A 71,183-nucleotide genomic window follows, 5' to 3' on the forward strand; every position below is an offset into this window, starting at 1 on the left:
CACAAGATGCTGCAAAGCTAGTACACACATCCCCATGTACCCTTTACCCTGTTTCTCCCAAGGGCTATACCTTATGTCACCAAAGTGCAATGTGGAAACCAGGATGTTGATAGCAATACGATCTGTGTGTGTGTAGTTCAGGGTCTGTCTGGCACATGTGTGGGATCCTTGAAGCACAGTCAGGACGCTGGACAGTTCTATCACTAAAGGGACCCCTGCTCACCTTGCACTTTTATAGCCACACTCCTCCTCTCCCCTAATCCCAGTCCATGACGCCACCAACACCATCAGGATGCTGGACAGTTCTATCGCTAAAAGGACCTCCCTCGCCTTGCCCTTTTATAGCCATGACCCCCCAACCCTAGTCCCCACCAACCACTGATCTGTTTACCATTTCTAGAATGTCATCATTTCAAAATATCATATAAACAGAATAATGCAGTGTGTAATCTCTTGGGATTGGTTTTTCTTCCTGCAACACAGTGCCCTTGAGAGTCATGCAAGTTCTTGCCAGCCTCAGTCATCTTTTCCTTTTTATCACTGCGTAGTATTCATGGTGTGGATGTGCCACAGACCGTTTAGTCTACCTTCACCCCAAACACCATTAGAATGTCAGCTCCTCAAGGATAAGGGACTGTGTTTTATTCACTGCTGCCCCCCACCTCAGCACCTGGAGGAGCACCTGCCACAGAGTACATATCCGATAAGTATTTGTTAAATGAATAAAGGAACCCCAGCTTCCAGCCATCATGGCAACCTAAACACAAGTGTCCAGACTTAGGTGCAGAATGAAGAACCTAATGCTGCCCTCCGACCTGTGTTCTAGCTCTCATCCCAGTGCCCCCAACACCCCTTTGCCCTCCATTTCTGATGTCTCCACGGTCCCATCTCGTGGCCTCTTTGCTATAACCAGACTGCTTTCCTTCTCCTCCTAGTATAGATCTTTGTTCCTACTGCCCTGCAGCTTCTGTCCTTGTACTGGTCCACACCTCTGCTAATGCATGTCAGTTTCTTTGAAGACCTGGCTTAAGACTCTTCCAAACAGCTTTGCCTGATTAGCCTCAATGAGAGTGTCTCACTCGTTCATCCATTCAGCAAACATTATTGAATGCCTACCATTTTAGGTGCTCTTCTAAGCTGGGAACATATCAGTACATGGGACAGACATGATTCCTACCCTAACAGAGCTTACACTCTAGTACTTGGCCTTATGCTTTCTAAAACCTTGGAGCACAGAAGTGAGCACATACACACTGGGGTAACAGCCAAAACAATTAACCTTCACAGTAGGAGCCATTCAATCGGAATGTAAGCCAGCCACAGGCACTGGAGCAGTGACTAGGAGGCCTCCTAACTGTACCAGGTGTTAACCCTTCAGCTGACCATTGGTAAAGAGGTCCTGGGAGAGAGGTCAGGTGGTACCCAGGAAGCTTGGGGCAGTGGCATTTAAATCAGTGTGAAAGAAACCCTCACTGTTTTACAATGGGTATGGCCATACCGCCACATCCCAACTAAATGTCTGCCTTATATACATGTATAGTCGATCCTTGCTACTTTCAGATTCTGTATTTGCAAACTCACCTACTCCCCAAAATTTATTTATAACCCCCAAATCAATACCCATGGCGCTTTCCTGGTCATTTGTGAACTAGGCAGAGGATGAAAAATTTGAGTCTCCTGAGGCATGCATTTCCAGCTGAGGTCAAATAAGGCTGTGCTCTGCCATCTTGTTTCAGCTGTCACATGGAGGTCCAGAAGACAGAGATGGCAGGGAGCAGTGCAGTGTAGTGCAAGAAGCTCTGGAACAGTTGGATGGAATCTGAATCCCAACTCTGGCACCTGTTAGTGGGGCGGCCTCAGGCAAGTCACTTCACACTTCAGAACTTCATTCTCTCCTAGTGAAATAAAATAGAATCTACCAGGATGAGTTGTTTTTAGAATTCAGAGTTATAATCTGTGTGAGGCATATACACACACTCATGTGCACATGCACGTACTCGCACGTGCACACACACACACATGCATGCACACACACAATTTCTCCTAGGAGCAATGGTTCAGTATTCATTAGTTCAGTGTTCAAGGTGACTTTATAAAACATAACTACCATGAGTCACAAAAATTGACTGAGAAGGAGAATCTTCTCTCAAGTTATAATGAAAGCTTATTGACACCCCCCAGCATATTTTCAATATGATAGCCCCTGCATCACAGATCAGCATTCCAGAATCCACAGCAGGCACTTTACATTATTAGGGTTGCGTGGAGACTGCCACCTCTTACCATACTCTCATTATGTTCAAGCTTCTTCCAGAACACAGTCTCACAGTAGGTCTGGCATGTGGCCCAGGCATCATTTACCTCTAAGGCTCCTTCCAGCTTCTGCATTCTGTGGCTGATGAGGGTCCAGTACAGTGGTTCTTCACCCTGACTATACATTAGAACCAACTGAGAAGCTCTTAAAACTATTGATACTCAGCTCTAACCCTGACCAATTGAATTAGAAGCTTTGGGGTGGGGCCCAGGTCTTTCGAAAAGGCTTCCAAAATGATTCTTATATAGCCAAGGTACATATCGAGAACTACTGACCTAATACATAGTCTCTTTCAGATGACATTTTTCTTTTGGCAGAGTGATTTTTATGATGGCAGATTATCAAGGGTATTTTAGTGGGGTGGTCACAGAAGTCCATTCCCAGGGCCCTTCAAACCATACTTCATTGATAGCCAATTATTGGGTCCAAATATATGTATTCCTTAATTTTTGAGTGACCAGCTATCCCCCATGATTGACTAGATGTGTATTAATTTAGGTACCCTTAGATCTTGGCACATGGTATGTCCTCAATATGTCCTCAATAAATATTTTTAAAGTACTTTGTTGTGACCTAGTATGGCCCTGGTAAAGAAAGTAGACAGTCCCTTCAAATGAAACTCTAGTTTTCTGATACTGAAGACTTTACCCAAAGAGCCAGGATCCCCTTCGCTTGGAGCCACCTGCCTAGAAAAAACAAGCCAAAATAATGAGAACTACTGCAAAAGTACTAGTTTTCCACAGAGCTTCTTGAGGTATAGTGCTTGGTTGGTAGTAGATACTCAAACCACATTTGCTGAATTGGTGAACTAATTCATTATGAAACTTAGCAACCAATTACTCTCTTTTATCCTGTGGCAACTCTATGCTTGGTTCTAGGGGTATATTGAGTAAAATACCATCTCTTTGTTTTTAAAGATTTCATTTATTTATTCATGAGAGGCACAGAGAAAGAGGAAGAGACAGAAGCAGGCTCCCTGCAGGGAGGGGAACCTGATGCAAGACTCGATCCCAGGACCCCAGGATCAAGACTTGAGCTGAAGGCAGCCGCTTAACCACTGAGCCACCCAGGTGTCCAATACCACCATCTCTTCTTTTACAACCTGGTGGGGGAGATAAGCACTGGCAGTATGGATTCACAAGGAGTACTCTAGGGGCACCTGGGCAGCTCAATTGGTAAAGCGTCCAACTCTGTGTTTCAGCTCAGGTCATGATCTCAGGGTTGTAGGATCGAGCCCCATGGCAGGCTCCACACTGGGCATGGAGCCTGCTTAAGGTTCTCTCCCTCTGCTCTTCCTGCCCCCCATCTCTCCGGGGGGAAAAAGAGTACTAAAGGAAATCCAGGGAGGGGGCTAGAGGAATTGGGAAAGAACCCAGGACCAAGGGAGAATTTGAGCTGGGATTTAGAGATGGCATTTAGCCAAGCAAAGGGGACACCAGGGGCCCAGAAAGGCGGGGATGGTGAAGAGCCAGCACTTCTGTAGGAAGCAGCCCAGTGTGCCCAGGGAATTATGGGCAGAACCACCTGACGAGGCCAGAGATAAGATGAAGAATGAGGGTTGTGTGTGGTTCACAGGGGGCCTTGGAAGCTGGAGAGAGGACATGTTCACCCCCAGACCCCAAATGCAGATAGGACTGGTGCCCTGGGTCCCTCATCAGTAGTCTGGTGAAACCAAGATGTCTCTCCATCATCCCCAACTCCCAGTGGTTGCTATGGGAATTGCTTATAAGTAGGCTCAGGTGTCAAAGACAATGAATAAACATAAAGGAGGATAAGAGGCTGTCAGCTTCAGGAACCTGAGCTTTGTCCTCTCAAAATCCAAATGGGGCCCTATCTTGCACGAAAATGTTGGGCCATATACCTGACTTTGAACACAACCCTGAAATCTGTACTAATAGAGCCACCAATAAAAAATGGTCAGAGAATCACCAGCTGCTGAATTCAGTCCTGGGAGAGAGTCAGACTCTCTCCTCTTATTGCTTATTCCACTGAGCTTCTGGCCACATATTTGCTTCAAGGGGCTTGCAGTGGCCCCGGTGGTGCTTCGTGATTCTGGTCTCATGTTTCCAGCCAAAATTCATTTTTGTTGGCAAGGGTGCCTGTTGCAAAATGAGACTCCCAACTGCTTGCAGGACAAATGGGGTCAGTGAAGAGTTTAGATGTCCCAGCTTGAGAGTACTCAATTAATCTATGCTTAATGGGTTAGGACATTTTCAACAATATAAATTCCTGTGCTTTATACTCCTAGAGGTTCTGAGTTTTTAAGTCCGGCATAGGCCTATAAATCTGTGTTTCAGCAAGCACTCCCCAGGGATTCTTACCATCAGAAAAAATTTAGAAACAGTAGGTGAGGGAGGCCTGAGTGGCTCAGTGGTTGAGCATCTGCCTTAGGCCCAGGGTGTGATCCTGGAGTCCCAGGATCAAGTCCCACATTGGGCTCCCTGCATGGATCCTGCTTCTCCCTCTGCCTGTGTCTCTGCCTCTCTCTCTTTCTCTCTGTGTCTCTCATGAATAAATAAATAAAATCTTGGAAAAAAGAAATGGTGGGGTGAGGGTATGGTAACGAGCTAGTGCAGGAGTCAGCAAATGTTTTCTGTCAAGGACTGTCTAGCAAATATTGTAAGCTTTGTAGGCCATGCATGATAGTTGCAAAAGCAACCATAAGCAGTGCATAAAGGAAGATCACAGCTGTATTCCAATGAAGTTTTATTTGCAAAAACAGGTGGTGGGCAGGATTTAGCCCAGGCAGGCCCGCAGTCTGCTGTCCCCAGAATTAAGTTCATTACTCCTCCCTTGTATCACATCCACATTTTGATCTGCACATTCCCAGTTCTCATATTTTCATTCACAAGGGTGACCCTAGCATTAAGAACTTCAGGCCCCATAGTTGAACTTCAAAGATGCTTTGGAACAGGGTGACCTTTGAGAGCCCCTCATATCACACTGCAAGGCAGACATCACCTGTGTGGAGGCATAAGGCTAGACATGACTCCGTGACATGTAGCAGAGACCAGCTGGCAATGAATGTGTCACCGTCAGTGATCAAGGCTGAAGACAGAATAGGATGGAGTGTTCGAGATGGACAGGACAAGGGTCAATGAGGAACGAGGCACAAACAAGCTGAAAATAGCTCTACCACAGACATAAGAAATGATTACAGTCCCTGAAAAGATTGGCAATCCCACTTCTTCCTTCATAATTTTGCTCCTATAAATATCTGAATCTTTTGTTTATAGTGGTATCTGTAGGTAGGGCAGGATCCAATCTGGGACTTTTGGTAGGGATTTCAAGGAGCCTGTCCCCTCCTCATAGGTGAAGACATAAAAGGATACCAGTTGCGCTTCTTCATGTGTTCACAGGTCCATTCAATAGGACCAGGGTCGAACCAGAACCAGTGAGTGAAAGATCAGGAATGGACACCCAGTTTCAGGTGGTTGTGGGGCATAGTTGCCAATCCAAGATGCAGGAAATCTGGGTTCTAGAACATTTCAGCTCCTCTACCAAATTATTTTGGTACTTTGAGCAAACCATATCCTCTTCCTAGGCCTGTTTTCTTTCTTTCTTTCTTTCTTTCTTTCTTTCTTTCTTTCTTTCTTTCTTTCTTTCTTTCTCTTTCTTTCTTTTTAGATTTTTACTTATTTATTTGAGAGAGAGAGTTAGTGGGAGGGAGAGAGAATCTGAAGCAGACCCTGCGCTAGGCACAGAGCCCGACTTGGGGCTCAATCCCATAATCTTATGGTCACGACTTAATCCAAAGCCAAGAGTTAGATATTTAACTGATTGAGCCACCCAGGCGCCCCCAGGTCCCTGTTTTCACGCGTAAAAAATGAAGGGTGGGCTACATGGCCCATTGAAGGCCTCTAGAGATGCCTCATTCCACACAGTGCATGAAGACATCGATGCTGGATGATTACAGATAAAGGAGGTGGTGATAGGGATAGGTAGAAAGGAAGATTTCACCTGCCGGGTGTCTGTGGCACCTCAGGTGGAAATTTGGACTACTGTGGAGACAGAGCCAAGTAGAGCTGCCTGAATGTAGCTCCAGATCTTTCCGTCTTGCCCCTTCCCTGTGCTTCTGCCTCGGCCTGCAGCCCCTGCCCAGGATTTAAGCACCACACTGCACAACACACAAAAGCATTTCTTGACCCCCATGAACAATCAATACTGTAATCACTTTCTGCAATGATCTCTAGCCCTGGATTTCATTGTGCTATATCGTCTGCTGCCAACAAACTGCCCCTGTGGCTCAGGATGAAAAGTCTATGGTTCCTTTAGCTCAGCGGGTCCCCGCAAACTTAGCTGCATTTTGAAATCATTGGAAACTTTTTTAAAAAATGCCAATACCTGGGCTCCAGCCCCAGGAATTTGATGTCATTGATCTGGGGCAGGACCTAAGCATCAGGGGTTTTGAAAGCTGCTCCCCTGTTTTTGCCACATAGCCCGGACCGAGACCCACTGCCTGAGGTGGACTCAGGTTGAACAGGTGGCTCTCTGCAAACTGCCCTCTAGGGAGAATGAGATTGCTGGCTCTGGAAGAGAACACATCTGGGACCAGGGCCCCAGACCTGATGAGGACATTTGTTTCTGGTGTGCCTTTATCTTAGGGCCCTGCCCTTGTGGCTGATCTGGTAACTGAATTTCAACTGCAACATTAATGGCAGAAAAGAGGGATGCCTGGGTGACACAACCGTTGAGCGCCTACCTTCAGTCCAGGGCATGATCCTGGAGTCCCGGGATCGGGATTGAGTCCCACATCGGGCTCCCTACAGGGAGCCTGCTTCTCTACCTACTTATGTCTCTGCCTCTGTGTGTGTGTGTGTGTGTGTGTCTCATGAATAGATAAATAAAATCTTTCAAAAAATGGCAGAAAAGAACTTAATGTATCCCCTTCCCAGCTGGCAGGGGCCTTCTTGACTGTGGGACTCCAAGGCTCCCTGACAAAGCCGGTAGGGGAGGTGATTTGAAGGGGTCCCAAATCTGATGTACCCCCCTAGTCCTCCTCTTCTTCGTAAGTGGCAGCTCCCTTCTTCCAGTTGACTCCTCTCTTTTTCACACCTCCCACATCCAATCCGTCAACACATCAGCTCGTTCTATCTTCAGAATAGAGCCAAAATTTACTCTTTTCATTGCCTCCATTATTACTACCCTAGCCCAAGCCTCCATCATATTTCAGCTGTATTATTACAGGAGACTCCAAACTGGTCACTCTGCTCTGGGTGTCAACCCTCCTATACTGTTTTCCAAATAGCAGCCAGAGGTATCCTTTTAAAATGCGAGTCAGGGACACCTGAGTGGCTCAGTGGTTGAGCATCTGCCTTCAGCTCAGGTCATGATCCCGGGGTCCTGGTATCCTGCTTCCCCCTCTTCCTGTGTCTCTGCCTCTCTCTGCATGTCTCCCATGAATAAATAAATAAAATCTTAAAAAAATAAAAATAAAATGCAAGTCAGATCCTATCTGCTTAAAGCCCTCCGGTGGAGTAAAAACCAAAGTTCTTGCCATGGCTGACAAGGCCCTACATGATCCAGCCCCTAGCTATGTCTTCTGAGCAAAACCTCTCTGGCTCCCTATTCATCGCCCTGCTCTGGCCACACAAGGCTTCCTTGCTATTCCTCATGCACCCTGACCCTCCTCCCACCATGGAGCCTTTATCATTCTGTCTGCCTGGGAGGCTCTTTCTCCAGGTACCACATGGCTCTCTCCTTCACTTGCTTCCGGTCACTGCTGCAATGTCACCTCCTCTGAGAGATCTCACCCCCATTGCTACCCCACCCCGCTCAGTCGTACCTTCTCTTGTGTAGTCCTGATTCACCCTGCTTGATTTGTCCTCAGGGTCCTTATTTGCCACCTAAAATAGGATATTGATTTGTTTCTTGTCTCTCTTCCTGCTAGATGGATGCTCTTTGAGGCTAGGAGCTTTGTGTTGTTCACTTCTGAATCCCTCATCACCTAGAACAGTGCCTGGCACATAGGAGGTCTTCCCTAAATGTGTCACATGAATGAATAAATGCCCCCCAAAGACATGGTGGGGGACCCTCAGCAAGACTCCTGATTTTCCTTGAATTATTTTCTATAATCTCCTTCCTAGGGGCAGGGCATATCTCTGAGATGAATAAGATCATTTCTGTAAATCCTTTGAGATGCTCATATTTGGATGTAATAAAAGCCACCACTGTTTATCTCACACTACGAAAACCAAATATATAATAATTCAGTGTACGTCATTACAAGATAATTTTTGTGCACTCCCCTAGGCCTGGAGTGTTCATTATGGGATTCAGTTTACCCAAATTCAATTCATGCCCGGCCTTTTCAGAACACACCAATCATAGAAGGAAGCACTTCGCACATTGCCTTGCACCTAATAGGGAATCGATAGGTATTTATTGACTTATGGATCAGTAAGGCAAAGTGTACCTATACTGAGACATCTTAACTCCAGCGTGGCAAAGGTCAGGTTTTTCCCAGGGATAGAGAACTCACCGGCCCTCTGTTCTTTTTCCAGTCTCCCAAATCTGCCTTCATCAGTGCTGCAAAGAAGGCCAGGCTAAGATGGAATCCTGCGAAGGTCCGATTTTCTGAGCAGGTGGCAGTTGGAGACACAGACGCAGTAAGTGCAGCTTTAGCTCCCTGTCCTCGGCCCTTGCCTAGAATCAGCCTGGCCATGGAGGTCTGGCTCTGGAGCAGGTACTCATCTGCTGCTACTCGGGGTGGATGGTATTATGAACGGGTTGGAAGCAGAGTATCACGGGGCTCCAGGCTGGTGGTGAGTTAGAGGAGTATGTGGCATCCAGAAGAGCCCTGAGCACTGTAGGGACACAGAATCTGTATCACTTTGCTTAGGATTCTCGTGGTGCTTAGAGAAATCCCCATCTGTAGCACAGTAGCATGCACTCAGAGCAAGCACTTCACAAACATCTCTGGGCTATTTGATAGAGGCGGGAAGGAGGTAATGGTTTTCTGAAGATCCAGAGCAAGGAGTGGCTGGTGAAATTGAGCCCTCTTCACACTGAAGTGATCCTGCAATGGCATGTCTTGACTGGAGAAGACACCAGCAAGCAATCTGGGGGAAATGATACAGACTAGACTCTCACTGTCACAAAGCTTTGATTAGGGATGCAAAATAAACACCTGTTCCCTGCCACTGGATACCACTTGGTGATGTTGGGGGGTTGGGGGGAAGTAGTTCAGATTGAGATAACACGGAATCCCACACTGAGGGTATGGTTTCAAGGAGTGGATGATGCTTGATGGTTTGTGCCTTATAGCTGCCAGGCTGGGTCGGAGTGGGGGTGGGCTGTGAGGGTCATGGCCAGCCCGCAATCTTTCTTACTGCTCTGTGGGATGTACATGAGCTGAGCTGCCCACTCCAGATAAGCAAATGAGAAGAGATGGGTGGAGAGCGGAGAGGTGTGTGTTAAGCAGGCATGGATTATGGCCGGAGTCCCCCAGGAGTCTGCAGAAGCCTGTGATAGCCAGTGGGGGTGAGGACAGAGAGAGCCAGAGCTAACAGGCATTTGTATGCTTTTGCAGGTTTTTGTGGGCTGGGCTCTCAGGAGGCCCATGGCATTTCTGTACAGAGGCACAGCTGCAGTTGAGGAAAGCCAGCAGGCCCAGCCTGAGTAGAAACCAGTGGGGTGCCAGGCACTTCTGTAGTCCCTTGAAGCAGAGCTACTCAGAAGAAGGGTTAGAGGACAGAGGTGTCTTCCATCTCCTCTTTCCTGGCACTCATCCCCCAACTCAGTCCAGGCCATCTTCCATCCCCATATAAGGAAAGCTGGAAGCCCAGGGGACTCTACAGGGTCCCACTGGGGAAGCTGTCAAATAATTGGTGCTTGGGCTCCATGTCAGCCCTAACAGAAGAAGCTAAAGAGAAGTAGGGGGTGGTGAGCAGAGAGAAGAGGGAACAGTCCAGAAGCCCTGGAGATCATGGTGAAGAACACAGTTAAATCAAAGCCACTGAGGGGACATTTGTGTTCTGAGCCCTCGAGAAGCCAGAGGAAAAGCAGATTGAACTTGGAAAGGACAAACTATTCCCTCTCAGCCTTACAGAGCAATCAGTCAAGACCAGGCCACCAATGAAAGCCTCGCCTCCATCTCTCTCTTCCCTTTTTCTTCCCATCTCTGCCTCTTCCCTCTACTCTTTCTTCCCCACTCTCCTCTTCCTACACCATGACTCCCCTTTCCATACATTGCAGCTATACACAGACCGATCAAGCCCCAACTCCAGACCAACCTAAAAGCAAATGCCCCAGAGTGGCTAGGACCCACCCAGGGTTACTTCCGTTGCTCCTGGACAGGCCAGCAAGTGCAGTGTGAGGCTCCTATCTAAGAGAGAGAGAGAGACAGAGAGAGAGAGAGAGAGAGAGAGAGAGAGAATATGAATATGAATGAGATGGACATCAATCTTCCCACTCTAGCTGTGCTCAGGAAATTACCTGATGTCACCACCCCCAGCCTCCCATGCCTCCAGTGTAGACTCTAGTAGCTTCACCATTGGTTGGGACCTAGGGGAGTCCAGGCCCAGGTAACTCCAGGCTGTCCTATTATCCCTTGGCCATGGTGTTCTGGGGCTTTATTAAGCAGCCAGAGCAGAAATAAATCCTGTGGGCGTTCCTTGCCAACTCTATTTTTAAGCAAAATCAATTAAGTAATTACCTGAGCCCAACCCAGTGTGCTAAATAAAACCTGCCACCTCTGAGTGTCACCAGCCTGGGGATCCAGGGCCTCTGGGCTTGGTAGGAGCAAGGCATCTCAGGACCAGGGAGAGAACCAGGAATTCATACTTTTCCAACTTTATACCCCATCACTTCCTACCATGGTTTGACTTCTGGATCCCCACCACCACCAACCAAACCCTGACCCAGGAGGACTTGCTTGTTTATTTTTTCATGTCCACGACAGTCCCTAGATGTGGACTCTCCCTCTTCTGGCATCTCTAATAGTCTATGCCTTTCATCTCCTTCAAAATCAAAATTTAATTCACCTCACCTAGGAAATCTTACCTGTTTGTTTGGTTTTGGTTTTATAATTGGTCTCTAGTGGATTCATGTGTGTGTGTGCCAGATCACTGCAATAAGAGTATAAGACCAAACCCAGTCCTCTATTTTCGCCTGATCCTCATGGAACTTAGCGTGGTGTGGAGTGTACACAAGAGGCTTAATGAATGCCCACTGAATTAAGGATTTCTGGCCATCTTATGCAGCTTTTCAGTTCCTACAAAACTGGTGATAGCCCAGGGAAATGATTAGATTCTCTTAATAATTCTTATCATTCAAGTAAGCACATATTAAGCATCTACTGCTCATATATTCAGCAGCCATTTATTGAGCACCAACTGTGCCAGGAACTCCACTCAATGTCAGAACTACAAAGATTAAATAGGACATCGATGTGCTCCAAGGTCACCATTTGTGAAAGACAAACATTCCTCAAAAATACACTAAGAACACTGAAAGAGGTGTGTATAACGTTCCTATGAGAACACATGGGAACACCAGGTCCAAGTACCTGATGAGTTTGGACTGTACAGAATTTTTATTTAAGCTGGGTTTTGAAGGATGAATAGGAGTTTGCCAAGGAGGGAAAGAGGAAGGCAGAGAGAATAGTCTTTATTTAACAAATATTTATTGAGAGCTTAACACGCAACACTCTATAAATAAAGGAACATCTGGGCCAAGAAAACTTTTGCTCAGAAGTTATCAGGTGTTCAAAAACAGGCTTTGCCAAAGTGGTTCTCAATCAGGATGAGTACTGTGCATGCTCAGAGAGTTTTTGGAAATGTCTGAGGGGTTATGGGTCATCCCAACGACTTGGCATGCTATTGGCATTGAGTGTCTCAGGGTCAGAGATGCTAAGTGTCCTGCAAGGAGTGACACAGTCCCTGAATGATTGTCACAGGTATAGAGGCATGGAAGAGCAAGGTGGGTACAATCCTGGCAAGACAGGACTCTGGAGAAGTAGGCAGGGGCCAGGTCAGAAAGGAGACGGGAGAGGAGGGAGTTTGGCAGCACAAAGGCAGGAACATGAATGTGATCTCTGGGTGTGAAGAGCCTGGTGGAATGGGAAGAGTCAGGACGTAAGAGCAGGCAAGTGAGGTGGGTCCTAAGGAGGCCTTCCATCTGGTCTCTGAGGACCAAGCACCACCCTATGTTGTGGAATTTTGAGTCACAGTAAAATGGGGGTGTGCCGTGATATCAAATGAAGGATTAACTATTGACATGGCCCAGTGTTTTCTGAGAGCATTTGGTTCTGGTCTGCAGGTGACATCGTCACTGATCTGTTCTTTCCTCTGTCTCTCTGTCCTTCCATATCTGTGGCTCCCTGTCTCCTTCCCTTGCTCCATTCTCTTCCTCTCTATACCCCATCTCTGGTTCCCCTCTGCCTTCTAAATGAGCCCTTCTCCTTGACCTTTTCCTGCCTATTCACAGAAAATGATGAAGAAAGAAGCTCTTCTCCTCATCCCCAACGTCCTGAAGGTTTTCTTAGAAAATGGGCAGATCAAATCATTCACTTTTGATGGCCGGACAACTGTTAAGGTACATACAGGGTCTCACCTCTCGGGTTAGCATCTGTCCTTTCTAGGGCACACAAGGCTGCTGGTTCATGGGTGTCCCTGAGTCTGCACAGAATTGCTGCTGGGAAGCAAGGTGGCCTTTGAACTTCTGCCTCTGTGAGCCCCAGGCTGCAAGAACACACAGCCCTTGGATGAGCGGGCGGTGGGGGTGGGGAGACCTGAGTGCGCAACTGTGTGTGTGTGTGTATGTGTGAGTGCATATGCATGCATGCCTGCACATGTATGCACAGGCATGAGTGCATGTTTGTACACTCCCACTTGTGAACTCCTTTGTGTCAGTGTTATAAGGGATCCTTCAAGACTCTGAGGAGCTAAGGAGTGTGAAGATCATTAAAACATTTATAAAGCAAAAGTGATTTATATTGCTACAATAACACCTACACACGCTTACACACAGAAATCAACAAACACAATCTCTTGGGAGATTAGCTTAGCCATGCTTCACTTTTTAAATAACAACCAGATCTTAAACACCAAACCAACATGTGAAACGTCCAGCAACAGTTCCTTTGGCTACTCCTTTCATAGGAAGAGCAGTTACTGAGCTGTTCTTAAGAGCTCAGCTAGTTGTCTGAAAGTTGTAGTGGTTCCCTTAGTCCTGAGGAAGAGAGGCAATGAAACGATGAAACCCCAGGTTCAACTCTGAAATGGGACAGAAGTAACCACTCTTGCTCCTTCTGGACTCCATCTAGAAAGAGAATGCCATTCCCCAAAATGAATTTCCATGCAACCAGTGGAATAGCAGCTGCCAGAAAACCCACCTTGGCTAATAGTCATCCTGAAGTCCCCAGGCTGTGGCCAAGACAACACTATAAATAAACCCCTGAGCCAGGAAACTTCTCTAAGAGGAATTATCAGGTGTTCAGAGTTGGCCTTGCCAATGGTTCTCAGCCAGAGTTGCCATTCCCCTCCCAGACATCATTTAGGAATTTTGGGTCATCACATGGTTTATGGTGCTCCTGGCATTGAGTGTCTCAGGGTCAGAGATGCTGAGTGCCCTGGAGGGAGTGAGACAGTCCCTGAATGATGAAGAATTGTCCTGCCCAAAGTGCCAATAGCACCCAAGTCATACAATACTGGGCCTAACCCGTGTGGATTGAACTGAGAGTCTCTTTGGAAGGCTTAGGCCTGGGTGGGTCCCCCAAGGGGCCCCAGACCAAAATATATTCCTTAGGGGCTCCTGGGATGGCCTCTTGCCTATTGGAGGTCTCAGTCTATGGGAGGGACATTGAAGCACTACCAGGCCACCCAGGAGTGTCCACATGCCCCTCCCCCAGATATGGATATCTCTCTGCAGCAGAATCCTTCGTGGTGTTTATTCATGGGCCAGTATGTCCCTTGTAGATCTGTCTCCATCCCAGAACATCTGCTCCTTGGAACTTGGCCTGGCCCAGGCTTCTTCCCCCACCTTGCAATGACACTGTGACACAATGACATTGTTGCTTCCAGGTAGCCCCAGCCTTCCAGGACAGCAGTATCCCCTGACTTGTGATCTCACCCTTACTTCAGGGGAGGAACACACACTGGCCATTCATGGAACATGGAGCAGCTGCCAAGCCACTTGTCCCAGAGAGGTACCTGGGTGAATCGACAGTCTGGCACGGGGGCTGTTCCACTTGTAACACCAGTTGGCAATCACCAGCTTGGCCATCCACAATTCTAGCACAGTTAAACTGCAAAGAAAACCTCATTTGTCCCTGCCAGAGCTCCAGCAATACTGGCACCTCTGTGGCTACTTGGATGATACAAAGAAATACTCTCAAGTACCCACCAGTGTCCAGCCTCACATTTGAATGGCTTAGCGTCTTTTAATATTCACTGAGGGGCTTGTTTGGCAACCCTGGCTGTAAGGGAGTTTCTCATTCCCAAGGGGGCTTCTTTCTGGCCTCCAGGGGCTGAGCTGGGCTGACTCCCTGAACATACAGGCAAACATACACACATACACACACATACTGCAGCCTCGAGTATGCTGAAGTCCCAGCAAATAGATGGCAGAAGTCACAAAACTGACATCTGGGCAGCCCCCAAGGATATGTTTGCAGACATCCTAATATTAAAAGTAGGGCAGCAGAGCAGACAGAGCCCAGAAAAAGTCAGATTTATTACTGTACACAAGACACGTGACACAGTGCCTCTGCGCGGACACATTTTTCAAGTCGCTAAATTGATTACCTCTGAAAGCCAGCAACAAACAAAAAGAAATGAACATTCTGCCAGTAACTCAAGTCATTCAATTTAGATTCTGAATCTAGAAAGAGTCTACTTTTAATCACATGACTATGGCCCTTAATTTGTGAGTTCCTGAGAAAAGGGTTTGTAGACAGACTAGAGAGAACATTCCGGCTTAGGGAAGGTGAAGGGAGAACCAGCATAGTGCCTGCCTTATTCGGTGGCTCACTTGATATGTGCTCGGAAAACATTTTGAGTGGAAGGAGAGAAGGAGGGAGGGAGGGTTGTGACCACATTTTGCCATATGCCTGTGCCAGGCCAAGTTCTGAAACCCCTCCCTCTACCTCCTGCACGTTCGGTGCTCCCCAGGGCTCAAGTCCTCATGGGTCACTGTCCTCATCCTAGAGAAGACCTGGGCCATCCTAAAGGCCTGTGTCTCCTTTTGGCCCCTTTCCTAGCCTCCTCCCTGGGAGCCATGTTTCTTGTTCAGTGTTCAGTCTCCCGCTCCCATGTCGGGTGCTGAGAGTAGCGCAGAACTGGAACGGAGCTGTCTCCCTCTCAAGGGACGTGATGGTGACATCTCTCCCACAGGACGTGATGGTGACATTACAGGACCGGCTTTCCTTGAGGTGCATTGAGCACTTTGCCCTTGTCCTTGAATATGCCGGGCTGGAACAGAATCACAAGTTCCTGCTTCTCCAGGACAAGCAGCCCCTGGCTTATGTAAGTAACTCCTTCAGCATGGCTTGAGGGGTGCATGTGGCCTCTACTAGGGAAGAGGACTCCAGGTACCTTCTTTCTGGAAAATTCATCATGATTGGCTCAGCCAGCCCACAGAAGTTATAGCTCTCAGCTAAGATCTACATGAACCACGTCCAGCAGGCTTTGGGCTATGTTCCTCGTGACCTAGGAAGGGCATGGAGATTGTGAGTCTTGGTCTCTAGTGGGAAGGGTATGGAGTGGTGAGTCACTGTCAAGCCTCCTGCCTCCTAAAAGCCCTGCCTGCTAGACTTTTCTGCCTCTGAGAGGAAACTCAGCCTTCAGACAGTCTTTAAAACGAAAAGGTCAACAAGCAGAGTGTACTGAAACCACCAAGACCGGGACAAGGGTGGGCTGAGTGGGGCCGAGGACAGGCAGCATGTCACCCATGTCAACTGCCAAGGCAGAGTAGGAGAAAGAGGCTGGGGAAATCCAGGAATGCTGGCCAGTGTTTCACCAATGGTAAAGCACCCAGAAAGAGCCAGAGAAGCAAACCAGAGCTGACCAGGATTCCCAGAGGAGGGAAGAGATTGGTGAGGGAAGGGAAAAAGAAATGCCTAAATGGAGATGTGAATGCGACAAAAAACAAAATCACACACGCACACACACACACACACACACACACAGAGAGAGAGAGAGAGAGAGAGAGAGAGAGAGAGAGAGAGAGAGGATTTTAGGAAAGAAAAACTCTTCAAGGTTAGCCGTCAGCCAAATGCGAAGATTGTTAGCTTGAAAGGGAGGCCTATTCAACTCCCCACCCCCACCCCCAGCCCAAGAGGCCTTTTGAGTCCAACCAGTCTCTTTTTCCAAATGGAATTTTAAACTTTTTTATTACCAAAAACAAAAACAGACCTCTAACATACACCAGAGTCTAAAAAATTGTATCATGAATCCTCATGACCTATGGCAGCTTCATCAGTTACCAATATTTGGCCAGCTTGTCTCACCTATACCTCCAATTGGGCTTTTAAAACCTCCATTTGGCTTTTCATTAGCAACTTCCTCTGCTGGTGCTGAGCCTCTCTGCAGGGTAAAGGCATTAGTCCCACAGCAAGAAGAGTGTCGGATAAGTTCCCAGGAGCCCTTTCTTCCCACCTCGTATCTTGGGCCTTAGACCCATTTGTGGATAAAGGCCACATCCTGGTGATGTGATCTAAAAATTATAGTCACTTTGGACCAGGGGGGCAGGATAGACCTTTCCTTGAAGGATCATCGGGATGAGCCAGGTGGGGGAAGTGATGAGCAACAGCCCAGCTCTGCCCCAAGCCCTGCCTTGAGGAAGCACCAAGCCAGCTCTCCTTGCTACAGCCACGGATTCCCAGATCTCTTTTCCTCACCCCTCTCCTCCCTGGGATTCAGGTGGTACAGCGGACACACTACCAAGGAATGAAATGCCTCTTCCGAATCAGCTTCTTCCCCAAAGACCCCGTGGAACTGCTGCGGCGGGATCCTGCTGCTTTTGAGTACCTGTACATCCAGGTAGAGTCTGATTGGGGATACCCAGACAGGCAGCCCAGTGGACAAATAAGCAGTCAGGCAGTTCTGCCATCACTGTGAAGTTACTCTGTAAGGTACTCCATCCTTCAGGTAGCTCTAAAGACCCTTTCCTTTCCTGCCACCATTGTAGGCACATGGTCACATTGTTTAGGCCTGGTGACCAGAGCTGGCTGTGTCTCTAGTTCTGTCTGTGTGTATGGAAAGATCTCATCCGTTTTGGGGAGCAAGCAACCCCTGTAACTCTGTCACCATCACAGGATCTCAAGGTTTCCAAAGCCCATTGGGGTAACAGGGGGTCCCAACCCCCCATGCCTAGCTCCAGGAAGATGATTCCCAATTCAGTTCTTCTAGAAACATTCGCTGAGCGCTCATGCTGGAGCAGGCCCTGTGCTAGGTGCTAACAATCAAGATAAACACAGAACTGTCCCAGCCCACTAGATCTCATCAACAGACCTATGCATGAGTGCATATAAAACAGTGCATCGGTCCTATGATCATGGCAGGGTACAGTGGCAGCAAGAGCAGCCAGGAAGCAGCTTACCAACTCTTCTTGGGAAGAGGACAGTGGAGGCTTCACAGAGAAAGTGATGCGTGCATGCTCTTGGCCTTGAAGGATAAGTAGAAGTTTGCTGTGTGTGGATATAGAGTGGAGGGGGCACATTCTAGGCAAAGTGGCAGGCACCTAAAAAGCCTTGGTGGCATGAAACAGCATGGTTTGGTGAGAGAACTGTGAGCAATTTATTATGCTTGGAGTGCAGAATGTGAGGTGAGGAGCAATAAGAAATGAAATGGGATAGATAGGAAGCAAGGTGGTGAAGGGCCTGATAGGCCCTGACTTCAAAATGATTCAGGCCCATGTTTTTAACAAGCCATCCAAGGAATTCCGATGTCCAATGGTGTCTGGGAGCCACTGATTTAGGGCAGTGGGTCTTACTCCTAGCTGCACTTAGCATCCCCTGGGAAGGTTTGAAAAAAAAATGTCCTGCTCCACCCAAGACCAAATCAATCAAAATCTATGGGAATGGGCTCCAGACGTTGATATTTTCCAAATTCCTCTGGTGATTCTCATGGGTAGCCAGGGGTAAAGAAATTCTGCTGTGGGGTGGGGATACAGAAATGTGAAAAGGAGAGCCACCCAGGCAGATGAGCCACTTTGAAATATTACATAGTGCCGAGGAAGTAGGCCAGCTGGGAAGCGATTGCAGTTATCCAAAGGAGACATGATGGAGGCCAGAACCAGGGCAGGTTGGAATGGAGTGGGGTGGGATTCAAGAAATAACAAAAAGGTACAACCAGTGGGCTTTGACTCAATGCGTATCTGGTAGAGTTAAGGAATACAGGGAGTGGAATGGGCTTGGGGGAAAAGCTAAGGTCATTTTTGGGATACGTTGAGTCTTAGATGCTCACAGAACATCCAAAGTGCTTAGTGTAAGAGTAGAAAAATAAGCTGAGAACTCATCTCTAATGATGTCTATGACAACAACACCTGCAGATGTGCTGTGAGGCATCACGGTTGCTCCTCCTAACAATCTAAAATGTTAGGAACATTTCTCCAACAGCCTTGAGCTCCTGTACCACCACTCTGGGGGCGATGTGTTGTGGTTCCTCTATGCATTTTTTAAGTCTGGTTCTCATTTTCTTGGCCCTAAATTTCTTCATCCAAGCTTCCAGGGATCATCTTGGTTCAATTGTTTTGGAATTTGGTGTCAAGACCACGTTCACACTGTCCCTCCCCTTCGGGATGATAGGGACTTCACCTGTAATTTCTTCTTTTTTATAATGAACAGCTTTATTGAGGTCTAGTTGACACATAAACTGAACATATTTAAAACAACAGTTTGATGGGTTTAGGCATATGTCTATATGCACAAAACCATCACCACAATCAAGATACTGAGCATATCCAGTACTTCCCAAAAGTTTCCTCAAGCTTCTGTGTAATTTCCTCCCTGCCCCCAACCCCCAAGCAACCACTGACTTGCTTCCTATCCCTATAGATTAATCCACATTTTCTAGAGTTTTTATATAAATGAAACCATACTGTACATACCTTTATTTTTGTCTGACTTCTTTCACCTAGCCTAATGATTTTGAGATCCATCCTTGTTGTTGTGTATATCATTACTCCATTCTTGTTTATTGTTGAGTAGCATTATGTGGTATGGATGTACCAAAATGTTTTTATCAGCTCACCTACTGATGTACATTTGGGTTGTTTCCAGGTTTTTGGCTACTACAAACAAAGCTTATACGAACATTCTTGCCCAAGTCTTTGTATGGCATATGCTCTCCTTTCTCTTGGGTAAACACCTAAGAATGGAATGGTTTGATCATACAGTAGACCTGTCTTTCTCTCATTTTTTAAAAAAGAAATTCCAATATTGTCTTCCAGAGTGGTAATACTATTTTACATTCCCACCAGCCATGTATGAGCATTCCAGTTTCTCCGATATTGTCAGTATTTATTTATTTTTAGTCATTTTAATAGTATTCAGTGGTATCTCAGTAGTATCTCCTCTCACTTGCTTTTCCCACTGACTAATGATGTTAAACACCTTTTCATGTGTTTGTTTGCCAACATACATATTTTATTGGTCAAGTATCTTTTCAGATATTTTGCATACCTTTTTATTGGGGTTGTTCATCTTCTTGTTACTGAGTTATGAGACTTGTTTATATATCCTGGATCCAAGTTGCTTGTTGGATAAGTTATCTGCAGTTTTTCTCCCAGTCTGTGGCTTCTCTTTTCATTCTCTAAACAGTATCTTCCACGAAGCAAATGTTTGAATTTTGATGAAGTCCATCCAATTTCTCAGTTTGTTCTTTGATGGATAATGCTTTTATGGATCATGCTCATGATGTTATATCTAAGAAATCCTTGCTTAACTCAGGGTCACAGAGATTTTCTCCTTTTTTTCTAGAAGTTTTAGTACTTCAGATTTTGTATTTAGGTCTGTGATCCATTTTGACAATTTTTTTTTATGCAGTACAAGGTATCGACCAATTTTCTTCTTCATCTCCTCCTCCTCCTCCTCCTCCTCCTCCTCCTCCTCCTCCTCCTCCTTTTTCTATAGAAATCCAGGGCAGCCCCGGTGGTGCAGCGGTTTAGCGCTGCCTGCAGCCCAGGGCATGATCCTGGAGACCCAGGATCAAGTCCCATGTCGGGCTCCCTGCATGGAGCCTGCTTCTCCCTCTGCCTGTGTCTCTGCCTCTCTCTCTCTCTCTCTCTCTCTCTCTCTCTCTCTCTCTCTCTCTGTCTCTATGAATAAATAAATAAAATCTTAAAAAAAAGAAATCCAGCTGTGCCTACACATTTGTTGAAAAGAGTCTCCTTTCTTCACTGTCTTGCCATTGCACCTTTGTCAAAAATCAGTTGTCTATATATGTGTGTGGGTCTATTTCTGAACTCTTTACTGATCTACTTATCTATTTTTATGCCAACATCACACTCTTGATTACTGTAGCTTTGTAAGTCTTAAAATCAGGTCGCATGTATCCTCTTTGTTGTTCTTTCAAAGTTGTTCTGGTCATTCTAGGTTCTTTGCATTGAATTTTAAAATTCGCTTGTCAATTTCTACCAAAAATCTGCTGTGATTTTGATTGGGGTTGGGTTGAATCTATAGATCAATTCGAGGAGGATTGACATCTTCCCCATACCGAGTCTTCTGACCCATGAACATAGGATATTTTTACATTTATTTTGGTCTTCTTTAGTCTTTTTCATCAGTGTGTTCTAGTTTTCAGTATACAGGCCTTTCACTTATTTTTGACAGATTTATCCCTAATGATTTCATAGTTTTTGATGCTATTGTAAAGGGTATTTTGACTTTTAATTTGAATTTCCAATTGTTTGTCGCAAGCATGTAGATACGCAACTGATTTTTGTATGTTTCTAATATATCCTGCAGCCTTCCTAACTCATCAGTTTTATTAAACATTTGGTAGATTCCCATGGATTTTTTTAAAAGATCTTATTTATTTATTCATGAGATACACAAAGAGAGGCAGAGACATAGGCAGAGGGAGAAGCAGGCTTCCTGCAAGGAGCCCGATGAGGAACTTGATCCCAGATCCTGGGATCAGGACCTGAGCCGAAGGCAGACGCTCAACCACTGAGCCATCCAGGTGTCCCTCCCTTGGATTTTCTACATAGATGGTCCTTGATGAAGCATTCCTTTTCTACTCTCTCCTATGCTGTAGTGATACCACTGTGGCTCCTTAGTCCCTTAACTCATCCTGGTTTCACCTCAGCCAAATGGGCAATTGGTCTAACCCAGGCTGAATCATTAATAGCTGGGACTCTGACCTTCAGGATTTGGGGGCTGTCATGTTAGGGGCTTCTCTATGAAGATTGACTCATTGCTGCTTTTGACTTTCAGACCTCAAGGAACAGAATATCTGCCCCATTCCTATGGTCCATCTCTCACCCTGGGCTTTGGGGTCTGAGCTCTATGGAGAGCTCCTCCCAGTATCTTTCTTTATTCCCACCTGAGCTAGTAGAGGATCCCTGTATGGCTGGGGAGTGAGTTTAGGCCTCCAATAAAAGGCAGGAAGGCCTCTTGTAACAAGACAAAAGAAAGAAAGTGGTGTCATGTCTCACTTTTGCAGTGATCTAGATGATCTGCCCATCTGTGCCCTGCCACTGTGTGCATCTGTCACTGAGAAGCCTGCCCAGCATCTGCTGAATGAAGCAAATAGTGTCCCTGAGAGCCAAGTTTCTTCAGTTGCCTCTTCCCCAAGGGCAGAAACTTCCTTTTCCCCTTTATTTAGGATGTCTTACTTTATGCTGCAATGCTTTTCTGGGGTGCCATGGAGTAGATCGGGGGATGAGGGCTGGAGAGCAAGCACCTTTTTTAACTGATGGCTTTGAACTGCTCTCTGCTGCAGAGTCGGAACGATGTTATCCGAGAACGCTTTGGAATGGAACCCAAGCCAGAGATGCTTTTGGACCTCGCCGCCCTTCACATCTATATCACGGTCTCAGCCACTCGACCTAGTCAGAAGATCTCGCTCAAGAATGTAGAGTGAGTTCTGACAGGGCCCTCTGGGAAGGCAGAAGATAGCTATAGAGGGAGAAAGTGCAACAGGTCGAGCTGCACTGTTCTTTTCAGGAATCTTAGGGCCGGGGCTAGGAATGAAAATGACAGTTCCTCACACCTAGACCATGATGCCTTTGAGCTCTGGCTTCTTCCAGGGAGGTGGGGCCAATGTGTTTCTCTTGCCCCATCCCTCTTTCTTTTTCTTGCAGGCTCCGTCCCTCCCTCTGCCTCTCAGATCTAATTTTGGCCTTGCCATTTTCCTTTCTCTGTCCCATTCTGTCACGCTCACTAATTTCTTGCTTTTCTTCTGCTCTCAGGAAGGAATGGGGCCTGGAACCCTTTCTTCCCCCCTCCCTCCTACAGGGCATCAAAGAGAAAAACCTCCGGAAATCTCTATCTCAGCAGTTGAAGGCCCACCAAATGCATCCTTCCAGTGGCACCAAGGTACCCAGTGGCATCCATTGGGTGCCCTGCTCAAGAACTAGTGGCCATGGCGGGGAGCAGGGGTGTCTACGGTGTGGTTTCCCAGCAGATCTGGTCTTTCGGGGACCCCCTCCCACTGGTTTGGAGTTGGGTACACATCCAGCCTGGCTGGATATGGGCAATGATGGTGGAGAGGGGTTTCTTCAAGCCTGAGCCTCACCCAGAGACTGCTCAGGGCCAGGTCCCTGAGAGAGCCTGGGATTCTCAAAGCAAAGGGGCCAAGATGCATGAGGGGGCAATTCTCGGATCATTTCCCCACTGAATCAGTGCTGATTGAATGCCTGCTGTGTTTTCCATGGAAAGGACTGCTCTGTCCCTCATCAGCCTTCTATTCGTCAGCTGGGGGAGTGGAAATTCCGGGAGATCAAAGTGCAGCCTGGTCAGACAAGGCTTGATCTAGAGAATGGGTCACTGGGTTGAGGGTTCACAGCCCTGTTCTGCTCTCTGCACATCCTCTCATGCCCCCTGAGGGGCTTCCTCTCCCCTCCCTTCACCCCTGAAGGTCTCTCTCTTTCTAGTCCCTTCCTGCCCAGGAGGGGTGGTTAAAGGCACCAGGATCAGCCCACAGACCTAGACACCAGACACAGTCGCATCCCGTCTGGTCCATCCATTCCAGATTCCTTGTATTACCCACGAGCTTCTCTCAAAAGATGCAGATTTCCCCAGAGAGTCAAGCCATGCCTACCTTGCTGTGCATATTGAATCAAATTGTTTCTTCCCAGAGGCAGACCATCAGTGCTCCTGGGCTATCTCCTCAGGAAACATTTTTAAGGGACCCCCCACTCCCCATGCTTGGGCTGGGGAGGCAAAGATGAAGAGGGCCTGCTTGCTTCCCGCCCTCAAGTCAAGCACAGACTAGTGGGGAAACACGACAGTCACAAAACTGTGCGACAGGCGTGGGGGCTCTGGAAACACGAAGGAGGAGGCACACTCAACCCAGCCTTAGAGAAATAGCAAAGGCCAGGGAGTGGCACATTTGATGCCAGAACTGGGTCTTGACAGAGAAGTTTGTCTAGCTGAGGGGGAGATGGGGGGGGTGGGGAGGAGGGAGGAGGAGAACTCCCAGGCAGGCAGGTGGATCCATCTGTACAAGACCATGGGGATATAAGAGAACATTGTGCATGAAAAGAAATGCAAATAGTTCAGCATAAGCAAGTGCACAGTGCTAGGGACATGCCTGGGGGGAGGGGGAGCACAAGAGAAAGCCGAAGAAGTTGGCAGGAGCCAGTTCCTGGAGCACCTCGTATGCCTCATCCTGTGCATCAAGAAGCCATTGGAGGATTTAAGCCAGTGGCCAACAGGATTAAACTGTTTTAGGTTGCTGTCCTTAACAGTGGGGTGGAGGGGTTGAGGAAAAGGAGGGTAAATAGATTGGAGAGGAAGTTAGGAGGTACAGTCAAGGATATGTGGTGGCTGGTAGCCCACAAGGGAGGAGCCCCGTGTTGACACAGGTTCCTGGCCCAAATGTCTGGGGGAGGCTGGTCCCACTGAAAAAGACTTCTCTAATTAGGGGCTGGTAGCGGAAGAGCAGGCTTGAGGCTTAGGGGTCCTCAGGATTAAAGACATTGATTGGGTCCCCTGGCTGGGGCTGGCCAGTCCCAGGGTGGCAACAGGGGATCTCAGGACAGAGGTGTAGATGAGGTGGGGTTGTCTGAGTTTGGGGAACGTGTTGATGAATTGTCCCAAGAACAAAATGAGTCAGCTGGGTTTTGAAGGCACGGGGATTGGGAGGTGGGAGGAAGGTTTAGAAAGGGAGATGGGATAGCTAGAGACAGGAGTCATCCAAATAGAACCTTCCTTTCAGGTTTTCTGAGGGTCTCCTCACACACCCAGTGTGGCTTGCTGATGAGTCTGACTAGCACCTCGTCCTGCGATGTTGACATTCCTTCCTGAGGATACATGTTTGCTTTTCCTGGGCCACTCAGGCTTCTCACATGTCTGGATGGATTGTTTCCACAGGGCTCTGCAATTCAGGCAAAGCTCCAGTATCTTCGAATTCTGAACGAACTTCCGACCTTCACGGGCGTTTTGTTCAACACTGTGGGACTGGTCAGTGAGGGCCGTGGCAGGGAGGGAGTCCCTTATGTGCACTTGTGCTTGGGTGGGGGGCAGGAGAGACTCCACTAGAGCCTTAGCGTGGCCTTCTCTGTCAGCAAATATTTCTAAAGACCTTCCTCTTCCTCCTCTTCCTCCCTCTCCCTTCCCGTGATGCTCTAGTCCCGCCTCTGGTAAAATGGTCAAGTAGGAGGCCATATTTGTTTTCGGTTATCCCTCCATGACCCTTCTGCATCTCCTTTCCTCCATTTCAGGCATCAGCAAGCCTCTTGTGTAAAGAGCTAGATAGCATGTGTTTTGGGCTTTGTAAGCCATGCGGGTCTCTGTCACAACTATTTAGCTGCCACTGCAGCACAAAAACGGCCACAGACAATGCAGACACATTGAGTATGGCTGTATTCCAATATCTCTTTATTTATGGGCACTGAAATTTGAATTTCATGTGATTTTTCACGTGTCACAAAATATGGTTCTTTTGAATTTTTTCCAGTCATTTAAAAATGTAAAAATCATTCTGAGAGTGTGGGCTGTGCAAATGCTGGTGATGGACTGGATTGGGCCCTTGGGCCAGAATTTGCCATCCCCTGCTCTGCTTCATTGCCTTTCCCATACCCCTGCAGCCCCCCGATCCCGGCTCTCTGAGTCTGCCTGCTTTCCCCTACCTGCCCAAGGCCTCTACTGCAGTAACGCCCTGTCTGGCAATGCACAGCTGGTCTCCCTGAACCTGTGCCCCAGGCTGGCTCACCCTGGTGAGCTGTGGTGAAAGGAAATTCAAATCACCTTGCTGACTGGATCCAGGTGCCTGTCATGCTCTGGGGAACATACTATCATGCTCGTGGGGCACACTGCTGGAAAGCCGCTTATCAAAGTGTCTGTAGCAGACCTAAAGAGGTTCCTTGGGGTGATGCTACTGCCAGGGAATGGACCAGCAGAGGGCTCAGGCTTGATGGTGCTCAGGAGCCTGTCAGGACCACTTAAGGGAATCCAGTCCATCAGGTGCTGAAGTAGACAATTTACATACTGGGATTTGCAGATCCCTGAAAGTCCTACCCCCTTCCTCCACCCCTGCACCCCCACACACACCACCAAAACACCACTGCTGAAATCCTTATAGGCCATTCCTTTGGGTTTTGCCAGTTAAAGAGCAAATGTCTGGGAGGCAGATCCCCCAAACCTGCTCTTAAGCACCCTTTCAACTACTAACACCTTAGGCAGAGTGTCCGTTTAGCTTCTGGCACCAGGTGAGGAGTGTAAGTTTCAGTGGCTCTTGGGCAAGGATGTAGAAAACAGACACAGGATGCCACTGGTGTCACAGGATTCATAGCCCTGGGTGGGGGGCCTGGAGTGGCCCGCAGCAATGAATGGAAACCCGCCCCCCCACCCCCGAGGCTTGGCCGGAAGAGGATGCAGCAGAGCTTTAAAACACAAGCCTCATCCACATCACGATTGTGCTAGAGCCAGCCCCGCTACTCTTTACCTCATTTAGCCAGTTGTTGAGCCCCAGGTGTCCATTGAAATCGGTGACTGACCCCAGGCTTGCCCTGAGAACAGGAGCACCCCATACCATCTTCCCCTCACCATTGTCCTCCCGTCCTGGCCCAAAGACCCAGATGTTTCCAGACCTCCCAGCAGAACCAGTTCAATGCCTATTTTCTGTTTCCTCCTGCCTCCTTTGTCACCTCCTCCACCCTTCTCTCTGTGGATGCCGCCTACCATGCTTGGACCCTAGGACGAGAAGCAGTCAGCCACCACTCTGCTGGTGGGACCCCGTCACGGCATCAGCCACGTCATTGACCTCAAAACCAACCTCACCACTGTGCTGTCGGAGTTCAGCAAGATCAGTAAGATCCAGCTGTTCCGGGAGAACCAGGGCGTGGCCCGGGTGGAGACCAGCATCATGGATGCCAAGGTGAGCCCAGCTCTGTGGAGCCCCTTCTCTCCAGGGACAGGCCTAGGACCAGAGGAAGAAGTGAATGAGAGAAAGGAGAGTCTGAGCCTTGTCGGTGAGAGTCAGTGATTCTGAAGCAGTTCCGACCCTGGGCCCCTCCACACTCTTCTTTCTTTCCTCTCTCAGCCCTGTGTGTGGGGCATGCTGTCTTGACCACCTGCTAGGGTCAGCCAGTGCTGGGGAAGGCTGCACTGCACATCAACCCACATGGGGTCTTCAGCAGAGGGCAGGGGAATGCAACTCTCAGTGATCCCCAGACTGTGGCTTCCCAATCTTTCTTGTGTCACAGCACAGCACTTGTGTGGAATGATGGGATAACTGGTCCAGCCCCAGAGACAGTGGCCCTCCCCAGGCCCTATCTGGTCACCCCAGAAGCAGAAGGGATATGTGCCCACCAGTTGTGGAACCCTACCAGAGTACGTCCTTGGAATTGTGGAGGCAGGGATGCCTGAGTATGTGGACAGACCTAAAGAGGTGGGGAGACGTGCAACAGGCAGAACCTCGTCCACATTTTACCTCCCAGAGTCCCACCCTTCCAGAATCTTAGAACCTTTTCCAGAGATGGGCTCCTTCCAACTGGCAAGCACCTGTTACCTGTGCAGAGTCTGGCAGCCACGGTCAGCCAGACCTTCCATGCTCTCGTGTTGAACACCCAGTAACCAGTATGGGTGGGGGGCAGGCTTGCCTGCCAGCTGGCAGAAGCTATTAGAGGAGATGCAATTTTCTTTTCTTAAAGGATTTCCCAAGGGGAGATGTTGTTAGATTAAGAGATGGAGTGTTTGCTGTTGCTAAAAGAGCAAATTATTTGTTTTTGTCTTTGTGAAACTCAGAAAGCTTTAATATGTTAATTTCTCCACCTGTGATTTCCAGTATTCCCATTGGTTTAGGAACCTGCCTGGAGCTGATCTCTAATTGGCTTGCGGCCACTTCCTCAACCAATGATCGCTGCCCTCCTCAGATGTTTTTGGGTAAAAAGCCAAATGGATAGGTAGGGAAGAGAGAGGAAAAACAGGAAGATGCATGCAGGGTAGATCTGACTTCCTGAGAAAAACAAAAAAAAGGTTTAAAATAAAGGAATGACTTTCTGACGGAATCTTTTTCTGTGTTGTACAAGTAATTCTCAACATTGGCTGCCCTATAGAATTTCCTTGTGGGCATCTTAAAAATGCAGATGCCTGGGTCCTGTTTCCAGATATTGTGATCGAATTGGTCGGGGTGCAGCCTGGGCATCAGGACTTATTTACTTTTCAGCTCCCCAAGTGATTCTTTTGTTTTTTTTTTAAGATTTTTTATTTATTTATTTGATGAGAGAGAGAGAGAGAGAGAACACAAGCAGGAGGAGTGGCAGGCAGAGGGAGAGGGAAAAACAGGCTCCCGGCTGAGCAGGGTGTCCAATGTAGAGCTCAACCACAGAACCCTGGAATCATGACCTGAGGCAAAGGCAGATGCTTAACTGACTGAGCCACCCAGGCGCCCCCAAAGTGATTCTATAGTATAGCCAGATTTAAGAACCACTGACCTCTGGGTCCAGAGCTCCAGAAGAAACCAAGCTGTACAGGGTCAGTGGGTATAGACTGAGTGAGGAGCACTATTCTCATTTCTAGGAGTGATCCAGCCACAGGTGTGGGCATGAATGCTGCCCAGGAGGGACCACACTCTTACTGGGGAGACTAGACCCACAAAGACACATAGCCTGCCTTAATAACACAACATCAGAACATGTATGGAGCTCTGGAATCAGACAGATCAGGTTCAACTCCCAGCTCTACCACTTCCTAACTGTGTGGCCTTGACAAAGTGTCTAAACCTCTCTGAACACTGATTTCCTCAACTGCACAATGAAAGGCCTACCACAAAGGTGGTGGTTCAGGATTAACTGAGAAAACGTACTTAAAAAGGTCTTACTTAGCATGTTGCCTAATACGTAGCGAGTACTAAACAAATGAGACTAGTTATTGTTTGAAAAGCAAAACAGCAATGACGGAGAGTTAATAGGAAGTAAATTTTGCAGGTGAATATTATGCAGAACATGGAACGAAAGAACGGGAAGGGGTCAACCAGAACTGGCTTCCCACAAGAGACTGTTTTAAGCTGGATCTTGAAGCAATAGGCATGGATTAGCTGAGAGAGAGGTGGGATGTGTCCACAGGCAGAGAGCAAGCATGGAAATAAGCAAGCCATATGTGCAGGTAGATAAGCATAGTTGCTTGGCTGGAGAGGACAATAACAAGAAAAATAGATTGGAGATTGAGGGTGGGCAGAACAAGCTGGTTAAAAGCTTCAAAGGCAAGGCTGCTGGGAAGCCAGGGAGGCGAGGTGGGGTTGGTGGCACTGGTGCAGGGGTGAAGTGACAAGGGCAGGGCCTGAGCTGGAGGGACAGCAGTGGTCATGTAAAAGAGCCAGCGTATGGAAACATATGGACTCACCATGGGCGTGCACATGTATGCCCACACATGTTCCTCCCTTGCACACACAACATATATGTCTTATTATACCTAACCCTTACTGCCTGCTTCTGGGGATCCTGGGGACACTGAAGACCGGGGCTCTGCACGCAGCACACAGAGGATCCAAATTGTGGGTGGTTGGAGAGGTGAGAGACCACATTATGGGATAAATGGGACATCTCATTGGTGAATGGAGGGGGCTAGGAGAAGGTTTCACCTTGCTGAGTGGGAAACAGCATATGTTTAGGTTGGTGATGCAACTGCCAGGTGGTGGATAGTTCAGGTACATGCTACTTGAAGCAAGCGATACAGTGCATATGAAAAAAAACACAGGAGAATGATCCATTTTGCACTGGAATGTTTCTCCTAGGCAGAATAATGGCCCACTCCCAAATATACCTGTGCTCTAATCCCCAGAACCCTGGATCATGTGATATGGCAGAGGGGAATTTAGGTTGCAGATGGAACAAATCAGCTGACCTTAAGATAGGGAACTTATTCTGGATTATCCAGGTGGGCCCAGTGTCATCAAAAGCGTACTTTAAAAAAATACTTTATTTATTTATTCATGAGAAACACAGAGAGAGAGGCAGAGACAGGCAGGGGAACCCACTGTAGGACTTGATCCCAGGACCCCGGAATCATGCCTTGAGGCAAAGGCAGATGCTCAACCCCTGAACCACCCAGGTGTCCCCACAAAGGTCCTTATAAGTAGAAGAGGGAGGTGGGAGAGAAAGTCAGAGTAATGAGAGGTAGGAAGGACTCGGCCTGACCTTGTTGGCACTGAAAACGGATTCAGGGGCCGTGAGCCAAGGCTTGTGGGTGGCCCCAGAAGCCAGAAAAGGCCATTTTTCCCTAGAGCCTCCAGAAGGGATGCAGCCCTATCTACACTTGATTTTAGCATAGGGAGGCTTGACCCAGACTTCTGGCCTCTGTAGAACAGATGTGTATCATTTAAAACATTAAGTTTGTGTTGACTCATTACGGAAGCAACAGGAAACTAACATAACCATGAGATTCCTTCAAGTAAGAGACTCTCATCCTACGTTAAAGACAGATGCAGCTGAGAAACGTTCTGCTCACACTCAAGTTTTGTTACATGAGATCAGATGCATCTGTAATCAGAGATGTCTGCTTTGTGTATCACCATGAGTCCAGGCGCTATGAAATAGAATGGTATTTATATACTTCTGGCAGATAAATCAGCAGAGGTAGGATCGATGATATGGTGATGGGAGAAAAATAGGAAGAGTGAGGGAGGTGGGACGCCAGGGTTGCTCAGTGGTTGAGACCTTTGGCTCAGGGTGTGATCCTGGGGTCCTGGGATCGAGTCCCATAGTGGGCTCCCCTGCCTATGTCTTTGCCTCTCTCTGTGTGTCTCTCATGAATAAATAAATAAATAAAAATCTTTAAATTTTTTTTTATTTTTATTTACTTATGATAGTCACAGAGAGAGAGAGAGAGAGAGAGGTGCAGAGACACAGGCAGAGGGAGAAGCAGGCTCCATGCACCAGGAGCCCAATGTGGGATTCGATCCCGGGTCTCCAGGATCACGCCCTGGGCCAAAGGCAGGCGCCAAACCACTGCGCCACCCAGGGATCCCAATAAAAATCTTTAAAAAAAAGAATGAGGGAGGAAAAAAAGATTCCAGGCTTCCATTCTGACAAGTTATTTAGTATGAACTCAGCATTGCTAGGAAGCTCCCCAATAGGAAATACAGGCATGAAACGAAAAGACAGGCCTCCTTGCCCTCAAGAAGCTTTCTGGGATGTTGGAGAGATAGAAGTGTGTCAATGCATGGCATCCCAAAGAAGGTGCCAGAGAAGGGGTACCAAAAGCACATCAGAATACAGAAGAGGGCAAAATTAATTCTGGCTCGGAGATTAAGGAAGCTTCCTGGAGGCACTCCATATCAGCAGTGTTGTGGCTACTGAGTGGTTCCTCTCCACATGCATGAACAAAGGGAAGGATTTGGCAGGGTCAAGTCTAGGAAGGCGCCTACTGGGGAATGGCTTCCCTGGGCTCAGTAGGAGTCTTTGTCATTTACGTTCAGTGTCACGCTGGAGCCACTTTACACAGGCGCATCTCTCCCAACTCTGCATTCAGTGACATCACATGGATAAATTGAAAGCAGCCATGGTGGGAATATGTACACTAGGGAAATTGGCAAGCACTGCACATCAGGACTTGATAGAACTAGTGATTTAGTGTTTGTCAGCATGCCACTGTGTAAGGTATACTGAAGAAAGAATATCTGAATTTCCTTAACAAGGAACATGGAAGTTAGAAACCACACTTGGCTCATTTCCTCCCAGATATGCCACTCTGGGAAAATTCTGGAAGGGCCTGCTAAAACTAAGATTACTGACTCAAAGCAGTTGTTCTCAGCTCTGACTGCACATCAGGATCATGTACGGAGATTTAAAAGCCACTGGTTACCTGGGCCCTTCCTCTCAGACCATCTAAACCAGAATTCTGGGTGGGGGGGGGAAGTAAGGTGAGGCTGGAGTATGTATGTTTTTCAAGCTTCCCAGGTGATCGATCATAATGTGTGTCTGGCCTGAGAACCACTGCCTTAAAGTGTGCTGCCTTGCTTCCAAATTGGCTGGTTATGTCCTATTAGCCTTCCCCAGTGCCATGGAGGCAAGACCCCAAATGTCCTGGCCCCCTGGGCCCAAGGACTAGCATCTCGTAACCTTGCCCTTCTGTGTCCCCAGATTTTCATCTTGTTCTAGTTTTCAGAGATGCTAGAGCACGAGATTACCCAAGGCCAGTCCCCTTCCTAGCTGGCATTCCAAAGTGTGGGATGCCTTCAAGCTCCTAGCACCCTCTAAGCACTCTGGGAAGGGGCATAGCCAGTTAATCCCTACACTGCCTTCTCATGGCTGGCCATGTCTCTAACACCATCCCCCTTTTCTCCTTGAACATTTGAAGATGGCCTGGGCATATTTTGTTACAGTTTTTCACTCTGCTTACTTGCTCTTAGTGGATTGAACGTGAGACAGTATGCAAATCTCCTTCTCCAAGAGACAGCAGTCTGGGACTGAGACATCAGTGGGCCATTACCATACCCCATTACCACAGAAGCACACAAGGGGGAAAAGAAATCATCAAATAAATGTCCCAAGGTATCTCTTGGGGCTCTGTGTGTCTCCTATTCTCGTGTTTGAGCTTTACTGGTCTAGCACTTTCTGTAGGGACAGGCATTACTTTAGACATCATGATCATTAAAATCCTATTTAAAATAAAATGTTTTTGAAGATTTCTAAGAAAACCTATCCAACCTCTTTGTTTGCCTGCCTTTGATTTGATTTTTACCCCTGCTGGCGAAAAGAACATCTGTGTTGCTTTGACAAATTCTTTTTGGCCCATGTCGGGGGCCCCCAGTTGGCTGTGTGGGCACGCAGAGGATGGACTCCTGATGTGCTGTGCTGAGCCAGCTGGGGATGTGCCTGGCCTTCTCTGTGCACAGGGTTTTGTCTTTGTGCCGTTTCATTACCCACATCAGGCTATATTGAAGGTAAAGAGATAAGGAGGAAAACTGAAGTTAAGTCCAACAGGTAACCCAATCAGCCAGCTAACCACTCTGCCTCTGAGCTGTCCATTAGCCAGCCAGCCAGCCAGGCAGCTAGCCAGTCCGGGTGTCAGGCAGTTAGGCGCTCTGCCTGTCCTGTAGCCAGCTTGTCAGCCAGGGCATTGGTGAGTCAGACTGCTCTGCAGCCAGCTAGTCTGTCCATCTTTCCATCAGTCTTTTAAGCCAATCAGCCTGTACTTTGGTTGAATGGAATGTCATTCTATTCATCAGCCAATACCCTTCCCTCAGAGAAGCTCTCTCCAGCTTCCAAAACCAAATTAGTTACACGAGCACACATTCACGTCCACCTACCCACACACAGATCCAGGACATTCTGTTTCAATGACTCCCTGTACTCTTCCTTCATGGTGCTTACCATACTGTCCACTCATACCACTCATATTCCTTTGTGTGATTATTTGATGGATGTCTGATTTCCTGTTAGATTATAAGCTCCATGAGGGCAGGACCCATGTTGGCCCTGCTCTGGGATGAATGGCTCTATCTATTGGTGGGTCATGCTGTCCATGAGCCAGCCCAACAGCATAGAGCAATTTGCTGGGTGGACAGAGTGGACCACAGGAGCATTTCAGCCAGAGAGAATATCGTGAGTTAAGATACAAAGTGGTCGAAGAATTTAGCATCTCTGGAAAAGGGTGTCATTGCTGGAGCATAAGGAGAGGGGCAGGGATGGGAAGAGGGCACAGGCAAGCTAGTGGGAGATTTGTCTGGAGCTGTAGGGTCCAGGTCCTAAAGGATTTATGTGACATGAGAAGGCAGCAGGTTTGGGATGCCTGGGTGACTGAGTCGGTTAAGTGTCTGCCTTTTGGCTCACATCATGATCTTGGGGTCCTGGGATCGAGCCCCAAGTCGGGCTCTCTGCTCAATAAAAAGTCTGCTTCTCCGTCCCCCTCTCCCTCTGTGCTTGCTCTTTCTCTCTCTCTTTTGCTCTCTGTCTCACATAAATAAATAAAATCTTTTTTTAAAAGAGGGCAATAGATTTTAGGTGACAAGATATTGGAAATTTTAAGTGAGAGTTGTGTCTGAGAACCTCGGGCAGCAATGTGGAGTGAAGTGGACAGAGACTAAAGGCAGGAAGGCCTACCAGGAGGCTACTGGAAGTCCTGAGGTTACCATGTGCTCCCCCTTTTCCGTATCATGAAAAATGCTACAATTTTTGTGGCCCACTAGAATAAACACATGAGGCAGCTTGTGGCCAGAGGTAACAGGACCCAGAGGCTGAGGGGCTCAGGATCTCAGCCCACTTGTCACCTATTCATATATGCCTCAAGAAGTTTTGGTAGTGGAGGAAGGCAAAGAGGGCCTGAAATAAAGCAATGGCAGCAGGGGCAGGCATGATGTCTGTGAATACTGTGGAGGCAAGCCTAGTGAGTCTTAAGTCCTCCTAGTAATGGTGGTAGCAGCTATCCATAGCCAAACTTCTATGTTTCCTTCTGCCATTAATGGGAGGGGTGGCGCTCTTCCCTTCCCCCATCCCATTCCCCTTATGTCTCTATTTGGCTATATACAAGGTTGATCATTCTGTTGTGACCCAGAAGCATCCATTAACTAAAGGTACAAACACCCCCTCAGCCCCTTCTTAATAACAACCCAAAGGGTATGTAAACTAACTGGAATTAAAATAAAAACTTTAAAAAAAAGACCCAAAGGTGATCTCTCATCCCTGGTCCCCCTCTTACTAGAGAAAGGAGCCAGTTGTTCCTCAGAGTCCAGATGGTTCCTCTTCTTCCTGATGATATCGAGTGAGCTCCATAGGAGTATCATCAACTCATTGCCCGTGGGGTGGAATCCAGATGCCTTACCATGGCATGCAGTGTTATTGGATTGTGTACTAACGAAACAATTCAAGATAGGATTTGATCTGGCACCAGACTGTGTGATAGAGACGTAGCAACGTGCGAGCACTGAGATAGGAAAAGAGATGAAGAGGGGTAGGATACCTGGATGGCTCAGTGGTTGAGCATCTGCCTTCGGCTCAGGTTGTTATCCTGGGGTCCTGGGATTGAGTCCTGCATCAGGCTCCTCCTAGGGAGGCTGCTTCTCCCTCTCCCTCTGCCTGCCACTCTGCCTGCTTGTGTTTCTCTCTCTCTCTCTCTCTCTCTCTCTCTCTCATTTTCTGTCAAATAACTAAATAAAATCTTTAAAGAAAAAGAGTTGAAGAGGAGAAACAGGCTGAGGGTGGTGACTCTTGGGAGGCTGTGCAAGGAGAGCCAGCCAAAGAGAGAGATGGAAATGGTCAGAGACGACAGAATCAGAACCCAGTATCACCTTATGGAAACAGAAGCTAAGAGAAGAATTTCCAAAGGATAAGGGGATTGGTGTTGGCAAATGAAACAAGCTGAGAGGTGTGAAAATGAATATGTGTAATTGTGTTTAGCTGGAAAGAAGCTTTACTCCCAGATCAAACCAAACCTGACCCATGGCTCATTTCTGTAAATGAAGTTTTCTTAGAACCCCATCACACCCACTGTTTAGCTCAGGGATTGTCTATGGCTGTTTTCTCACTTCAATGGCAGAGTTTTTGCAACAGAATGTATGACCCACAAGGCCTAAAGTACTTGCTGTCTAGCCCCTTACAGAAAAAGTTTGCCAACCACTAGTCTGGATGGGCTACAAAATAGTCAACTTGAGCTATGTGTCAGGATCCTGGGAGATAGCGAGGAGACTTCTGCAACTTTACTTGAAAGAAGAGATGATTTGGATTCAGAATTGTTCCCCAGGTGATGACCCAAGCCAAGAAGGCTAGTCTAGTCGGTGACCAAGTTCACCCAAGTCCTTCATGATGTTCCTTTTATGGCCACTGCCCTTGTGGATGCCCTAATCTTCTCTCATCTGGACTGTTGCAGTAGCTACCTCACCAGTCAGAGAAGGATTCATTCCACCCTAATTCTTTTAGCTCATAATGCCTGGTCTGGGAACCCCCAGAAGTCAAGGTGAGTCATGGCCCCATGGCTCCCTCTTCAGCCAGTCTTCATTGGTCTTCATTGGTCTTTATCTGGAGGCCACTGCCCTGATCCCAGGGGGGGAATGCTCCCATGGCTGATTTCGTCTGGCCCAAACTTATTTTCAAGCTACACTTTCTCAAAATCACAATACAGATATTGGGAAGGTTTCTTGAAAAGATATTGATTTGGGGGAAATATATCTTTTGTTGAAATATTGGTGCCAAGTCACCAAAACAGTCAAACAGCCAACCCCAGTTTCAATTTGACTGATTTAGGGTCAAGAACAAAAGTAACAGAGTATGCTAGGACTTCCCAGAGTAGATTAAAAAAAATACAACTGACTACCATGAGATTTTCTATGAAAATAGATGGTTTTGGTCAAATAATTTGGAAACACTGGAATCCTAAAGCCCCCCTCTTAACATTTTTGCAGTGCACATTCTTATGTGAAAGGGTCTGAGAGTTCCCATAAGTACGTCTCTCTGCATAGCTTGTTTGACCCAGTGTTTCACACATGTATTTGACGAAGGAACTGCTTCAGGGGGCACCAGCTAACATCCTGAGGATACTTGAGGAAAGAGGGGAGGGCATGGAGGTCTGAGCAGGGCTGCAGGCCGAGAGAACTGGGCCCAGAAGGCACGGTATTGCATGGAGTGTCCATGTCATGGGAGCTATTCTAGGTACTGGGCAAGATGGGTTATAAAGATGATCAAGAGGGCAGCCCTGGTGGCTCAGCAGTTTAGTGCCACCTTCGGCCCAGGGTGTGATCCTGGAGACCCGGGATCGAGTCCCATGTCGGGCTCCCTACATGGAGCCTGCTTCTCCCTCTGCCTGTGTCTCTGCCTCTCTCTCTCTCTCTCTCTCTCTCATGAATAAATAAATAAAATCTTTAAAAAAATAAAGATGATCAAGAGATAGTTCGTGGATTCAGGAACTTTCTATCAGGGATATTCCCCAGTCCAGCCAGGACTCCCAGGACTCTAGCTAGGACTTACCCCAACTCTCCTAATCTGGCCCACATATCTGCCGGGCCCTGACAAACACAAACACAGCCATGCAGCAGTCACACAATATTATATAATTTTAATCTTTTTTTTAGTAAAGGTAATTCATTAAATGTGTAGTTAAAGGTTGATTTAATTTTGACACTTGAGTATGAGTTAACCATAAATATGCTCTCAACTCAGATGAAATGATCTGTCGGTCCACGCACCTTGATTTTTGGTTTAGAAAGTATGATTCTCATACCTCTGCGAGCCATCTTTTCTTCACTGTCATCCTCCTGGACATGCACTCGCTCCCCTCCTTCCCACGTCCTCACGGTTCTTCTTGTCTTTCTCCCACAGCCTCTGGTGCTGTTGATGGAGTGGCCCGAAGCCACCAACTTTGCCTGCCTGATTGCGGGGTACTGCCGTCTCCTTCTGGACTCCAGGAAGATGGTCTTTTCCAGGCCTGCCAGCCAGCCACTTCCGCCTCCAATGATCAAGGCAGGTAGGGCTCAGCCTCAGTTTTTCACTATACTGGAGGGCCTTTGGACCCTGGAAACATTGAGGGAGGAGCTCTGCTTACCCCATTCCACCAGCACCCTGGTTTCCCAGCAGCCAGCACTATATACCACTGGGTCCTACCTGGCACAAGCTAGTGGGAAAGACAGCTGGCCTTCAGATGGGTCTGGCCCAGAAAGGATGCCTGTGACAACACATTGCATACGATCAAGTCAGTGAATGAATGTAAGATCAAAATTTGAAAATAAGCGATAAGTAGGCCCAATGAGAGAACTGCACCAGATCTAAGGCACAGTTTTAGAGGTACAGTAGAGGTACAAGGATCTAGGAGAGAGACATGGGTGCTCTGACTCAGCAGAACTGGAGGTTGAAAGTGGAGATAAAATCTTTCTCTTGTTCATCATAATGGGGATTGACGGAGCTGCCTAAAGTTAAGTCTGGGGGTAGGCAAGATTGTGCAGGCGCAGAGTACAGTCCAGCAGGAGGCTTAGAGAGACCACAAAGAACAAGGTCAAGTGCAACCCCCAACATGAGGCTTCCCAGTTATGCAGCTCAGTAGAGCCACCCCTTGGAGCTGTCTTGGTGCTGACACAAGCAGGTGCCTTGGGAAAGGTCAGCCCGGTCAAGATGCTGCTGCCCCGAACCAAAGCAGAAGACCTGAAGAACAGGTGCTTCACATATTAGACCTAAGGCTCACAAACAGATAGGAAGTTGTCCCCCCACCCCATCCCCAGCTCAGCTCTCAAACATCATGGCAGAAGCTGTTGCCCTCCTTGCCTGCCAAAGTCTCTCCATCCATTTGCCTGGCAGGTCAGCCATTTCTTCACTCTTCAGGGCTACAGTATGGTCATATCTGATCTAGATGGAGGGGTTTGGGAGTAGAAGCCCACTCCCAATGGATGTCCCAGCTCCCAGAGAGTTGTGCAACCCCACACACCCCCATCCCCTTATGTGGTCTTCATCATGACAAACTCATGTGTACATCTCCTAACATCATCCACAGGACGTGGAGGGCAATCCACCAAACATAGGCTGGGGAAAGGACAGGTGGCCCCAAGGCATAGGAGGAGGCTCCATGTAGAAAAGCAAAGGAACTGACTAGGAATGGAAGAAACCAAGAGGCCGAGTTGCCACACATCCCCAGGTGAACAGCTCTGAATTGGATGCCCATAGGTATTACCAAGCCTGCAGGTGGCCAAGTGATTTCCAAGCCTAGGTTAGCATTGTGATGCTCTCTGTCATCAAAGCCAAGTAAATGATGCCTCTTATAGAGCAGGATAGGGAGAGAGAAAGGGAGAAGGAAAGGCAGAAGAGGGGAGCCTGGAGCCCAGCCAAGAACCAGAGGTAAAAGTGAGGGCTCTTTGGGGGATCCATTTTTGGAAGGCCCCAGAGATGGCTCTGTAGTCCTATCCACCTCCCAAAGGGTTCTGTTATCCCATCAGCATCCTGGTCAGTGCCACCCTTAGGTATACATCTCTTTGAGCATAGTGCCTCCAAGTGAGGGCATGGGCTTCCTGTTCCTCATCACTGTTGCTGAACACACCCCAGGTTGCATCCCTGTTGCCTTTCCAGAGGCAAATCAGTTTCGATGGATTCTCTAGAAGGGATTTCAGCCTGGAAAGAAGGCTTATGTAAATGCTAGGCATGGCTTTAGAGCCCCTCCCTGGTTCCTGAGAGTCCCCGCTGGGGCCTTCAAAGTGACGGTGGCTCAGCTGCCTCCAGCACAGGGCCTGTCTCTTTGCAGGAGCCAGATGGAGCACCGTGCTGTTCACTTTGTACCGCTTCGCCTCCTCAGCAGTGTGGGTCCATGCCTGGGCCCAGTATGTGGCCTTTTGAGCTGTTAGATGCTGGATCAATGGCAACCACTAAGTGCTTTGGGTGGGTGGGGTACGATAAGCATTACAGCTCGGCCTATAGGAGGCTAGTGTGCACACCTGACCCTGTGGCCCCCAGAAACAGAAAGGGGGACTGCAAGCAGTGCGCTGGGGAGCCCTCCACTCAGGTTACGGTGCGGGGCCACCAGTTCCTGGTACAAAGTGGAAACACATTTCCCTGGGCCCCCACTTGCATCCCAGGAAAGAAGCCCCAGTGGCCAGCTGTTGTTTAGCAGAGGCCTCTAGGGAACGGGCATCCTGCCAGACTCATCTGGGCTTTTTCCTCAGGGCCAGCACTGCAGCCTGCTAAGGGCCTGGTCTCTCTGTCTGGTGCAATATTCTTGTCTCACAGCAGCTGCCAGCTGGCCCAACTCCGTGCCCAGCCTGCTGGGCCTAAAGGCTGCTGTGAAACCAGCAACTAGGAAAGAAAGTATTGCATCTCACTGGGGGCCCAGAAAAAAAGGAAACTAGGGACGTGGAAGGGGAGGGATTGCCTCTTGGGCTTTATCAGTGGTTTCCCCAAAGTAGTTATCTCATGTATTTACTCAGCAACTCTTTCTTTCTTTCTTTTTTGAGAGAAAAAGCACATGCGTGCACCTCCAGTGCACTGGGTGGGTTTGAGGGGCAGAGGGAGAGGGAGAGAGACTTAATTAGGCTTGGCGCCCAGCCCGGAGTCCAACACAGGGCTTGATCTCAGCACCCTGAGATCAGGACCTGAGCCAAAACCGAGAGTTGGACGTTTAACTGACTGAGCCACCCAGGGGCCGCTCATCAACTATTTGTCAGGAACTCATTATGTGCTGGGTCCTTGCCCTCACAGAACTTACAGTCTAGTGGGATAACACAGAGTGTTGATTGAATGGACAATGTCAGTACAGTCATGAGTGCCTTTGAATTTGCATAGGGAAAATTCAACTGCCACAACAGAACAATGCCTGGGCTTGAGGACCGACACAGCTTAGAGAAAGTCTCAGACAAATGCCAGTTCTCACCTGTACGGAGCTGTTGGGAGATCTGGAGGCAGCCACCAGCTGTCTCCAGTATCGTGGGAGATACAGGAAAATAAGGCTTTGGGGGTCCCAGTGGTGGGGCACAGTCAGAAGAACTCACTGATTTTCTCCCATGGTTAGAAGACAGCTCGGTCTGGTAAATTGAATATTCTGGTTAATGGCTACTATGTATATCTGATGCACAACTCACCTATTTTCATGCAGTTAAAAACCAGCAACTTGCACAGAGTACTAAAGCTTTACCTAACATACTAGATGCTTTCAGATGATTCAGAAAGAAATTGGGTGTCTCTAATGGCCTCTAGGTCATCCCTGTGCCCGTTTTTTTTTTAAAGATTTTATTTATTTATTCATGAGAGACACACAGAGAGAGGAAGAGACATAGGCAGGGAGAAGCAGGCTCCCTGTGGGGAGCCCAATGTGGGACTTGATCCCAGAACCCCAGGATCACGCCCCGAGCCAAAGGCAATTGCTCAACCACTGAGCCACTCAGCTGCCCCTTTTGACCAGTATTGATCATCAGATTGTAGAATATAGCAAAGCCAACTAATAGAAATCTGGCTGACTCAGTGTTGCCCTGACTCTATGTATGTGTGTATATATATGTGTGTGTACACACACTGCATATATTTTTTAACATAACTCTAGTTGGATTACCATCCTGTTCTTTACAAGCATTTTTTTTTAAGTCAGTCTTCTGAGTGGCTGAGTAAAGAGAGCTAGACGAGGACATCCCTTTTGGGGAAAGCTGATGAGCAATTTACAGCAGATTTGCAATCTGAGAGGCACACTGTTCCAGCCATCAGCCGAGCGCACCTGGCTCTCCTTGCATTTCTAACCTTATGTCTGGAGGAGCTCTGCACTTTTCCAGACATATTTTCTCTGCCACACAGCACTGTGCTGCAACTTGGATCTGGAAATCACAGTACCAAGTGGTGGTCTGGGCATCACCTGGCCTTGTAATCATGATGTTGGGAAATGTTCCCGCCTTTCAGGGAGAGAATCCATCCTTAGACCTCCAGCCCTTGTCTGAAAAGAGTAACCACCTGCTTAGTGGACATGCCCCTGGGAGCCACCTCTATGGCAGCTTATTGCCAAGCTGGCTGCACTGATGGTACAGCTGTCTCATAGGTGGTTAGCACCTGGTGGATGGCCTGGATCTGTGGACAGTGCCTGAGGATAGAAACCTCTTGAACTGACAGTTTGTGCTTCAGGCTTAACACTGCCCTAGAGCACTTCTTCACTAAGGTTGAGAGGGTAGTTACATATTATTCCCCAAGTTGATCCAGAGCACCCTAGGTACAGCCACTAAGGCCTAAATTGAACCTACTGGATTTAATTACTTACACTAACTCCATCTTTTTTTTTCCTAAAGATTTTATTTATTGATAAGAGACACAGAGAGGTAGAGACATAGGCAGAGGGAGAAGTAGGCTCCCTGATGGGAGACTCAATCCCAGGACCCCAGGATCACAACTGGAGCCAAAGGCAGACACTCAACCACTGAGCCACTCAGGTGCACCTGAGTCTATCTTTAAAGGGGCACCATGGTCTATGGAACACAGCAAGGGCTTAGAATCTGAAGGTAGAGAGACTTGGCTTCTATTCTAGTCATGGTTCTGCCCTATCTTAGTCATGTGATCATGAATAGACTCCATAAACTGAGTCCGGTTTCCTTATCTGTAAACTGAGGATAACAGTACCTACCTCAGGAGACATTTGACAGGATTACATACGATAAACCCCATAAAGTTCTTTCAAGTGCAGAGCACATTTTTGGCTCTTTTTCTAAAGATTGAGAGTTCACTTTCTGCCCAGTACTGTACTTTATTTTTTTAATAAACTGCTTTTTAAAAAATATTTATTTATTTATTTATTTATTTATTTTTTACAGAGAGAGAGAGAGAGAGAGAGAGAGAGCATGAGTGAGGTGAGGGTCTGAGGGAGAGAGAATCTCAAGCAGACTATGCTGAGCATGGGCCTGACACAGGACCCCAAGATCATGACCTGAGCTGAAACAAGAGTTGGACGCTTAATTGACTGAGCCATCCAGGCACTCCTTAAATAAACAGCTTTATTGAGATATAAATTCCAAGCCAGAAAATACACCCATTTAAAGTTCACAACTCAGTGTTTCTGAGTGTATATAATGTATTTACAGGGCTGTGCAATCATTGCCACAATTTAATTTTAGAAAATTTTTACCCCTCCTAAAACCAACTCTGTACCTATTAGTGCTCATTCTCTAGTTCCCCCCTAGTCACCACCGAGCACTAAACAACCACACTTTCTGGGCCTATAGCTTTGTCTATACTGGACATTGTGGATAAATGGAACTGTACACTTTACAGTCTTTTTGTGGCTTGCTTTTTTTTCATTTAGCATAGTGTTTTCCACGATGTAGCATGTATCACTACTTCATTTGTTTTCTTGGCCAAATAATATTCCATCTGGCAGACAGACTGCCTTTTTTCACCCATTCATCAGTTGATGGATAGTTGATTGTTTCTACCTTGTGTCTTTTATGAATAATAATGTTATGAACCTTTATGTACAAGTTTTTGTGGAGGCTTATGTTTTCAATTCTCTTTGGTATACAACTAGGAGTGGAACTGTTGGTCAAATGGTAACTCTGTGTTTAACTTTGAGAAACTACCAAACTGTTTCCCAAAAGGACTGCACCATTGTACATTACCACCAGCAATGTTGGAGGATTCAGTTTTACCATACCCTCACCAATACTTGTTATCATCCATCTTTTTTTTTTTAACATCCACTGTAGTGGAGGTGAAGTGGTATCTCATGGTTAGGATTTGCATCGTCATAGCTTATGGTGTTGAACATCTTTGCATATGCTTATTGGCATTTGTATATCTTCTTTCATGAACTGTCTGTTCAAATCCTTTGCCCATTTTTCAGTTGGGCTCTTTGATCATAAACATGAAAGTTTATGTTCTGGACTCTCAATTCTATTCCAGTGATCTATGTGTCTACCCTTCAGTCAATATCACACCATCTTGATTGCCATGCTTTGTATTAAGTTTTGAAATCAGGAAGTGGGGGCGCCTGGGTGGCTCAGCGGTTGAGCATCTGCCTTTGGCTGAGGCGTGATCCGGGGATCCTGGGATCGAGTCCCACATCAGGCTCCCCTCGAGGAGCCTGCTTCTCCCTCTGCCTGTGTCTTTGCCTCTCTCTGTGTCTCTCTCTCTCATGAATAACTAAAATCTTAAATTAAAAAAAAGAGAAATCAGGAAGTGTGGGTCTGCCTACTTTGTTCTTTATAAAGACGGTTTTGGTTATTCTGTGTCCTTTGTGATTCCATATGAATTTTTGAATTACCTTGTCAATTACTACAAAGTCAGTTGGGATTCTGATAGGGACTATGTTGAATCTGTAGATCAATTTGGAAAGTACTGCCATGTTAACAAGATTGGGTCTTCCAATCTATGAATATAGAATATCTTTTCATTTATTTAAATCTTCCTTAATTTCTTTCACAAATGTTTGTAGTTTCCATTGTACAAGTCTTGCACTTCTTTTGTTAAACTTATACCTAAGTATTGTATTCCTTTTGGTGCTATTGTAAATAGAATTGTTTCCTAATTTCATTAGTAGGTTGTTTGTTGCTACCGTATAACAATACAATTAATTTTTGTATTGTCCTTTGCCATGCAACCTTGCTAAGCTTATTAGCTCTAATAATGCATTAGTGGATTCCTTGGGATTTTTTCTATACAAGATCATGTCATCTGCATGCAGAGAACCTTTCCAATCTGGATACTTTATATCTAATTTTATTGTCTAATCGTCCTGGCTACGCCTTCTAGTACAGTGTTGAGTAGAAGTGTTAAAACAGTTTTCAGTATTTTACCAGGTCTTTTTATCAGGTCTGTTTACTGTGGATTTTTCATAGATAATCCTTACCATGTTGAGGAAGTCCCCTTTTATTTCTAGCCTTTTGAATTTTATTATTAAAGGGTGGTGGCTCGGGGCCCCTTGGTGGCTCAGTGGTTGAGCATCTGCCTTTGGCTTAGGTTGTGTTCCTGGAGTCCTGCATTGGGCTCCCTGCAGGAAGCCTGTTTCTCCCTCTGCCTATGTCTCTGCCTCTCTCTGTGTGTCTCTCATGAATAAATAAATAAACTTTTTAAAGAAAGAAAGGGTGGTGGCTTTTACCAAATTCTTTTCCCAAGAATTCCCAAGTCTATTGAGATGATTGTGTGGGTTTTGTCTACCATTCTCTTAACATGGTATATTACATTCATTGATTTTTGGATGTTAAACCAACCTTGCATTCCTATAATCCCATTTGGTTGTGGTGTATAATGCTTTTTATATGTTTCTGGATTCAGATTGCTAGTATTTTGTTGAACTTTGTTTCTATATAGGAAATATTGCTCTGTAGTTTTATTGTGATGTTTTGTCTGGTTTGGTACCAGGGTAGTATCAACTTTATAGAATAAGTTATGAAGTGTTCCCTTCCTCTTCTGTTTTTTGGAATAATCTGTGAAGAATTTGTATAAGTGCTTTGAGCATTTGGCAAAATTTACCAGTGAAGCCATTTGGGCCTGAGTTTTATTTTTAGTGGGAGTGGGTACTTTTAATTACTAATTCAATTTCTTTTCTTGCTATTGACCTATTCAGGTTTTTCTATCTTCTTGAGTCAGTTTAATCATGTATTTCTAGGTATTTGTCCATTTCACCAAGGTTATCTAATGTTTTCTGGTATAAGCTTCTTTTTAAAATCCCTGATAATCAAGTCCATATCTGTAGAGTCAGTAGTGATGGTCCTTCTTTCATTCCTGATTTTAGTAATTTGACTCTTCTCTTTAATTGCTTGGTCTCTACAACTAAATGTTTGTCAATTTTATTGATATTTTCAAAGAACCAACTTTTGGGGCACCTGGGTGGCTCAGGCGTTTAAGCGTCTGACTCACTTTCAGCTCAGGTTGTGATCTCAGAGTCATGAGATCAAGCCCCACATCGGGCCCCATGTGGAATCTGCTTGGAATTTTCTCTCTCTCCCTCTACCCCTCCATTCACTCACATGTGCTCCCTCTCTCTCTCAAAAAACAACAAAGAACAACTTTTATTTTCATTGATTTTCTCTAGTGTTTTTCTGTCCTCTCTATGCTTTCCTATTTCTTTTCTTCTGCTTACTTAGGGTTTAGTTTACTCTTCTTTTTCAAGTCTCTTAAGGTGGAAGGTTACATTATTGATGTGAAATCTCTTTTTAATGTGTGTTTATAGCTATAAATTTATCCCTAAACACTAATATAGCTAGATCCCACAAGTTTAGGTATGTTGTATCTTCATTTTCATTCATCTCAAAGTATTTTCCAATTTCCCTTGTGATTTTTTCCTTGACCCATTGGTTATTTAGGTACATTTTACTTAATTTCCACATACTTGTGAGTTTCCCAAATTTCTTTGTTACTGATTTCTAATTACATTGTGCTCAAACACACATATATTTTGTATGATTTCATTTCTTTTAAATTTGTTGAGGCTCATTTTATGACCTATATATGGTCTATCTTGGAGAACGTTCCAGGTACCCTTGAGAAGAATGTATATTCTGCTGTTGGTAGGTGGCATGTTCTATAGATTTTTGTGACGTCTACTTAGTTTATAGCTGTTCAGGCCCTTTATCTCCTTGTTGATCTTCTGTATAGTTGCTCTATCCTTTGTTGAAAGTGGGGTAGTGAAGTGTCCAATTACTGCCGTTGAATTGTGTGGGTTTCTCCTTTCAGTTCGGTCAGTTGTTGCTTCATGTATTTTGGGGTTGTGTTGTGAAGTGCCAGCACCATCCTTTTGTAATGGTTGGAAGGTCTACTGAAAAGCAACACTGACACATTGACCCTGTCAAACTGGAAATCAGAAGGCATTTTGAAGGTTTGTTCTCTGGTACCTTGACCACCACGAGGAACGATAGAGCAATGGTTTAAAACATGGGCTTTGTAGTCCCTCAGACCTGGGCTCAAATACAGGCTGCCATTTATGACTCGTGACCTTGGATAAGTCACATAACCAAACAGGTTGGTTTCTTCCTCTGCAAAGTGGGGATCGTGACAGCACCTACCTCCTTGGCTTGTTGTGAAGATTAAATGGGGTGGTGTGTGATGACCTCAGCCTAAGTTAGTGCCTGCTTGCCCTCTGTCGCTCTGTCTGCTGGTAGCAAAATGAACTGGCCTTGTCTGAGTATATTCTCCCAGATGACATGGGGAAGGGCCCCCGAAACAGTCTACGCGAGAGAAGCCATGTAGAGAGAAAGCATTTCATTTGTGATGGATAATTCTCAGATGCACACACCTACCATCATTAAAAGCTATTGACAAAAACATTCTACCCCAATTTCTACTGGAGCAGGCAGGCTGGCCCTGCACGGATACAGAGAAGTAGTGAGATCTGAGGACTCGGAAGAATGCTTCCCATGCCATATCCTCCTCCCACATCCACACATCCCAGCGAATTTCCCATAGACTTTGCACATTCAGAGGCCCACAATACTATAAGTAGAGCTTTATTCTTTTAGGGTCCTTCCATGACAGTCCTCTCTGAAATGCAAATTTTCAGGTACTGTATGTGGTCCATTCTGCATTTTCCCACCAAGGCACTAAGTTACTGGCCAGATTTATTGCCTTCTGCCAGAAGAGGTCGAACCTAACACAAGAGTAACAGAGCCCTGGGGGATGAAAAGGCTCTGAGACGTGGGGACGGGCAGGGACAATCTGAAGGGGGATTTCAGACTTTAAAAAGTGAAAGTGTGTTAACAGCTGACTTAAAGAGCAGATATACCCACGTAAGAGACCCATTGGACCCAGATACCAAGCTGCTCAGCCCCTCCCCCGTCACCCCATGCTGGTTTCCATTTCAGACACCATGGGGCTGTTGTTGTGCTACTCTCAGGGTCTCTCGCAGCCAGGTAATAATGCTCTGTCGGTACCTGACATCCAGCTGTGTACCAGAAACACCAAGGGAGCTGCAGCCATGGTCCTGAGCACCAGGGCTCATCTGTTGATTCTCTTTCTGGGTTTAGATTACATGCACAGCGCCCACCGCCCTGTCACTGGGGGCCACCTGGGGAAAAAGGAGAGTAGTTATGTGGGCAGCGTGGGCGCCAGCCCCCGGAAGTCGAACCACTGCACACCCCCACCTGCCGACTCTGAGCTTGTCAGCTTTTGCTACCTCCACATGCGGGAACAAAGGAAGGAGCAGGAAAGCCGGATGGATGTCAATGAGAACTTAATCTTCTTTGAGGAGACCAGGCCCCGGACCAAGTCCGATCCCACTTCCAAAAGTTCCGGCCAAGGCTATGAGGCGATCCCCGATGACTTTGATGCAGCCAGCCTCAACCATGAGCCTTGCGCCAGCAGGGCCCGCTCCTACACCTTAGACAATTCCCTTGGGGCCGAAGCCCTGAATTTCTACTGTGACTCTTGCAAAGCCAAACTCCAGGAGCAGCTGGGCCCTCGCAAAGGTGGAAAGCCCAGCTCTTCTCGTGACAATATGGTAGACTTGATGTCCCTCCCACCCCCTGGGAGCGAGGAGGAGGAGGAGGAGGAAGATGAGAGCACTTCGCTGTTGCCTGCCATTGCCGCCCCACCTCCTGGTTTCCGAGACAATAGTTCTGATGAGGAGGACCCCAAGCGCCGGGCAGTCCAGAGCCAGGAGCAAGGACGCCACCTGTGTGGGCTCTTGTATGATGAGATTCCAGTGACACTCATTGACAGTGTGCAGACCCGGACAGTACGAGATCATGCCCAGGAGCTAGATGATGCCCTGGTGTCCACTCTGCAGGCTCTGGAAGCCCTGGCAGCCTCAGAGGATGGACCACACCCCCCACCCCCACAGACTGCAGGTAAAAGCCTATTGTTCCTCCTCCCTCTTGCCTCCCCTCCCTTCTGCCGGCCAGGTAGGGCCAGCAGGTGATATTGCTTATTTCTGAGCTGAGGTCAAAGTAACCGTGGTGTGCCAGGGCAGTGGATGGCCACAGGTAGCTCAGATAGGATCAGGAAATCAACAATGCTGTGTCAGGGGCCGGCTGCTCATCTCCAGCTAGAACTCTGGCTCTCACCATTCCATCTCTGGAAATGTCTTGCAGATGGACCCCAGGGATTGGGGCTGTGACAGCCCCGGAGCCAGGCCAGGATGAAGAATCAGAGCAAAATTGTGAGAGATCTAGAAGACAGGCAAAGAATATCCAGCATGCACATGGCTGGAAGAAAAAAAATGACCAGCTAACCACCTAGTAACCCAGGATCAGGGGAGCCAGGAGCCAACCCTGCTCAGGGCAGAGTTCTTTTCTTTATCTTGCCTAAGAACATAGGCTCCCAGTCAGATCCGCCCAAGTCCTGGCTTCTTGGCTCACTTTCGGTATAACCTTTGGCAAGACACCTACCCTCTCTGAACCTCATTTTTGTCACTTTAAGTGGGTCTGTTAATGACAGTCATATCATGTAGGCTTGCTGTGAGCACAAAAGGAGATCATTCAAGCAAAGCACTGCCCAGAACGTAAAAAGAAGTAAAGCCATTAGTATTACTCGTAAGTAGTAGCCATTACTAGTATTGATTGTTTTGTGGGAGAGCCAGCCGACATGCCTGCTATTCCCCATTTTGGACACACATACATCCATCTTGTAGACAAGCTCATGTGTCAGACATGCACCCACATTCACAACACATACCTACACACACACACACATACACACACACGCGCGCGCACACACACGCGTGCGCACAGAGAGAGACCTAAAAAAGAACAGGTGAACACTACAGCAACAGAATAGGAATAAAGAGGAATAGGGCGGATGAGAAAGTATGTGAGGCAGGAGGAAGTGTGGACAGAGAAGACGAAGAGAGTGGGTGAGGAGGCAGCCCAGCTGAGACCTGGGAGAGTACCAGCCCCTACCTTTCCTGTGTGCACGAGGGCATCCTTGGTGGTAGGGCACCCCCCCCTGCTGTGTTTAGCCCTTGGGGCCACCGTTCCTTTTTGCTCAGAGTCTGGAGCTTAGAAACAAGCTACTCCCAGGCTAGCTGGAGGCCCCTGTGGTCACTGGGGAGAGGACAGACGCAGGTGAAAGGGCCTCGCTGTAGGCAGGCCTGACCAGCTGAGGAGGGCTAGATAGAGAGGGGCGTCTCTTTGGCAGCCCTCTTCAAGACAATTGACAAACATTTCCTAACTATTGAATCTAAAAATAGTGATGATTAGCATGCTGCTCTGCATGTACCATGCATGTTAATTTGCCATCAAACTGCCCAGAAGACATCCTCTCTGCCTCTTTTGTTTCTTTTTCGGATTCCCCACCCTTTGGGAGCCCTCTTCCAGCTTGCCTCCTTCTGCCCCTCCCCCACCTCTCCCCTCCTCTCCCCCTGCCCCCCCCTGCCTGAACTGACAGGCTTCCCCACCCCCACCCCAGCTTCAATCCTGCTGGCTGCCCTTGGCCCCCACCCCCCTAAACTTTCTCCATATGGCTGGCAAAAGGACTTGATTGGAGTAAGTGCAGCAAGCCCTCTCCCTGTCCCTCCAGGTCTGATTGTGCTGGCTACAATCACCCCTGAATCATCGCTGGACTCAGGCCATGAAACCAACTCCTCAGAGCTCACAGACATGTCAGAGATGATGTCTGCCATGAAGCAGCACCAGAACACCACCTATTTTCTGGCCCAGCACCTCAACAAGGAGAGCCTCCTGGCTCGCAAGGATTTGCCCTTCCGGATCCAGAGCTGCGCAGCCCAGGCTGTCCTCACGGCCCCTTATGCTCTTGGGCGCCCAGATCCCAACCCAGCACTGCAGCCAACTGTCACAGGCCAGAGTCCTGGCCCCCCTGGCGCTCGGAGGAAGCTGCCCACATCAGAATCCCAGCCACAGAGGGAGCGAACATACGCCCTGGCAGTGCACCCGGCGCTGTCCCCACAGCTCAGTGAGCAGAAGAATCTGAGCCTGCTGTCCCCAGTTCCTGAGGACAAGGGGCCTGGCCACACTCAGGCAGGCCTGGAGGTGTCACTGAGGGCAGCCACACCGTCCCTCAGTGAAGAGCAGGTCTCTGAACTAAGGGAGAACGTGCCCAAAGAAGTCAGGTTGAGTCCCAAGCTTCTCTTAGATCCGAAGGGCAGCGTGACCCCGGCTATGATCTCAGCCGCCCTCCAGCAGGTGGTTCACCCTAAGAGCCTCTCTACCCCTGGCAGGGCCATAGTGAACCCCCCCAGCAGTGGGGAGAGAAGGCTGGAGACCAGTGTGGGGAGGCCCGAGGTCAGCATGGGAAGGACGGAAGTTACCATGATGAGCGGTAGTGCCAATAAGAATCTGAAGTTCAAAATAAGCCCTGGTGCTCCAGAGACCTCTCAGAATTCCCAGCAGCAGCTGAGCCTCGAGGTCTCCTCTGGCTCCAGAGCACCTGCAGGCAGCCGGGCTGACAGCCCACATCTCTCCCCACAAGAGGACAGGCTGCCTGTTCAGAGTTTCCCTCCGAAAAGCTACCTTTCACGAGCAAGCAGAGAGTCATTGAGCAAGCAGTCTATAGGGGAGGTGGCAGGCAAGGCTGGGCCAGAGGGTGCTAAGCCCACCCTGCACAAGCAGGGCACCGTATCCAGCCAGGGGGAGAAGGGGCAGCTGGAGGGCATGGCCCAGAGCAGCAAGATCGAGGAGACCAGCGTGGTACCCCGAGCCGGCTATTCCATGGCTCTTCAGAGCCCCAGCTGCCAGCCCCATGGCCACAGCCCCAGCAGCCAGTCCCGAGGCCAGAGCCCCAGCTGCCAACCTCGGGGCCAAAGCCCCCTGAGGCCCCAGGCTGCCAGCCGGCAGGTGAGCACCATGCCCTCCCTGAAGCTGGAGACAACCCTGGATGGAGCCCACTCAGCCTCTGAAGGCCCCACAAAGCCCAAGTCCTCCCGAGGGCCCTTCCGGCTCCGCAATTTATTCTCTGCCACGTTCCCGACCCGCCAGAAAAAGGAGACTGATGAGCGGCAGGCCCAGCTGCAGAAGGTAAAGCAGTACGAGCTCGAGTTCCTTGAAGAGCTTCTGAAGCCCCCGAGCCAGGGGGAGCTGCCAGGCACTGAGTACCTGCAGCCCCCGGCACCAGGCCGCTGCAGCTGCCAGCTGCGCAGCAGCCCTGTGCAGCAGGGGCCTGGCATGTCACGGGAGCAGAGGCGCAGCTGTGATTGCAAGCGCCTCTGCCGGGGGGGCCGGCCTCAGGCCCCTCAGACGCCAGTGCCCGGCCTCCAGGGGCGGGAGAGGGACAGAGTCCCCCTGACCCAGAGGCAGCCAGAGGCCGGCCCGGGCCTGAGGAGCCTCAGCAGCCCCACCAACGTGGGGCGCATCCGCTCCACCAGCCTGGAATCCCGAGAGTGCCGATCAGACCCAGAGAGTGGCATTTCCTGCCTGACCACGTGTGCCTCAGGAGGGGAGTGTCTGGGAGCACCCAACTACCGGAAGCTGATGCGCCGCTACAGTATCAGCGAACTGGATCAGGGTGACAGGGCATCACTGACCTCGGACATCTATCCGCACCCACCCCTGGGCATGCTGCCTAGGGAGGCCAAGGAGGTAGAGGCAGGCCTCCCCCTGGGCCTGGGTCCCAAAAACAAGCCACTGGAGTCACCAACCCTGGGAGACCCCTCATATGTCCAGGTTGCCCCCGAGACCAAAGGCCCCAGACAGATGGCAGTATTCTCACTGCCGGAAGAGGTGTACCAAAAGCCCGTCGACCTGGATGAGGACAGCGAGAGCGGCAAATGCTGCTCCATCCGCTACTGCTTCTATTACCGCAAGTGCGACATGGGGGATGACGCCAGTGATGGCAAGGATGAGCTCTCCTATTCCATCCCCATGAAGATCCTGCCGGGCATGAAGTTGGAAGAGCAGGTGGTGCCCGTGATGAGCAGGACCCTGGAGGTGCTGGATGCTGCCACTTGCAGCAGCAGCAGCCCCGAAGCCTCCCGCACCCAGGAAATTGACCTGCGGGTTTCCACCTTCGAGGGGAGCCTGGCCAAGATCAGTGCCCTGCGGGCCCGCGCCTACGGCCTGCCCGACGGTTTCCTGGCCGCCAGGCTGGACACCAACGAGCTGCTGACGGTCCTGCGGCAGTGCGTGGCCAGCCCTGAGGCCCGTGCTCCAAAGCCCTATGTCTCTCAGATCTCTGAGTACAAGCTCGAGCTTTCTCTCAAGTTCAAGGAGCTCCGGGCCTCCTGCCGCCGCGTGGCCAATGTGGACAAGAGCCCAACTCACATGCTGGCAGCCATCACGGGCAGCTTCCAGGTGCTGAGCAGCCTCATCGAGACCTTTGTGCGGCTGGTATTCATCGTGCGCTCCGAGGCCCAGCGCCAAGAGCTGCTGGCCAAGGTTGAAGAGGTGGTGAGGAACTACACCTTCCTCCTGCGTGCGGCCGAGGAGTCCACCACCCGGAACCTTAATCAGCAGCAGCAGCAGCAGCAGCAGCAGCAGCAGCAACAGCAGCAGCAACAGCAGCAGCAGCAGGCAGCAGCTGTTGGGGTGGCCACAGGGCACTTCCCGGGCGCCCCAACTTCAGCGACTGTTATGAGCACATTCACCCGCTCCTTAAAAACCCTCATCAAGTAGGGCACCCACCCAGGCCTGCCCCCCCAACCACGGCCCCAGGTTCAGAGCTTTGTGGTCTTTGCATCTTGTGGTGTGTCCTGTATGCATCTGCCCAGCCCTGTCAGGGTCGGAGAGCCTTCCGTCTTCAGGGAGTGAGAACTCCCTGGGTTGAGGCTGTCCCTCCGGGCTCCGGCAGCTGCCACCCTGGGTATCTTCGCCCCTTCCCCGGCCTCTGGTTGTCACTGTGAGGGCCAAGGCCCCTCGTCACTACGCCTGCCTGCCGCAGAGCTGGATTTTATCTCTTCTTTAGGGCTGACAGGTGACATGAGGCTCACCTTCCTCTTCTGTTTTGGGGGCCAGGGGAGCTAGGGCCTGAAGTAGGCAGGCCCGCGGGCCTTGAGCTCCTCCTGGAGTCTGCTCCCCCTCCCGGGAGCAGTAACAGTAGTACCAGGGCACAGCACCCAGTGGAGGGGAGAGGGCACTCAGCTCAGCTGTGCCCACCCACCCTGGGCTCACACTCACTCACTTCTGCAGAAGCCACCCTAAAGGGCCCATGCCCTGATGGTAGGTCTGCAGAAAACAGCCACCACACAGGGCTGTCTACAGCCAGCCCAATAGGCTGTCAGCCTTGGGAGCCCTTGCCCCCAGGCACAGTAGCTCCACACCAGCCATCCCCAAAGTGCCCTGTCCCTCACTGATGGGCAGGGTGGCTCAGTCCACTAGGGAGCAAGCATCTGGGATCACCCCACTCATTCTGGGTAAGGTACCTGGTGAAAACGTCTGCCCTGGGGAGACCCATGGCAGGCCTTGGAGCCCGCCCGGCCCAGCCCAGCCTGGCCCAGCCCGGCCCAGCTGAGTACAGGGGCTATTGCTTCAGGGGTGGGGTTCCTCTCTCAACATCTACCAGACAGACTGTCCTTAGGAGTTTGACTTAGCTATGGATTGGGGATGGGGGGTGGGGGGAGGGGGGATAGGGGTAGGGGTGGGGGGTGTCGATGACTATATCTTAAACTTCTGGAAGCTAGCGTGATATGTTAATCCTGAGTATATGCTTTTGGCTATGTATTGAACCTGTGGATTTGTCTCTCTAAGAAAAGAAGCTGAGCGCCTTACCTGGTGCAGTCCTGCACCGCTCTCTCTGTCTCTCTCTCTCTCCACCACCCAGAGTCTGGAAGGGAATTCACACTGTTTAGCATCCTCCCTGACACACAACTACTGCTGCTGCCACAATGCCCCCCTACACCCCACCCCCGTCCCCCATAACCTTCATGGGAGTGAAGACACGGAGTCCCTACCAGCTGTCCCACTGTTAGGGAACATAGAAAGCCAATGTTTCTTCTGTATAGATTGCTTCTTGTCCACCTCTCCATACCTCCCCTGTTTGCCACACGCTCATGCCTGCCCTGTGTCTGCCTCCCTTTCACCACCATGTGTAATCTCTCATTCTTATGTGAGTTTTATAACGATGTACACTGTGCTTAACCCCCCACCCATCCTTGGAACCCCCACCCTAGCGCAATAAAGCCCCCTCCCCTCCCTTCCCTGAGTGGCAATTTCTCCCAGCAAGGATCAGGGGAGCCCTTCCCCAGAAACTGGTCCCCCCCGCCCCCTTCCTTGATTCTCCTCCCCCAGGACCAAATTGTTTAATGGGCCAGAGATGCAGCCATTGGGGAACCCTTCCCCCCACTCCCTACCCCCCACCCCGTGACCACTGCAAGCCCTAGCACTGTGGTGGTCTTCCTCTTCCTCTTCTACCAACTCCTTGATCCTGCACCTTCACCACTCAGCCTCCTCCGCCCCCCACCCCCAAGTCATTCCACCACTGTCCTTCACCTCTCCCTCAGCCTCATGGAGAGGACACATTTTCTAATGTCTGTATATAGTATATATACTACATAAAATATATAAATTATATATATATATACTAATTTATGTCTTGTTTTTCAAACAAGAATGATTAAATCTATTCATCTTACTATCCCAATAAGTCTTTGCAGTGTCTCTTTGTGGGTGTCCTTATGTCCTTTAATTGCTGGTTGTTGGTGCCCCCCCCAACCCCCCAGTGCTCTCCCAAGTTCCTGCTCCCACCTACCCAGGTCCCAGTGAGTGATGAGAGCTTAGGGCCCTGCTCGTGCTCCTCCCCTTTCTTTGCTCCTCTTAGAAGCTCCCTATGGGTCACAGTCACGGTCACAGGAATTGAATGTGACCTCCTTTTCTCTTAAGCCGGGCTGTGACAGGCTGAAGGGAGCAGGCAGTGGGGGTGGGAGTGGGGTGGGGTGCACAGAAACACAATGGGCTCTGTGCATAGTAAACCCGATGGCCTGGGAGGTACGGGACAGACACGAGGTAGGGGGACAGCTCTCTGGGTAGAACTGGGAAATAGGGCCCCCTCCCTCTGAAACGTGCCCAGTTGCTTCAGAGTAGAGCTCGGTTGCCTTCTTATTGGGAATCTCCTGCCATGCCCTCTGGTGATTTCTTGAGAGGTGGGGAATGTTTCTAAAGGATAGGAGCCCCAGGACCCTAAGCTGGGCTCACCTCTCTGGCTTTTCGGAAAGCTATCTAACGGAGGGAAATGATTTTGCTTCTTCTGTTCTCTCATTTTGTTCTGGTAGTCACAGGTCCCCACTAACATATGAGGCACCCTCATGCCAACTAGATAAATGTTCTTCCTGCCACACACACCCCCGTGATGAATTAGAAAGGACATCACTCTCTGGGTGATGATAGCCCTGTGGACACTCAGGCTTGATGGTTTCAACTCCATCCATCCCTACTGGCCTTGTTGGCCAGGCACACAAACGATACAGCCATGTACTGGATCCCTGATTAATTACTTCCTCTCAAACCCTGGACATGGACTCTCTCCTCAGGTCTGCGGAGGTCCTAGCTAAAGTGGTTTGGGAAGGGATACCTCGGTGGCTCAGTGGTTGAGCATTTGCCTTTGGCTCAGGTCGTGATCCCAGGGTCCTGGGATCGAGTCCCACATCAGGCTCCCCACAGGGAGCCTGCTTCTCCCTCTGCCTGTGTCTCTGTCCCTCTCTCTGTCACTCATGAATAAATAAATAAAAATTTAAAAATAATAATAAAGTGGTTTGGGAGCAGAGCACAGAGGAGCCAGAAACAGTGCAGTCAGAGCTCCCCTCTGCATGGGGGAGGCCATAGGGTTGACAGCCCCTGTAGCAGAGTTCTTCTGGGGGCCGCCCGCTGGAGCTACTGCCCACAGTCCCAAGGTTGGGACTCAGCGGAAGGCAGTCCCACTGTAACATGAGACCTGTTACCACTTAAAATGACCTAACTGGACAGTCCAGAAATTTGGGGTGCCTCTCGTCCTCTACTACATTAGTAGCTCCCTCTGGTCAGAAAGCATTCTTACTCGGTTCTATGCCCTGGGTACCCATCTGCACAGGACCCTGCGTGTTGTGGGCCTTCAATAAATACTTGTGGAATGAATGACTGTTGGATGAGATGAGTGTCATGAGAGAGCCCTCCCAGAACTCTGTACCTCATGAAAAGTCTAACCCAGGGCAGTGCGGTTGGACAAGGCCAGGCAGCCTGGCCTCCTCCTATCAAAGAATGTGAAGTCAGGTCCATTGTCCAGAGTCCCATTAACTCAGTGCTCTTCCCCTAACTACTTTCCAGAAGCTTTGGACGCTCTCCTGAGGTGGCCACTGGTCTTTTCTGTGGCCCCGGGACCACTGTGTGGTACCCAGAAGCACTGGGGAAGGCCATCTTCCTACCAGTATCAACCTCACTGGTCAGCCTGAGCCAGAGCCTGAAGACGATGCTCTTCAGCCACCCACTACCAGGCCTGAGTTCTCAAAGCCTGACTCCTGCTTTCTGACTTCAGCCAATTAAAGGGTTCATGCTGTTGGCATGGGCCCAGGATGCCCATGGTGCTGGCAGAGCCACATTTTTTGCAAGCTCTTGTCAAGGCACTGTGGGTAATACACAATTTCATCAGAAATGAATTGAAAGGACCTGCCTCAGCCGAAACTCTTCCTGCCAAAGGGGCAAGGGAGGATCAGCTGCCAGCACTAGGAAGGGGCATCAGTGTATATCTTAGGATTGAATTCCTCCAAACAGCTGCTAGGATGCAAGTGAGAACCACATCCCATTCCCCATCCTGTAGGCTGGAAGTCAGGCTGTGGGTGTGCATCTGGAGCAAGGAGGAGGTAGGAGGACATAACCTCTGAGGGTTCAGTCCTGGGCTCTGGAAAAATGGCCTGAATTCCAGGAGGGTCTCTTAGTCCCAGTGACCTGACTTTCTGGAAGCCACTGGTAGGAAAATTACGGAGGCCTGCCTTCTCACAGAGACGCAAGTTCTTGTTCATTTCAGTGCTTATAGCAACTTCTCGCCCATGCCACCAAGCCCTGGGGTGCTTCCCACACTCCCAGTATTACAGGGACATGCTCTGGTGCCCTTGCTGACATTTCCAGCTGTAGATTCTGGACCCATTCAGGAATGAGCTTGCTTTGAGCTACCCAGTCCTCCTGTTGGTGGTGTCCATCTTCCCCTCTGAGTGTGGACTCCTCATTCTTACTTTCACAGCTTCAGCTAAAAGGAGTAGGAGTCTGTCCTGTGCTGAGAACCCTCCACAACACAGAAAAGTTGACCCCCTCCCTCAAATATGCGAAAACAACTGTGTGATCACTTGCCATATGCCAGGCACTGTGCTAAGTACTTGACATGCGTGATATCATTTATTGTTCCTAGCAACCCTTTGAGAGAGAGACAATGGGGCGGCTGGCTGGCTCAATCAGTGGAGCATGTGACTCTGATCTCAGGGTCTTGAGTTCAAGCCCCACAGTTGGCAAAGAGCTTACTTAAATATACATATTTATTCAAATATATGTTTATTAATATTTAGATATGTTTTAGATATGTTTATATATTTAAATTATTTATTTATATTTATATATATTTTAAAAAGCTTACAAGAGACTATGATTGTATTCATTTCTCAGAGGAGAACACGGAGAGGTTCAATCACTAGCCCAAGGTCACACAGCTGGTAAGTGATAAGCTAATGAGTGATCAAACCCACACATGCTTTCATCAGCTATCCTATAGGACTCGGCCCAGCCCCACCTTTGAGGCAGTTCCCTTGGAAAAAGGCACAGGTGCAGCCACACTCACCAGCAGGTGGCCTGGAAATGTTGCTCGGCGATCCAGGCAGCAGGTGGATAGCCAACAGGTTATGGGTAACATTGGGGTGTGAAGTGTGGGGTACTACAAGCCCACCTGCCCCCCCCTCCTCTCTTCACCAGGCTGCCCTAGTGCCATGTGCCTCTCAGAACCAGGGAATGAACTGGTATTTGTGCATAGAAATTTGTGGGTAGAAATTTGATGTGTCCAAAAAGCCACCATCAAAATTATGAAACACCACTCCCACCATGCTCCTCAAACTGGAGTCTGAGCAGACTCCATACTCCTTACACATTTTTCCCAAAGATTTGGGAGGAAGGGCACCTGAATGCCTCAGTGGTTGAGCGTCTGCCTTAGCTCAGATCGTGATCCCAGGGTCCTGGAATCAAGTCCCACATCAGGCTCCCCACAGGGAGCCTGCTTCTCCCTCTACCTATGTCTCTGCTTCTCTCTCTGTGTCTCTCATGAATAAATAAATAAAATATTTAAAAAAAAGATTTGGGAGGAAAATATTACGTGAATGATACATTAAATATTTTATGTCAAAATATCATGGTGAGGAATGCACAAGTTGCATGCCTTGTAAAGAATATGTATCATTTTGGGGCGCCTGGATGGCTCAGTCGGTGAAGCGCCTGCCTTCGGTTCAGGTCATGATTTCAGGGTCCTGGGATCGAACCCCAAGTCGAGCTCCCTGCTTAATGAGGAATTTGCTTCTCCTTCACCCTCTGCCCCTCCCCACCATTTGTTCTCTCTCTCTCTCTCTCTCTCTCATAAATAAATAAATAAATAAATAAATAAATAAATAAATAAATAAATAAATAAAATCTTTTCTTAGGGACGCCTGGGTGGGTCAGCTGTTTGGCGCCAGCCTTCAGCCCAGGGTGTGATCCTGGAATCCCAGGATCGAGTCCCGCATCGGGCTCCCTGCGTGGAGTCTGCTTCTCTCTCTGCCTATGTCTCTGCCTCTCTCTCTCTCTCTCTCTCTCTCTCTGTCTCTCATGAATAAATAAATAAAATCTTTTTTTAGAGACACTTGAAACTCATGTCTGATGCTTCCAGCTATGTTCCCATGCCCACCTACTCAGCGTTCACTATCCTCTACTACTAGACATGCTTTGGTGGAAATGCTGGACACATCCAAGGCCCATTAGGTGAGCTAACTGCTGGCATGGGCCCCAAAGGGAGGCCATCAAAGACGGGCCTACATCCATGAATCTGGGCATGCAGGCAGGGGTCCAGCACCTCTTCAGGAATGAGACCTGGCATGGCACTGTGCCAAGAAGAGATGCTAGGAAGAAGTGGGGTCCACCTCCCTCCCTCCGAGTCCCTGCCTCCCATGTTGCCTGTTACACGCTTGAGATGAGGGTGGGCCCCAAGGGTAGCGGGGGAAGCCAGATTCCCTACAAGCCAAAGATTTTTTGCACCTGCAACAAACAAATGAAGCAGGGAGGCCATGTGGACTAAGCTGAGCAATTCCCCAGAATAAGGGCTTAGTGCTATTTTCGGCACAGTCACTGACTTGCCATATGATGAGCAAGTCATTTTACCTCCTTGCATCTCTTCCCTAAAACGAAGCTGACTGGGTCCTCAGCCTCTCTCTCTGCAGCTCAGAGGACTAATAAGGTGGTGCTGTAAAAGCAGCTATAAAAATCCTTCATCCTGGCTGTAGTGAGCTTAACAAGAGCAAATGGAACTGCCTCTTTGCAACTGGCCCTGAAACGAATTAAGCAGGCACCCAGACACCCAGGTGCCCATTTCCTTCAAAATCCTCACTGTTCTCCTTGGTCAAAGCTATCTGCCAGTCATTTCCTCTCAAGAGGGGTATGCGGGATCTCCCGTCCCCCTGAGGCCTTCCTTTTGAAATCAGGGAGTCCTCCTGCTACCTCAGTGGAGAGCCTCATCTTGCAGTGGACACGCCTGAGGAGGACCTGAGGCTCAGTCTTGTTGGCCTTTGGCCAATTCCCTGGCTCGGTTCTCTGATGTACTCCCGTCCCCTCTTCATTCTCTTCCTTGTTAGAAGCAGCTATAATTGGAAGGAAGCTCGAACTTCTCATTTTTCTTCAACATTCAGTCTCTTAGCTCAGAGGAAAGGGCTTTCAACTCCCAACTCTTTGCCAGCCTCCCAGTGGCAGCTCCCAGTTGTAACAGCCACGTTTAGTTCCTGTGGGCCCCACGGCTACCCTAGCAGGGTAGCAACCTATGGCATTGTGCCCAGGGCAGCAAGAGAAAGGACTTTCAAAGAGCCACAGGGGAGGGGGAGGTTCAGCTCCCAGGATCATGGCAAAATGAACTAGGAGGCCAAGTTGGCCTGGCTTCCCACCCCCTAGTGGCCTTCCCTGCACCTTCCTCACCAGGACATCCCGGGTCCTCATGCAATTCCTTCAGCTTCTCAGCCCTCTAGATGGTGATGACATGCTAGGCCTGCCCTCCCTTTAAAATGACCTCTTCTTCCTCTTCCCCTCACCCCACAAAAACTGGTATTAGGAGCATATGTTAGGTTTTAAGCCATCTGATTAACAAATAAAGCAATTTGTGTTGTGCCTAAGAGCTTTCTGCAATGTTAGATGTAGTCATAGCCAATAGGGAGGCAATGAATCTGATCTTTTAATTGGTATGCATGCTGTGTGACCTTGGTAACGTGTGGCTATGGGAAATCCCTTCTCTGAATTATGGAATTATGACAGTGGGGAGTGGCCAAGCCACTGAGATAATACGTTCTCTATGATTTCTCTAGAACCCTAATCACTCCATCCCTTGGCCTGCCCACTTGTAAACTAAGGAGCCCATCTGACCCTCCCTGCTTGTGGCAAAATCTGCAGTAGGGGCAAGCTAGTTTGCAGTTTCTTGGGAGCAGCTGTAATCCCCGCTTCTTAGAATGATTTCTAGGCAAAACAACCAGCTATGACAATGGCAAGAGTCTTGGCCACCAAGAACAAAGGAATCAGTAAGAAAGTGAGAGCAAGGACAAAAATTCTTGCCCCCTTTCTAACCTGGCATGGCAGGAATATTCACACAATGCCTCCAGGGACCTGGAAAAAATTCAACGAACCAAGTAGCAAGTGGAAAGATTTTCCCCCTGCTGAACATTAGAAAAGATTTTGATTTGACTTGCAGTTTCTGCAGCCCCAAGCCCACGCTAGCTTGGCTCTGTAACAGAGCTGCAAGCAAGGGCCACACACCAGGAGCCAGAAGACTTTGGTTCTACTCAAAGTGCTTCCAAGAACTAGCTGCGTGACCTTGGGCATTCACTTCCTCTCTCTGAGTATGAAGTTTCTCGCTATGTAAAATGAGTGGGTTGAACTGGAGAGCCTATTAAGCTTTTAAAAAGCACCTTTTTCTACATACTTTCATTGAAGTATTTTAAAAACAAAGGCAAGTACTTCGGGATCCCTGGGTGGCGCAGCGGTTTGGCACCTGCCTTTGGCCCAGGGTGCGATCCTGGAGACCCGGGATCGAATCCCACGTCGGGCTTCCGGTGCATGGAGCCTGCTTCTCCCTCTGCCTGTGTCTCTGCCTCTCTCTCTCTCTCTCTCTCTCTCTCTCTCTCTCTGTGACTATCATAAAAAAAAGGCAAGTACTTCTAGCATCACCCAAACATTCCCCCAAATCGGTAATTTAACTGGGAGAATACCAGACCTCAAAAAAGTCAAACAAACACCAGAGCAAACGACAGAGCCCACTTGCCTCTGCGGGGTGGGGTGGGGGCGGTTATCCTGTGCTATTCTGCACCAGGGTGTGCCAAAGTCTCCCATCTCTCTCTCTTTTTAAAGATTTCATTTATTTGACAGAGCACAAGTAGACAGAACAGCAGGGAGAAGGAGAGGAGGAGGGAGAAGCAGGCCCTCCACTGAGCAGAGAGCCCAACTCAGGCTTCGATCCCAGAACCCTGGGATAATGACTTTAGCCGAAGGCAGATGCTTAACCGACTGAGCCCAGTCACCCCTAAAGTCTCCCATCTCTTACATTTTTAGATGATTCTAGCTTCCTGAGGTACTGACCTTTGTACAATCAAGCTTACATTCACAGGAAACCAACTTAGAACCCCCCAGGAGAGAATGCAGATAAAGGGTCCAGCCAAATCCAACTTAAGGTAAAACAGGCAAACTGTGCTTTGTGAGATAAAGCTTCTGGAAGAGGACTAATTTTAAGATAGACTTCTGTTAATAAAAACCATGATTTACATATATGTCCTTGCATCCACTCCAAAGGCTATGCTGGGGGGTGTGGGAGATACATGGTCTCTGCCCTCAAAAAGCTCGCATGCTTGCTGAAGTCACAGAAAACATGAGTCCAGGAGTTCAGGGCCAACTGCTGACAGCTGGTGAGCTCAGGGTGGGGGTGGCTGGCTACAGCACCTGGGGAATCCTCTCCAGATGTGATGCACTTTGTGGCGGCCTCTGAAAGCCCTCTGCTGTGCTTACAAGTGAGATACCCAGCTGCCATCACTGAACAACATGAACAATGAAGACAGGTCATGCTAGCCTCTAGAGGGAAAAATCAGAACATGGGAGACAGAAACTGTTGCAGGATTTCTTTTCCCTTGGTCCATGGTTCTTGGTCACCCTGCTTTGAAGAGTGAAGAGATAGACCAGACAGATGAAGGGTGGTGGGCAGCAGAGCAAAGTTTATTGAGCATTAGTACAAAGCTCCCAAAGAGGGAGGGGACCCAAGAGGGTTGCCACGAGCGTTTCTAAGTCCAGGGAATTTTATGGGCTTGTTGGTGGGCTCTTTGCTCTGATTAACCCTCCATGCAACTGTCATGCAATCAGGTTTTTTGTCATCTGTCTATCACATGGGAAAGGTTGGAGGGCTCCTTCCAACGTGGTATAAAATCCTTTTAAGGGTGGTTTCCTCATAGGGCCTTCATTAACATGAGAAAGTCCAGGGCACCTGGGTGGCTCAGTGGTTGAGCATCTGTCTTTGGCTCAGGTGTGAGCCCGCGATCCTGGGATCGAGTTCCGCATTGGGCTCCCCATGGTGAGCCTACTTCTCCCTCTGCCTATGTCTCTGCCTCTCTATGTTTCTCATGAATAAATTTTTTAAAATCTTTAAAAAATGAGAAAAATCCCCTGCAAGAAATGCTAATATCCAGGAAGAACAGGAAAGACTGAAGAAGACCAGGAAGCTCAGCTAGTAAAAACTGATCCTGGAGTAGCACCCAAGTTCTGATATTAAAGTGGCAGGCCCAGGAAGAGAAGACTTTGGTGTCGCTACTTTCTTGTAGTCCTGCTGGGGGAGGGAAGAGAGAACACGGCCTTCTTTATCTGCTTCTAAAGTAGCCATTTGTAAGTCTGTAAAACATATTGAGGAAAGGGGCTATCTTTTATTCATTTCTATAATCCAAAGGCTGAGCACTGTACTGAGCACAGTTGCTGCCCAAGAGGTGCCTGGTAGAGAAACATCTGATTGAATAAATGGATGAATTCAGACTCTCTTATAATGTCTGGGATCTCAGGGGAAGGCACAACCAGACCTGCCCTACCGGGTAGGGGAGGGAAAAATCCCTTCCAATGAGGAGGGTGTTTACAAAATTCTCCCAGGGGCCCTGAGCTTTACTCTGATGAGTCCAAGGTTCCTTGATCATTTATCTGGAGGACGATCCATAGTGTTCACAGAACTCTTGAAGGGGTCCATAATCTCCAAAAGGTTGAGATTCACAAATAATATTCTTCCGACCCTCTTGTTAAACCCTTTAACTAATGGCCCAGTTAAGGACATGACTCACCCTCCCAATGTGGTTTGCCTGCCTCCAGTCTTCTCCCTATTATTCATCCTCTCTACAGATAAATTTGCTGAAAGCACAATTATGATCATGTCATTCCCTTACTCCAGAATGATGGTTTCCCATCACTCTCAGAATAAAGTCTCAACATAGTACCTGATGCTCCAGCCGAAGTAGAGGACTTCCTTTTACTTAAAATCCCTCTCTACTTCCTCACCTTTGCTTCAAGCCTGGGGAGACTCACCTCTTCCCAGTCATTGCCTGTCAAAACCCTACTCATTCTTCACCCTAACTCATGTAGTTCTACCTTCACAACCACCTCCCGGGATGTGCCACTCAGAGGTGATACCTTTTACCACTGAGTCTGTGTATCACTTTGTTTGGGTCTTGTGGCCAATGTCTAGGTGTATCTCCAAAATCCATTTTCCTCTTCTGCCTGGGCACAGGGCCACCTCCCAAGATGTTTCCTGGTCCTGCTTGCTAGGTATGACTTGCAACTAAGTTCTTGCCATGTGACAAAGCTCTTGCCAAAGGGATCTGATGGAAAGTGAAGTGGACAAATTCCACCTGACTTGCTGCAAAGGAGATCCCTTCCCTGGAACTCTTTCTTCCTTCCCATGAGCTAGAATTGTGGATGTGCCCATTACCTTGTGGGGAGAAGAACTGCTCCACTAGCCTAGACTGGCCAGCATGTAATGTCAGAGAAATCATCTGTCTTACTCAAGCTCCTGCATTTAAGGGCTCTGCCACAGTGGAGGCTTCTCTGTTGTACTGTGGCTTATAATTATTTATGTAAGTGTGTCATTTTCTCTACTAAGAAGCCAACTCCTTATAGGTCTCCCTGCTTCCTGTCGTGCCCCCTGCATGCTATTCTCAGCTGATATGATCCTTTTAAAAGGGAAGTCAGATCATGTCATGCTTTGCTTAAAACAACAACAACAAAACACTTTACTGGGTAAAAGCAGAAATCCATAGAATGGCCTACAAGGTCCTATAAGGTCCATGATCGGCAGCCTCCCACCGATTGCTCTTGCCTTATTGACCTCATTTTCCTTATTTACTCTTCCAAGTGTGCTCCAACCCCGCTGCCCCAACACTCACTCTGTACCAGACACACCACCCACTCTACTATCCTGCAAACAAGTTAGATACTCTCCTGCCTTGGGGTCTTTGCTTCTGCTGTTCCCCCTGCTTGTCCCAGACAGCAACATGGCTCCTTCCTTTATGTCCTTCAGGTCTTTGTCCAAATGTGACCTTCCGAGGTCAGCTTTCTCTGACTACCCCATTTAAAACTATACTCTCCCTCTCCCCTACTATCACCCTAGCACATTATCCCACTTCCTCGCCTCAGTTTCCTCTACAGCACTTACCACCATTTGACATATTACATATTATCTTTAACGACACCTTTCTTGTTTGAGAGCAAAATCTCCACAAGAGCAGGGTTTTTTGACTGTCTACTATCATATTCTCAGAGCTGGGAACAGGGCCCAGTACATTAAAAGTAGTCAACAGGGATGACTGAGTGGCTCAGTGGTTTAGCGTCTGCTTTTTGTTCAGGTCATGATCCCAGGGTCCTGGAATCGAGTCCCACTTCGGGCTCCCCACAGGGAGCTGGCTTCTCCCTCTCCCTCTGCCTATGTCTCTGCCTCTCTCTGTGTCTGTCATGAATAAGTAAATAAAATCTTCCAAAAAATAAAGTAGTCAATAAATATTTTTTGAATGAATGGATTCCTTGGGTGCAAATACTCTCTAGTTCCCTCCATGCCTAGCACACTGCTTTTTTTTAAAAAGATATATTTATTTATTTTAGAGAGGCAGAGTTGGGGGGTCGCGGGGAGGGTGGAGAGGGAGAGAATCTTAAAGCAGACTCCCATGCTGAACACACAGTCTGACCCAGGGCTGGATCACAAGGCTTATGAGATCAGGACCTGAGCTGAAACTAAGAGACAGAGGCTTAACGCACTGAGCCACTCAGGCGCCCCCACACTGCTTTGCATGCAATAAAGCACTCAGTAAATATTTAATGAATGAGCCATGGTGGAGGGCTACTAGTATTCTGTCTTGCTGTTTGCTTCCTTCTCCAAGTACCCCTAGATACCTGGGCCTATGCTAAATTTCTGAACTTGTAAAAGTATGACAAACGGTCCGAAGGAGAGGTCTTCCGTGGACACTCCTGAACATGGCAATAAGAGAAAGATAGGATGCTATTCTGAGTATTTTCTACCTTTACCACTTAGACAAATCCCTTTCCATTTCTGGGTCTTAGTTTCACCATATGTAAGATGAAGCTAGGAGAGGAGATGATTTCTCAAGTCCGTTCTATTTTTAAAGCTTGTAGTGATGGTGCTCATAACTAAAATTGTATGGTTCTAAAATTATATGATTTTTCTCTTCTAACCTGTGCTCGGAATATGCTTAATGAAAATGTAGGGTAAGGAATGAAGATCTTCTTTGGTCCCATTAGCAAGTATCATTATAGAAATAATAGAACATGGCATAAGAGGCCACATTAGCAACATGCAGAAATGAAGCTGAGGCTCACATGAGGCAGATAAAACCAAAAACTAGGTTTTGTGATTCATTCAGGGTTATTTATCTGAATTCCCATACGTATACTATATATACGTATATATATTTTCTCTCCTTTCCAAGGATTAGATAAAGTAGACCTTTATTGCCAAGGTATTTTGGAAAACCCACACTCCTCCTCTTGTTTGAACACACTTGGCCCCATCATCCGAAACAAAATACAACTTTCTCTTGCCATGTCTCTGGATGATTGAGGTGACGTGCCCTAGGTCACTTTCCCCTTGGGATTTGTCTTCCAGGCAAAGGTGACACTACACTGTTGCAAAGGGCAAAGATGCCGTTTGGAGGCACCTGTGCCACAGGTGTCTCTCTGTAATGTAAACGTACTTCAAATCAGCCCTGCTCTTATAAAGAGATAAAAATCACATTCAGAAACATGCAAACTCCTATTCAGAAATACCCCCTTCATTCTGAGAAACTGGCTGCCATCCTGATAAACGGATTTTCTTAAAAGGCACTGTAAACCAGAGCCAGACTGACTTTCCGGTGGTGAAAGAAAAAAAAGGCGTGTCCGATTTGCCGCTTGAGGGAACGATGTGGTACCACGCGTCACCAATATCCCTCCACCTACTATGAAGCGCGGTTCGCGTTGGCGCTCACTAGCCAGCGCTCTCCGGTGGCCTAGCTACGGAGGGCGGGGCTACGGCTTAGCCTCGCCCCTTTCATGGCCTCCAGCCAATACATAAGCCATCTGGAGGCCAGCCAAGCTACGGCGAGAACCCGCCCCTCGCGCCTGCTTAGCTAATCAGGGCGGCGGGGTGTGGACTTCCCCGCTGACCCCGCCTTCCCGGCGCTGGGTAACTTAGAGCCGCACGCCAGGCGGGAATGTAAGATGGCGGAGTAGCCACGCGAAGCGGTTAGCACTGAATCTCTTGGCCGACTTCAGGTCCCGTCTCAGCAGCAGCCGTGATCGCTGAGCAGAGAGTGCCTAGGGTAGGCAGCCAAGATGCCGAATATTAAGATCTTCAGCGGCAGCTCCCACCAGGACTTATCCCAGAAAATTGCTGACCGCCTGGGCCTGGAGCTAGGCAAGGTGGTGACTAAGAAATTCAGCAATCAAGAGACCTGGTAAGGGCCAAGTTGGGACCCTGACCGGCCTCACCTGCCGGGGCGGCGGGGGCAGTGCTTGGACGACCAGGGGTAGGGGGATGGGGCCGCCGCGTGAGTTCTGAGGGACCGGGACTGGGGCGGGGGAAGGGGCAGCTTTTTTGGCTAGAGTGCCCCGCGGCTTGTTTCCGTTATTTTACCTCTCGCGGGAGGGTCACGTTCATTCTCACCGTGCCGTGGGGTGGAGTCAAAATGGAGCATGAGGCGAAGCTGCTGGGTTTGAGGGCAAGAGCTGGAGGACCCAAGGCAGGGATAGCGGCTGCCTAGAGCGACGGAAAGGGAAAGACGCTTAGCTTCAGCCAAGGGGACACGTGGCTTTGTCGCTTCACTGTTGAGCCATCCAGACGGGACTGGGTTCACTTTAACTCTTGGACCAGCTTGCTTGGGAAAACCTTACAGCGTACTGAACCCTTGAACTCTCCTGGTGTTTCTCTTTGAGACTAAGGAGCTTTTCAATTCGAAACGGTGTCGGTCGGTTTTCGTAGTGAGGAAAACTGACATTATGTACTTGAGGGCGCCAAAATTATTACTGAGGACTTCCCTCGCATTGGCAGGCGATTGGATTTTCACATCTTCAGAATCACATCTTTAGAAGTGGAGCTATGCTGAAGTTAAATGCAGTTGCTCAGATAAAGTGATGCATTAGCTCAGCATCCTGATTGCCAGCATCATGCCGGCTTGAGCCATCCAGAATATTTTAGGGAACCTTAGTTCTGGAATCCTTGAACTTCCCCAGTGTAGCAAAATGCAGAAACCTATTTTTCAGGAACAAAGTCTATCCTGAACTTGTCCACTTCTCTAACCCCTTGTGGGAATTTAGGAATCAGCTTTTTTTTTTTTTTTTTTGATCCCTGAGTGTTAAGATAATGGTGGAAAGATAACGGAGTGAAAGACCGGAATTGCAGTGCATTGCAGCTAGAATTTTTTTCATTGCCTTGCTAATTAAACTTGCTCCCTCCCCCTACTTCCAACTTCCTCCTGCACCTTGGGGGCCATATTAAAGATAAACTTACTTACCTCATCCTGCCACCTGAATGGAGAATTTTCTGGTTCTGTTAGGCATACTTCGTGTTTCCTTGCCCTGATGATCAAATCAGAGCCAATCTCACAGATGGCAGTCATCTGTTAAGGGGAAAGTTTACACCAAACCTAGTGACCAGTTAAATTAGTTAACGTTACTTTCGATATATTTTCCTAGATGCCTTTGTTTCCTTCTTTTTTCCCTATTTAAACTTATTACTGAAGTGTAACTACCCTATCCTTCCTAGACCTGCTGATAAAAGCATTCATCTGTAGTGGACAGCTCCCATCTGGGTACTTGACTATTGTGCCGCTGGTTGTGATACAAATGATAGTGCAACGCTGACAAGGTCTGTAACCAAGCAATAGCTTAGAAGAGGCTGGCCAAGCAGTTGTCTTTACCTGTGACCACACCGTTATGACGCCATAATAATAATAATAAGACAGTCCAGGACCAGACTTTGCAAGTGGCATTGTAGGTAGGGAACAAGAATGTTGTTCATTTAGGGAGATTTTTTGGCCCTTTTAGAGAACTGTGGTTACTATTATTTTTTAAAGATTTTATTTATTTTTTTGAGAGAGAGATCACAAGCAGGGAGGGAGGGTAAGGGAGAAGCAGACTCCACCGCTGAACAGGGAGCCTGATGAGGGGCTCGATCCCAGGACCCCAAGATCATGACCTGAGCCAAAGGCAGATGGTTAATCGACTGAGCCACCCAGGACTGTAGTATTAAATCCTTTCCTTGCACTTCTAGGAAAAACACGAAGACCTTATTTTTCTTTCTGTTAACCCTTCACTCTGTGCCTCATACAACACCCTAGAACCTGAAGGTATATTGGGAGATGGGGAGGGTGAGAACAATTTAGTGTTCTGACTGATCTGAATTCATCAGCAATCCCAATCTACGACAGAGATCAGGCTGGTTTCATTTTTAAATAGCCAGATAATAGCATGCTTGGAAATGCTAGTTAAGATTAAGCCCAACGTGGAAAACTGCTGACTGGTTTGGTTTCCCTGTTTCAGGCTTAATCATTAGCTTTTTGGTTCCTTACATGTTCTGAAATCTTCATTGAACATAATGGAATATGTTACCTATGGAACTCCCCCCCCCCCCATCTTCCCTGCCTTCACCTTTGGCTCTTTTGCACTGAAGAAATGGAAACTGCTGCCCTCTGTAACTCTTGGGCCCTAAAGGACATGGACAGAGCAGCTCAGTGGGTACTCTGGGTCATCAGGTGTAGAACTGCAGAGCCCAACCTCAAATGAGATAGTTTTGCTATCTGTACAATTTGGCAGAATCTCAGGGGTTGGCGCTCTCTTGAGCAGCGTGGCTTTTCTCTGCCAGTCAAGATCATCCATGACTGTCCAGTTATTTAGGAAACATACATACATATATACTGTAGGTGGATGTATCTCACACACACACAGAGACAGAGATAGATAAAAGGGATTAGAAGCTCATGCTCTGGAATCAGAGAACCTACCATTGAAATCTTTGCATTTCTTTGCCTCAGTAATCTCGTCTGTAAAGTAATATCTATCCATGGAATTATTGTGAAGATGAAATGAGATAGGAGTAAAGTTTTAGAATGATGTCCCAGCACAATAAATGCAGTGAATGTTGGTAAGAGGTGGTGGTGATGGTATTGCAGAAAATGTGGAAAATACATAAGAGGACAAGGGGAAAAAAGACACCTCAAATAATCCTACCACCCACAATCAGCTGTTCACGTTTTAATTTATTACCTTCCAGATGTTTGTGTTTATATACTTTTTCAAAAATGTAAGATGTTGGGTTGCCTGGGTGGCTCAGTTGGTTAAGCACATGCCTTCAGCTCAGGTCATGATCTCAAGGTCCTGGGATCAAGCCCCACATGGGGCTCCCCCTCAGCAGGGAGTCTGCTTCTCCAGCATCCTCTCCCTCTGCCCTTAACTCCATTCCTGCTTCCTCTCAAATAAATAAGTAAAATCTTTTTTAAAAATGTAAGATGTTTGGGGCACCTGGGTGGCTCAATCAATTAAGTGTCCAACTCTTGGTTTTGGCTCAGGTCATGATCTCACGGTTGTGTGATCAAGCCCTGTGTCAGGCTCTGTGGAGTCTGCTTCAGATACTCTCAAATAAATAAAATATTTTAAAAAATGTAAAATGTTGATAACTTTCATCACTTAGCAATATATTTTGAATAATTTCTTTATATTTAGTTTACATGGTTTTAAATAGCTGCATACAGTCTTATGGTTTTACCATAATTGTAGATAACCAAGTAAGTCCCTGCTGGTAGATATTTCCCATTTTTGACTAATGCTTTTTTTTTATATGAAAACCTTTGAACATAATAAATCTTTGTCCGTTTCTGATTTCCTTAGGACAAATCCCTAGAAGGGGAATCACTAGGTTAAGGGGACCATCACACCATTTTTTTAGGCATTTGGTAACATGTTGGTAAATTGCTCTCTAGAAAAATTTGACCCAGTTTCTGCTCTCATCAGCAATAACAATACTAATAATAATTAATTAATGTATAGTGAGTGCCTAAGATGTGCTAGTTCCTATGCTAACTACTTTATCCACTAATCCCCCCCAACACTGCTGAGAAGTTACTATCCTCATTTTATGGATGAAGAAACTAATATTCAGAGGTTAAATAATTTGCTCAACTCTGGGTATTACTGTTTAAATTTTTGCTGATACATTATCTCATCTGACTTTTAAGACTTCTTAATAGGGAAGCCTGTGTGGCTCAGTCTATTAAGCGCCTGCCTTCTGGCTCAGGTCATAATCCCAGGGTCCTGGGATGGAGTCCCGCGTCTGGCTCCCTGCTCAG

General features: G+C 48.1%; 2 protein-coding genes across 2 annotated transcripts in view; both read left to right on the forward strand.

Moving 5' to 3' along the window:
- Positions 1-8,954: 8,954 nt before the first annotated feature.
- FRMPD3 (FERM and PDZ domain containing 3) lies at positions 8,955-52,788 on the forward strand. Its single transcript, XM_055338748.1, has 11 exons — positions 8,955-8,999; positions 12,743-12,850; positions 15,649-15,780; positions 17,176-17,295; positions 22,201-22,337; positions 22,670-22,796; positions 24,795-24,884; positions 26,620-26,799; positions 37,172-37,316; positions 47,251-48,072; positions 49,742-52,788. Exons 2-11 carry the CDS (start codon positions 12,746-12,748, stop codon positions 52,786-52,788), a joined length of 4,905 nt encoding a protein of 1,634 aa, XP_055194723.1. The 5' UTR covers positions 8,955-8,999; positions 12,743-12,745.
- Positions 52,789-67,039: 14,251 nt separating this feature from the next.
- PRPS1 (phosphoribosyl pyrophosphate synthetase 1) overlaps positions 67,040-71,183 on the forward strand; it is a 21,573-nt gene continuing 17,429 nt past the window's right edge. Inside the window, exon 1 of the mRNA XM_055339120.1 lies at positions 67,040-67,298. Coding sequence (XP_055195095.1) covers positions 67,177-67,298 — 122 coding nt within the window. The 5' untranslated portion in view covers positions 67,040-67,176. The remainder of the gene's footprint in view (positions 67,299-71,183) is intronic.

The sequence above is a fragment of the Nyctereutes procyonoides genome, unplaced genomic scaffold, assembly GCF_905146905.1.
Source record: "Nyctereutes procyonoides isolate TBG_1078 unplaced genomic scaffold, NYPRO_anot_genome, whole genome shotgun sequence".
In the NCBI taxonomy this organism is placed as follows: domain Eukaryota; kingdom Metazoa; phylum Chordata; class Mammalia; order Carnivora; family Canidae; genus Nyctereutes; species Nyctereutes procyonoides.

What these genes read in the sequence shown, in the direction of transcription:
- FRMPD3 (XM_055338748.1), top strand. Translation starts at nt 12,746, where the DNA reads ATGATGAAGAAAGAAGCTCTTCTCCTCATCCCCAACGTCCTGAAGGTT. An exon ending in ATGGCCGGACAACTGTTAAG is followed by an intron (nt 12,851 to 15,648) that starts GTACATACAGGG and finishes TCTCTCCCACAG; the next exon opens with GACGTGATGGTGACATTACA. An exon ending in ACAAGCAGCCCCTGGCTTAT is followed by an intron (nt 15,781 to 17,175) that starts GTAAGTAACTCC and finishes CCTGGGATTCAG; the next exon opens with GTGGTACAGCGGACACACTA.